The 57,608-nt window shown below is 43.2% G+C and overlaps 1 protein-coding gene across 1 annotated transcript; it reads left to right on the top strand.

Moving 5' to 3' along the window:
• The first annotated feature begins 4,247 nt into the window (after window positions 1-4,247).
• Window positions 4,248-18,537, top strand: TM4SF5 (transmembrane 4 L six family member 5). Its single transcript, XM_063446047.1, has 5 exons — window positions 4,248-4,485; window positions 14,410-14,490; window positions 14,609-14,760; window positions 15,221-15,407; window positions 17,712-18,537. Exons 1-5 carry the CDS (start codon window positions 4,315-4,317, stop codon window positions 17,721-17,723), a joined length of 603 nt encoding a protein of 200 aa, XP_063302117.1. The 5' UTR covers window positions 4,248-4,314; the 3' UTR covers window positions 17,724-18,537.
• Window positions 18,538-57,608: the final 39,071 nt, after the last annotated feature.

The raw sequence follows: 57,608 nt of genomic DNA, 5'->3' as shown, positions 1-57,608 counted from the left end.
TGCTTTTTATCAAGAAAAATATTTTATATAATGAAAGAATTAAATATATCTTTTTATTGGAAGTGAATTAATCTGTTTTTGTTTTCTTTCATTTTATTTCCTGCTCTTTTTACCTATTTCTCCCTAATGTTTATGGTAATGCATGCTGTTTTTATATGCTTTTAATACAATTTATATATGTTTTATGGGCTCCACCAATATGACACCAGAATATGTATGTGTTCTTATTTACATAAGGATTACGTTGTCATTAGGATATACCTTCACGCTAAGAACACTTGGGAGGTGTGCGTTATAATTGAAGCTGATCAAATGAACTTAACCCGATCATATGATCGGCAACAGCGGAAAGACAGCATGAATCAGGGATGCCAAGTTGACCGCTGACCTGGAAACAACATACCGAGAAGTGACGTATCAGGAAGTGATGTACCCGGAACACAACGACAAACACAGGGGGAACAAAAAAACTCACCTTTTTGAGGATTTAAAAAGCAGACATTGAGCCGAGAAGGTTATGAAGCACTTTAAATAAAGACTTTAAGTTGAAACGCGTTAGTGCAGTTGCGTATCGGAGATCTTTTAATTATATTGATATTAATTTTCATTTATTTTTAAATAAATCTTTCCCTGGCTGCTTTCTATTACCCTTATTTTGTTTTTATGGCAATCTAAGTGTTCAAAGATCCAGTATCCAGTGGAACATTCTACCACCTGATCTCAGCAATGTTTTATACCAAAAGGTGCTGATAGTCTGAGCCTACTATTGAGTGGCTCAGCAACATGTGTTTATTCATTTATTTGTTGTGTATATATATAGAGATTTCACTGTGGTCTGCAATTTATTGTCATTTTAAGTTGTATCAACCTTATGGTAATATTGCGTGTGTGTGGATTGTACATACATTAAGGTTTTTTTTACAGTGTGCTCTCACCTTTTATTCTATTATTATTATTATATTATTTCTAGAGCACCGTCAAATTCCGCAGCGCTTTACAATGGGTGGACAAACAGACATGTAGTTGTAACCAGACAAGTTGGACACACAGTAACAGAGGGGTTGAGGGCCCTGCTCAATGAGCTTACATGCTAGAGGGAGTGGGGTAAAATGACACAAAAGGTAAGGATAGTATTAGACTAGTGACAGTTGCAGAAGAGGAATCAGTTGGGAGCTATTAAGAGTTTAATTGATACGCTTTTATGGAGTAGTGGGTTTTTAATGATTTTTTGAAGGAGTGGAGACTGGGTGAGCATCTAACGGAGGAGGGAAGCGAGTTCCACAGGAACGGTGCAGCCCTCGAGAAGCAGATCGTAAGGGCCTAGATGGGACATACTTGTGTATAAGGGAGGATAGATAGGTGGGAGCAGCATTATGTAGACATTTGAAAGCAAGAACCAGAATTTTAAATTGAGCTCTATATTTTATAGGAAGCCAATGTAGGGACTGACAGAAGGGTGAGGCATGGGAGGTGCGGGCGGACAGGAAGATGAGCCTCGCCGCGGCATTCATTATGGACTGTGACGGCGCAAGTTGGGAGCATGTAAGACCACTGAAAAGCGGATTACAGTAGTCAAGGCGAGAAAGTACAGTGGAATGGACCAACACCTTAGTCGCATCTGGCGTTAAGTAGGGGCGGATGCGCGCAATGTTTTTGAGATGGAAATGACAGGATTTGGCGATAGAGTGAACATGAGGCTTGAAGGAGAGGTCGGAGTCAAAGAGAACACCTAGGCAGCGAGCCTGCGTGGTGGAGCTGATGGTAGCACCATTGACTTGGAGGGAGACAGACACAGGAGTAACAACACTTGAGGGAGGAAAGACCAGAATTTCAGTTTTGGTCAAGTTTAGTTTAAGGAAGTGGGCAGCCATCCAGTTAGAAGCAGCAGAGAGGCAGTCAGAGACACTAGTCAAGAGGGACGGGGAGAGATCAGGAGAGGACAGGTAGATTTGCATGTCATCTGCATAGAAATGATATTGGAAGCCAAAAGAAGCTAATGAGTTTACCAAGGGAGGCAGTATAGATGGAGAACAGTAGGGGACCAAGGACTGAACCTTGCGGGACACCAACAGAGAGGAGTTGGGGAGAAGAAGCAGTGCCAGAGAAATAAACACTGAAAGAGCGCTGGGAGAGGTAGGAGGAGCACCAGGAGAGAGCAATATCATGTAGACCGATATTGCTAAAGATGAGAAGAAGCTGTTGATGATCAACAGTGTCAAAACCGGCAGACAGGTCAAGGAGAATTAGGATAGAGTAGTGACCACGAGATTTTGCAGCGAGTAGATCATTGGATACTTTGGTCAGTGCCGTTTCCACAGAGTGCTTAGCGCAGAAACCAGACTGAAGCGGGTCTAGCAGAGAGTTTGATTCGAGGAAGTCTGTCAATCTCGCATACACAATTCTTTCAAGGATCTTGGATGCAAAAGGCAGTAGTGAGATAGGACGATAGTTGGATGGGGAGTTAGGGTCAAGATTGGGCTTCTTTAGAATTGGGGTTACAGTTGCATGTTTGAAGGGCGATGGAAATATACCAGAGGAGAGAGAGATTGAGAATTTTAGTGAGAGGTGGAGAAAGAGAAGAAGACAGAGTACGGATGAGATGCGAGGGAATTGGATCTAGGGAGCAGGTGGTGGGGTGGGAGGACTGGAGCAGAGCAGAAACCTCTTCCAATGTAGCGGGTGCGATTGAACATAGAACAGCAGAGGGAGTGAAGTTAGGGGAAGTATTGAAAGGGGGAGGAGAAAGATGAGAGGTCTTTTCTCTGATTGTAGAGATCTTGTCAGTGAAGTGAGTTGCAAAGTCTGAGGCAGTCAAGTTAGTAGGTGGAGGAGGTACAGCAGGGCAAAGAAGAGAGTTAAATGTGTGAAATAGTTGTTTGGGTTCGCGGGAGAGTGTGGTTTTGAGGGTATTGAAGTAATTAACTTTTGCAGAGGAAAGAGCCAAGCTGTATGAGCGCAGCATAAATTTATAGTGGAGAAAGTCAGATGCACAGTGAGACTTTCTCCAACAGCGTTCAGCAGTTCTAGAGCATTTTTGGAGGTATGGTGTGCCAGGTTTGTTGTTGGGGGGGGCCTGCGGCATTTAAATGTACAAGGTGCCATGATGTCTAGTTGAGAGGAGAGGGTGGAATTGTAGATGGAGGTTGCAGAACTAGGACAGGTGAGGTTTGAGATAGGTCAAAGGAGAGTTTGGAGATTAGTGGAGAAATGCTCTAGGTCAAGACATTGGAGGTTTCTGTGAGAGTGATGTTCTATAAACTCTTATACACTTTATTTTTTGTAATTGGGTGACCTACACAAGGTGATTGTAGCACCATACTTCATTTTGAACCGTTTTTATATTTATTGTTTTATAGCTGTACAAGTATCTTTGTGAGTCTGCTTACCTCTCTGTAAGAGTATCTGTGTGTCTTTGTATACAACTGTAAGTGTGTCTGTGTGAATTATTAGCACATAACATAAGTATTACATTTTAAGACCAGTTTATTATCCACACTCTTTGTGCCTACCTGTTTGTGGTACCCACCTGCGTTAATGCTTTAGTGTTTGTCACCATTTTTTTTTTTATATAGACATTTGTAAAAAAAAATGTTTTTTAAAAACTTAGGCAAATATAAGGTAAACGAAATACAAAACGAAAATATTGTACAAGTACCATCGATAAATATATACCTTTTCTTGGGGCCAGTGTCATAGCTCTAATCCCAGTATAATCTGTTGGGTTTGGCTGGAGATGCGTAAGATGACCGTGATAATAAAAGGCCCGGTGTGGGGGGCAGGGGTGAAATTGCCCCCCATGCCACTAAAATAGAGAGATTTGCGGGCTGTTGTCTCACAGCCCAATGCTAAATGTATTATGTAATTATATTCTTTTATTACAATTGTGTTCCAGTTCTTGCAGTAATAGTCTAAACTTTTCCCTACAAAATTAAGAAAGGGAGTTTGCCGGTTTGGTCTCAAGTCACATTATTTGCATTTGCCCCGGGCTGTGATAGAGTCTGCAGGTATCACCCATGCTTTGCTAGTTCGTTAATTCTCTTCTATTCACCTTGCTCACAAAACCAAGCATTCTGACATTTATTGCCCTGTTTGCATTAAGGATTCCATGCTCTACCTCCACCCCCCCCCCCTTTATTAATTTGGCCCTGTCACCAGCCTGTCACTAGGAGTCCCATGAACCTTGATCTTTCCTTATCATTAAATAAACACACCATCCTCAGAGCGTTGGCTGGATTCAGATACATAGGATTCGCATAGCAAGGAACTAACACCTAGACCTCTCCATCTGCAGGCACCTTACTGAATCACCCCAAAATGTGTACTGGGAAATGCTCACGTTTTGTGGGGCTCTCCTTGCTCCCCATGGCGTTTCTGTGCATCACCGCAAACCTTTTACTAATCTTTCCTGATGGTCAAACAAAATATACAGACCACATCACCATGCAAGTCTGGCTCATGGCTGGCATTGTTGGCGGGGGGCTATTTGTAAGTATTTTCTTCTACAGTTATAGTCAGTTTAAGGCCTAGACGGGCTTGTTTGAGTATTGGGATACCCATTACGTGGCTGGCCAGATGCATGTGTTTTTTTAATAATTTTTCTAAAATTTCGTACGACTGGGAGTTATAACCATTGCTCCTCTTCTTTCACAAGTTGGTTAACCTGGGGTATCAAAACCAGTCTTCAAAGTTTAGTTTCTAATTAGTATTTTGTATCACTGAGCAATGGGTGACACATCATTCCCGTGTGTGAGTGGAATTTCCGAGATTGGGATTGGCCACAACTGGTCTAGATACTTTTAGAATGACAGATAAATTATGTCAACAAGATATCTGGCTTATCTTGGCACAACTGCCAATCGTTTCTAAAAAAAAAAAAAAAAATGACCATTTGCCCATACAAATAAAATGATTATGCCATAATAAAAAATATCATACAAATTGATGATACAACTGCCAAAATTGGTCAACTTATCTGGGCAGGTATATAAACAACGGCACGATTTAAACAGCCAAACATAATCCATTCTGGCTTTATTTTGTTCTTGAAACACATGTAAAAAATATCAAAATCAAAAATGTATTTAAAAAAAACTAAAATGGGAGGCAATTGCTATTTTTCTTATACAGAAACAGAACTCCAGTTACAGGATGCAGGCGAATTGTCGTGCAGTACAAAGAATTTATAAGAATAAAATGTCCAAATCTTTAAATTCCTTGTATAGTGAGTAAACTCTGTGTCGTGATTTAAACGGAATTTATTTGTAATATATCGTTTTAATAAAATCTCCCTTTACAAACTGTACATGTGCAGAGACCGAGATCCGACTAATGGGACAGTGATTAATATTACACTAAATGCCTTCAATGGATTTATACATACATACAAGGATAGTCAATAAATTGGGAATGGTAGGGGGATTAACAATTTAAGGTCTGGCTAATTTCCCAGCTCTGCTAATTTGGACAAAAAGTTACAATTTTGGTCAATCCCTGATAATTCCCAGTTTAGTGAATAACTGTTGTTTTATAACCGGTAGTTTATTCATTGGTCGGTATAAATATTATTCAACTTGTACACTTAACCGGGAATTAAGGAAATTACAAAATTTAGGTCAGTATTGTGAGCTGGGAAAAATATCACAATTTTCGTCTAAAATGAACAATTTCTTTGTCAATTCTCCACAATTTCCGATTTAGTAAATAATGCCAAGTTTAATAAGAAGCTTTTATCAAATAATGGGATTTGCCTAAACCATGGACTTAACAGGATTGAAGGGGGTTACCATACTATACTATATTACCTCTAAGTACTATGGAAATACACAGCTCCGAGCAACTCAAATAGGCAAAGAGGGGGCATTTCAATTTTAGGGGTGTGAGGGGAGGGCGTGGCCAGGGGTTGGGCTGTTCTGAGAAATTTTTTGGTGACTTACTAATAATAATTTATACAACTAAAAATGTAATTTAGAACAATAACAATGTATCTTATTTACACAGACTGATTTCTATACACATTTATTGTAGTGTAAAGTCACATTACTGGGAGTATTATTGCTGTGGAGCTCTGTTATACACTCAGACACATTACTCGGAGTATTATTGCTGTGGAGCTCTGTTATACACTCAGGCACATTACTGGGAGTATTATTGCTGAGGACCTCTGTTATACACTCAGGCACATTACTGGGAGTATTATTGCTGTGGAGCTCTGTTATACACTCAGACACATTACTCGGAGTATTATTGCTGTGGAGCTCTGTTATACACTCAGGCACATTACTGGGAGTATTATTGCTGAGGACCTCTGTTATACACTCAGGCACATTACTGGGAGTAGTATTGCTGTGAAGCTCTGTTATACACTCAGACACATTACTGAGAGTATTATTGCCGTGGAGCTCTGTTATACACTCAGACACATTACTGGGAGTATTATTGCTGGGGAGCTCTGTTATACACTCAGACACATTACTGGAAGTATTATTGCTGTGAAGCTCTGTTATACACTCAGACACATTACTCGGAGTATTATTGCTATGGAGCTCTGTTATACACTCAGACACATTACTGGGAGTATTATTGCTGTGGAGCTCTGTTATACACGCAGGCACATTACTGGGAGTAGTATTGCTGTGAAGCTCTGTTATACACTCAGACACATTACTGAGAGTATTATTGCCGTGGAGCTCTGTTATACACTCAGACACATTACTGGGAGTATTATTGCTGTGGAGCTCTGTTATACACTCAGACACATTACTGGGAGTATTATTGCTGTGGAGCTCTGTTATACAGTGAGACACATTACTGGAAGTATTATTGCTGTGGAGCTCTGTTATACACTCAGACACATTACTGGGAGTATTATTGCTGTGGAGCTCTGTTATACATTCATACACATTACTGGGAGTATTATTGCTGTGAAGCTCTGTTATACACTCAGACACATTACTCGGAGTATTATTGCTATGGAGCTCTGTTATACACTCAGACACATTACTGGGAGTATTATTGCTGTGGAGCTCTGTTATACACTCAGGCATATTACTGGGAGTAGTATTGCTGTGAAGCTCTGTTATACACTCACACACATTACTGAGAGTATTATTGCCGTGGAACTCTGTTATACACTCAGACACATTACTGGGAGTATTATTGCTGTGGAGCTCTGTTATACACTCAGACACATTACTGGGAGTATTATTGCTGTGGAGCTCTGTTATACACTCAGACACATTACTGGGAGTATTATTGCTGTGGAGCTCTGTTATACACTTAGACACATTACTGGGAGTATTATTGCTGGTTGACTGTTATACACTCAGACACATTACTGAGAGTATTATTGCTGGGGAGCTCTGTTATACACTCAGACACATTACTGAGAGTATTATTGCTGGGGAGCTCTGTTATACACTCAGACACATTACTGGGAGTAGTATTGCTGTGGAGCCCTGTTATACACTCAGACACATTACTGGGAGTAGTATTGCTGTGAAGCTCTGTTAAACACTCAGACACATTACTGAGAGTATTATTGCTGGGGAGCCCTGTTATACGCTCAGACACATTGCTGGGAGTAGTATTGCCGTGGAACTCTGTTATACACTTAGACACACCAACAATATAGAGCTCCTAGAAAAGGGGGAAATTAGGAGAGAAAGAGGGACAGAGCGATTTGGGCTCAAAATAGGGACTGTTCTCCTAAAGAGGGGCGCTTGGGTGGAATGGAAGTGTGAAATTGAGATAGGGGTGCGTAGGTTAGTAGGGAAGCATGTCCGTGAGGCCTTACGTATGCATGCTCTTATGAATGCATGCACGGCAGACCACTCAATCAACTCACTCAGGGTTGCACAGAGAGCAGAGCGTGTGTAGTAATGCACTAACACAGAGTGTCCTGGTGAATTCCTATCCACAGATATATAGCAACAGGGAACAAGCTGGATTTGGGACTGTCCCTTCTAGGCCGGGACTGTTGAGGGGCATTTACTTATAACAAATTATCTAACTTAGCCTTATAGTGCTTCTCAGCCTTCCATTCCACTTAGCTTGATAAATTAAATGCCATTAAGTTGGGCAACTTAAATAAAGTAGTGGTCCAGGCACTTGAGGTGATAGCCAAGAAAACAGTTTTATTGGAGCAAAAACAGCAATGTTTCGACCTGACCGATCTTTGTCAAGGTCATGCGCATCACCTTGACTGACTGGACCACTACTTTATTTCATATATCTAACGTGGGGTTTGGCCGTCCTCGGATCCGGTGCACCTTGGCAGCCTGGTGAGTACGGTTTCCTTTATCTAACTGTTAGGTTGGGCAACATCCATAGAGTTCAGGATCAACTCTATAAAAGCTACGGTGGTTTATTCACTAATTGCCAAAATGTAACAATCCAGGTGATTCAGAGTCAGACAAGGTTATTTACTAAACGAAAAATTGTCAGGAATTCAAATTGAATTTCAAATTTAACTCCGAAAAATGCTGAATGGAAACACAGTTGACTTGGAGGAATTTACCAGTTTCGCAACTTTGTCCTTAAACTTGAAACCCACTTTGAATTCCTGCCAATTGCTACTTATCGGGCTATTTCCTAAAGTTAGAAGTCAAAGTAAATGTCACTTTGAAGGCCAGAGTCGCTGAATGGAAAGCATAGCTGGCACGTTAAATCCAGTTCAGCTATTTTCACCTCAAATTCTCACACACCTGAATAACTCTGTTAGTGAATAACAATGCGAGTTTGGAATTTTCAGTTACAATGGTTGAAAATACAGCTGACCTGAACAATATCGACAAGATTTGTGATTTTATCTGACTCAGGGGATCATTCAGACTTTGCTGAATAAAATGTTATTTAACATTTTCAGACTCAAGAGAGACACTGAGAGGAGTATTCACCAAAGTCTGAATTGTCAAGAATTGTCAACTGAAATTAATATTTTATTCCCAGAGCTACAAACTGGACTATATTCGCCACGTCAGCTTTGTTATCATTTGGAATTATTTGGTCTAAAATTTCGAATTCACTAAAATCCTAAACATTCACAATTTAGTGACTAATATAATATTATATTATTATTGCGGCCTTTGTGTCTGTCTGTGTATAAAGAGTAAATATATGGCTGAGTTCTGAAAGTATTACCATATAAGCTATTGCTCCATTTGAAGAAATTTGCTGCAGAATTGCTTCTCGAATGTGACTCCCAATGTACCTGAGCACAGCGCAGATAGTATCAGGTGGTAGGTAAATAGCTGTATGGTAACGTGATCCGAAAAACGTCCCGTTTTTGTGAATTTAATTACATGTCATTTAGATCAGTCGTTTGAGCCTTTTTTTTCTGCCAGGAATCAACTTATTATTATTATATATAGACTTATGTCACAAATAATGCTAATTTTATTATTATCACCTTAATGGGACGCTCCAAGCTTCATGGCTTAGTGTAGTGTTTACGGTGCTGGTTACATGTTTATGGACGCTTATCGTATTTTTTTTTTTGTCTAACGTTTTAGGGCAGTTTGAAATAATTATGCACATCAAGACCAACCCTTCTGGTGCAGCTAAGATAATGCAGAAGTTTTACCTACTCATTACATGTACAAATTCGCACAGACATGACTGACAGTGCTGATGGTGCCTTAGCCCAGCATCCTCAGTCAATCATTGCCATCCAAATTTGTACAGATATTGAGGAATTGAAATCAGGGCTGACTTTATCATTTTGTGACCTATGAGATTGCACAAGGAATACAATAGGAGGGGGTGCACCACATAGTTTGTGTGTTAGTGTGTGTGACAGTGCCCTGCTGTGTGTATGCAGTGCACCGGTATCTGTCAGTGCTACACGCCATGGAACTGGGAACTGAGCACTATGTGTTTCTATTAAATTTAAACAAAGATGTTCTATTTATCAAACCGCAAAAATATATTACCTGGATATGCCGGGCAATATTCTTAGTCTATATCTCTCGCTTTTTATCAGTGTCAGTGTGGCTATGTGATATTTTTTCAGCGCCTTTGACAGTGTTTGTGAGAGCGCATGACAGTGTTTGTGAGAGCGCATGACAGTGTCTGTGAGAGCGCATGACAGTGCCTTTAACTGTCCTAAGCTCACAAGACATGCTGCACTTAATCCTCTCATGGCCCCTTTGAGAGTGTTTCCAAGAGTTCCTGAATGTAAATGCTTGTAAGAGTGTCTGTTTGTATATTTGAGAATGTGTTTGTAAGAGTGTCTGTGTGTGTATTTGAGAACGTATGTGTTTGTAAGAGTGTCTGTGTGTGTATTTGAGAATTTATGTGTTTGTAAGAGTGTCTGTGTGTGTATTTGAGAATTTATGTGTTTGTAAGAGTGTCTGTGTGTGTATTTGAGAATGTATGTGTTTGTAAGAGTGTCTGTGTGTGTATTTGAGAATTTATGTGTTTGTAAGAGTGTCTGTGTGTGTATTTGAGAATGTATGTGTTTGTAAGAGTGTCTGTGTGTGTATTTGAGAATGTATGTGTTTGTAAGAGTGTCTGTGCGTGTATTTGAGAACGTATGTGTTTGTAAGAGTGTCTGTGTGTGTATTTGAGAATTTATGTGTTTGTAAGAGTGTCTGTGTGTGTATTTGAGAATTTATGTGTTTGTAAGAGTGTCTGTGTGTGTATTTGAGAATGTATGTGTTTGTAAGAGTGTCTGTGTGTGTATTTGAGAATGTATGTGTTTGTAAGAGTGTCTGTGCATGTATTTGAGTATTTATGTGTTTATAAGAGTGTCTGAGTGTATATTTGAGTGTTTTTGTGATTGTAAGAGTGTCTGTGACACTGTGCCCTTGCGCCTATAAAAGCATTTTGATTTTAAAATGACCTACAGTGGACGTAAGTTATACTGTTCGGTCTGTATTGTTCAAGCTGAGTTTTTTTTTTTTTTTTCTCTCACGAACTGTATCTCAGTTGGCTTCTGCGAAAGCCCAACAGTTAATGTATACTTGCTTTGTCTGTTGAGTAAAAATAAAGAATATAAAATATAAAAGAATATAAAAAAAAAATTACCTTCAGGGAAAATCACAATTTTCTAATGTATTCCAAACGCCATTTATGACTTAAAAATCTCACTCACAACATTCTGTGACACTCTTAGAATAAGTGCGTTTGTGAGAGTGTGGCTGTTACGGTGGAACATTTTTCATAATCTTGGCAACAGCAGAAGAGTCGAGCGTTGGAAAATAAAGACTACCTGCATGGGCTCCTGTACCATAACTACCATGACAATCTGTAACGGTTATGGATGTTAGAGTGTGCATTTACTTTAATATAAAGTATCTCCTTACCTGTCACTACCTGGAATAAGTCTAATCATCCTAAAAACAACAATACGAAAAGGGCACAATGCAAGACTAGTTATTTATTACCAACTTTAAATCAATTTGTCATTTAACATTTCTAAGGGTTCAGAGAATAATATTGATTTATTAATCCACATTAGATTACAGTTGTTAATTATTTCTCACGGAAGATGTTACAGTTTTGATAACCATGATTGTTCCTCGCTGCTAAGGCCTTCTTATACGCTGGATCCCAGTGGTGGATTCAGCATGGCTCGCGCTTACTTTAAAGAGACCAGACTAATTCTCGCTGTGCTCTGCCCACGTTCTGCCCGCTTCCTTCTTACACCCAACACACATTGGGTTAACCTTTCCCGTCCTCTTTATTTGCTGCTCGCAATATGCTTGACCTAAGTCGCACTGTAAGTACAGTATTCAGGTTTATCTTCTTAATAACCCTGTTCGTGACAAGTAAATCTCATTACATCATGACATACACACGGCAGCGTAACTACAGGCAGGCCACACCAAAGCCCTCACAGTGCAGGAGGCCCATTTGGTGGCCATTGTAGTGGCCAACTCGGGTGCCATAGCTGTTCACAGCACAACCGCCCCTACAATATCAGTAGCCTGGGAGGAAGTGAAAGCCTGTCACTACCTCCCACCTACAGAGGGAGCTGCAGAGGAGGCGGCACAGGAAGTGGGCAAGCAAGAAGATACCAAACTCCAAATACACACTCCCACCAGCCTCAGCCATGAGCAGGACCCCAGGCAAGCCACCCTCCTGCACACAAAAGATATGTTAGTGGGAGGGTGGCTAAAAACATAATAATTAGGACATTTATGTGCATTTGTCTGTGTTTTGTCAAGGTGTGTATATGTGTCAGTGTGTGTATCTGTGTGTCAGTGTGTGTATCTATAGCTATGTTTATATGTGTGTCATGGATTGTGTATCTGTGTCATTAAGGTGCGTGTATGTTTCATTTATGTGTATATGCATTTGTCTGTGTTTTGTCAAGGTGTGTATATGTGTCAGTATGTGTATCTGAGTGTATATATATAAAGGTAAGTGTGTGTATCTGTGTGTCAGTGTGTGTATGTATAGCTATGTTTATCTGTGTGTCATGGATTGTGTATCTGTGTCATTAGGGTGCGTGTATGTTTCATTGTGTGTATCTAGTTGTGTGTCTGTGTTTATATGTGTGTATCTGTGTGTATGTATATCTGTGTAAGTATGTATGTATGTTGAATTAAAAAGCTAATACTACATGCAAGCACGCCCCAGCAAGCAAACACAGCTAGACAAGTTCAATATTCAGTGTAAAGAGGGATTCTAAACAGATGGGGATCTGAGAGGCTGTGATTAGTTCAAGGCTTTATTTACACATAACAGTCTGTTAGGTGCACTGTGTAGGTTAGGTTACAGTTATACTGGGTGGGTTTATATTATTAAAGGGACACTCCAGACTCCCACACACGTTAGGTGCACTGTGTAGGTTAGTTTACAGTTAGTTATACTGGGTTGGTGGGTTTATATTATTAAAGGGACACTCCAGGCTCCCACACACGTTAGGTGCACTGTGTAGGTTAGGTTACAGTTAGTTATACTAGGTGGGTTTATATTATTAAAGGGACACTCCAGACTCCCACATATGTTATATGCTCTGTGTAGGTTAGGTTACAGTTAGTTATACTGGGTGGGTTTATATTATTAAAAGGACACTCCAGGCTCCCACAAACGTTAGGCGCACTGTGAAGGTTAGGTTACAGTTAGTTATACTGGGTGGGTTTATATTATTAAAGGGACACTCCAGGCTCCCACACACGTTAGGTGCACTGTGTAGGTTAGGTTACAGTTAGTTATACTGGGTGGGTTTATATTATTAAAGGGACACTCCAGGCTCACACACACTTTATGTGCACTGTGTAGGTTAGGTTACAGTTAGCTATTCTGGGTGGGTTTATATTATTAAAGGGACACTCCAGGCTCCCACACACGTTAGATGCACTGTGTAGGTTAGGTTACAGTTAGTTATACTGAGTGGGTTTATATTAATAAAGGGACACTCCAGACTCCCACATATGTTATATTCTCTGTGTAGGTTAGGTTACAGTTAGTTATACTGGGTGGGTTTATATTATTAAAAGGACACTCCAGGCTCCCACAAACGTTAGGCGCACTGTGAAGGTTAGGTTACAGTTAGTTATACTGGGTGGGTTTATATTATTAAAGGGACACTCCAGGCTCCCACACACGTTAGGTGCACTGTGTAGGTTAGGTTACAGTTAGTTATACTGGGTGGGTTTATATTATTAAAGGGACACTCCAGGCTCACACACACTTTATGTGCACTGTGTAGGTTAGGTTACAGTTAGCTATTCTGGGTGGGTTTATATTATTAAAGGGACACTCCAGGCTCCCACACACGTTAGATGCACTGTGTAGGTTAGGTTACAGTTAGTTATACTGGGTGGGTTTATATTATTAAAGGGACACTCCAGGCTCCCACACACGTTAGGTGCACTGTGTAGGTTAGGTTACCTTTAGTTATACTTTTATTTTATACTGGGTGGGTTTATATTATTAAAGGGACACTCTAGACTCCCACACAAGTTAGATGCACTGTGTAGGTTAGGTTAGTTATACTGGGTGGGTTTATATTAATAATATTCAGGGCACCTAACATGAGTGGGAGCCTGGAGTGTTCTGTGTAAGTAAAGCCTTGAACTATCCACAGACTCTCAGACCATCTGTCTTAAATCCCTCTTTACAGTGAATATCGAACCTGTCTAGCTGAGTCTGGAACGCTGCACTTGCAATGTCCTTTTCCAGAATAGATTATCATATGACGGTCTCAAGATAAGGATCTCTGCCTCATTCCTGAGAATCTCCTGTTACCTCTTGCTTGGGTGATCTCTGCAGGAAAATAGCAGCTAAGAACCTTTGAGCAATCCCTTTTATTACCTCCTGTCACTGATTCCTCCTGACATCGCAGCGATAACGTGGTCCTATTTGAAGTGACATGAACCTGCTATACTGCTTGCACACCTTATCTCACTAAGTATAAAACTAATCTGACCTGGTTATGTTCGGTTTCCCTGTTGCCTGCAGGTTCTGTGTCCAGCGTGTGCGGCTGTGCGTGCTGGTGGGAAAGGCTGCTGTGGAGAAGGATGCTGTGGGAACCGCTGTAGAGTAAGTTTAAACCCCATTCAAATATTACGCCTTATCCATTACAATTAACAGCAATTAAAGAACCAGAGATGTCATTACAGCCCATAAAGCTGATATCTCTGGCCTTATTCTATCACAGATGCTCCGCTCCATCTTCTCCTCGCTGTTTGGCGCCCTTGGAGGCTTCTACTGCATCGTAGTGTCTGGCACGGCGCTGAATGATGGACCCCTGTGCAACAACCAGGAAGCAGGACAGGTGGCAAAGTGGGGATACCATCTCAAAGGGTTAAAGTAAGGAACCGAATGCATTATTTACTTAACTGAGGCATGAGCAGTGTTTAGAAGATTCACAAGAGGGACAGACACAAAGTTCCTTCTGTCATCCTTCAACGTATCTCCCAACTAGGAGGTATGTTTGCAGGGCGGTGGTGCTGGGCGAGCCTACATGACAAGAGACATGTGTGACTTACAGTTGCTCTGGTTCTCCCCACTCAGGGCTGCCAATGTACTGAACTCTACTGAAGCTCTGTCACGTGTGCTCAGTGCCCACAATGTTTAACGAGGCGTTCTTGCTGCACTTTCTTTGGAGTTGGTGTCTGGTGTCTCCAGATCTGGGATAGTAAAGGGTTAGGAGCACAAAATGGTGTCTATCATGTCATGTTGGGAAACGGGGCGGGGGGGGGGGGGGGGGGTTGATTTATCGCATCCTGCTTTCCCATAATATACAATTTCTCTCTCCTGTCTCTGACAGCACAAGTTATCTTTCAAATCAGACATCTTGGAATGACTGCAAAGAACCCAAAAATATAGCCCTGTGGAACATCACCCTGTTCTCTATCCTTCTTGGTTTGGGGTGCTTGGAATTCCTCTTGTGTGCCATCCAAATCGTCAATGCCCTGTTTGGTGTGATCTGTGGCGATTGCAGGAAGAAAGGAAAGGTAAGTTGTATCAAATCACTAATTTAACTTCTATCGGCCTATCACTTACTTGTAACTTTATTTTCTTCAGGTTTTATATATTAATTTAGCTTTGCATGGCTTTCTCTCATTCCTGTTCAATCAGTTTGTAAGCTTCATCAGGAATCGTGAAGAATACATCAGACTATTGCAAATGTTCCATTCTGGATCAATAACTAAGTTGGGCGATTTTCCCAATGTGACCTTTTTTCTTTGCACATTTGCATTTTTCTGGCTAAATCTCCTTAATTCCACGTGAAATATCCCCTCCGTGTTATATATATTTAACACTCTGAGTGCACAATAAGCACCAAAACTTGATGAGAGAATATGAAGTGAATAACAGATTAGACTATTAATATCTATTTACTTTATGTTCATTTATACATTAGTGCAATCAATATTTTTGTATTTTGATGTCTATTTCTCTGAATTATTGTTTGAATGTAATAAATATGCATCAATATACTAATTATTGGCTTTTGTGTAACGGCAACAAATTCCACTTAACAGTGTTTTAAATGGGGAAATATAACAACATATTATACAAACTCAACAAATAAGTGCACAATATGGAGGACACAAATAGTGGCAATGCTCAAAACACCTTAAGTGGTATCCCCTAAACCACTTCTACAAAATACAAGCAATATACATACATAAGGCGGAGCTTCTAAAATAGGTTTTCTGTATAAATCTGTAAATATAAAAAATACAGAACAATAGTGCAATCTGATATGTAAACATAAGGAGTATCACTCACAAGTCGAGAGCCATAAATCTCATATGACTCAAATGGTAAATGCCTGACACTTATAGGATGTCCAATTCCTTCTTCTGGTTAACTTCCCTGGAGTTCACACTGCTTAACCCTCAGGATAGTTGGTATTTCCCAAGATCCATGGTCCCAGAGGTATATACACAGGATACCCAAGGTGGATTCTCAGAAATGGTGCTTTTTTTTTTAAATAATTGATTAAAATTCACAAAATAAAAACTGTACAAGCAAATAAAAGTACCAGATAGAGTGTCTCTGGATGACTTAGTAGTCCGGTATGTGTTCCAAAACACGTTTCACCCTTTCAAATTGTCTTCCTCAGTTGGCTGTATTCGATTCCTTTGTCCCTCTTCTCTTTAAATGTCCCGCTTGTCATTTTCTTCCGGTTTCCTGTTTCCAGTTAGCTGGAACGCAACGTGCATTCCAGTGTCTTACGTCATTGCGCTACTACTTCCGGTCCGTCTTTGCCTGATATTAAATATTATTATTAGTCAAAAAAACAACCTTAGCTTAATGATGCAGTTCTTGAGTATAGATCACTGCAAGTTTTACTGTCATTTAGGAGTTAAATCCCTTTTGCTTCTATTTATACAGCCCTAGTCACACCTCCACCGGCGGTGACTGACACAGCCTGCATTAAAAAAAAAAAAAGGGTTTAATTTTCAATCAGATGTAATTTACTTTAAAAAAAAATTTGATCTTCTGCTCTGTAAATTAAACTTTTTTTTATTACCAGAGCAGTAGTTCCGAAATGCTTAATTAAACAGAATTTGCAATGAGAGAAGTGTAAACATTAGAAATTATATGCAGGAAGGTGTGATTAGGGATGCATAAGTGAATTAACTCCTAAATGGCAGAGAATTGAGCAGTGAGATTGCAGGGGAATGATCTATACACCAAAACTACTTCATTATGCTAAAGTTTTTGTTGGTGACTATAGTGTCCCTTTAAGCGCATGTGGTATGATAATAAAGATTACAATTTAAAGGGACACTCCAGACTAAGCACTTTAGTTTGCTGAAAAGCTTTATAACTGAAGAGTGTGTCCTATGTTTTTTTTCATTTTGCAAGAAGTGCAGACTTCTATAGAAATTGCAACTTTTATAAACTAAGCTGGTTACATTCTTTTGTCTGGCCACATTGGCTGGCGGCTGGATGCAGAAGAAGCCATGTTGTGAAGGTAAGTATATTATTGACTATATCAGTAACTATGGAGACTGAATCCAATTATTAGAAAAATGTCAAAGTGTTACTTTAGACAGCGAGTCGTACTGAGCTGTACAATGACTAGTAATATGTAGGCCAAAAGTAGCAGAGTGGGATTATTTATCCAGTTAATATAATTCTACATCACTGTTAGTGTTTATCTACATTTTTTTCATTTGTCAAGTAATCGCAGCTCGCTGTTTAGTGAATAACCCTTCTGTAACAATAGACGATGATTGTTCTGTTTGGAATAGCCTTGGTTTCATAATGAGGTAACCTTTCTCTCTTTTCCCGCTTTACAGAATGAAGCTTAATTATCATAACACTCCTGCGACTAACAACTGTCTGATCCGCATATGACGTTCTCTGCACTGATACGGACTTTTGGAAAATGTGTCTTTTTATTTTATTATTCTTATTGTGATGTTGTTGTAAAGATAATACCTACTGTCATACTGCTGGAGAGTTTTCCAGGAATTACTTTCATGATCTACTGGTGAGATCTCCTGGAGCCACTGTTATAATACTCTAGAGAGATGTCCTGGAACCACTGTTATAATATTCTGGAGAGATGTTGTGGAACCACTGTCAAAATATTTTGGACAGATCTCCTAGAAACACTGTCATAGCATTCTGGAGAGATCTCCTGGAAGCATTATTATGATCTTCTGGAGAGGTCTCCTGGACCCAGTGTCTGGAGAGATCTCCTGGATCAACTGTCATGATCTTTAAGATATATCTACTGAACCCAGTGTCATGATCTCTTGGATAGATCTCCTGGTCCTACTGTCATGATCTCCTAAAACCTCTGTCATACTATTCTGGAGAGATCCCCTGAAACCATTATTAGCACTCCTTGTAGATATATACTGGTGCCCTACTATGGCGTTGCTGCCATTATTTAATGAGGAGACACTCAGCATCTTCCTACTACAGGAATCCTTGCTAGGGCAGAAGCAGACAACATTCAGCATTATAGCTTTAACAGCATTATGGGAGATGTAGTCCACAACATCTGGAGTGTCATAGGTTACCTATCCTTGCTATAGGCTATCAATTCCATCCTAGAGTAGAATAAATAAAAGATGTTTAAGGGGACAATGATGTCCTCACAAGGGCATCTGAGAGGCTTGGTGACATATAATATAGCTCCCAAACTTTCTCATGTACTGGAATCATTAATAGCAGGTCACTATGGCTACACACAAGGAATCCTTAGTATTTGGTGTCTCCAGCAGCCTCTCATGCTTGCATAGTCCTCACTTGTGGAAGGAGCCCCAGAGACTATATATATATTACCATATAGGCATATTACTATACATATACTAAAATTGATATCACAAGTCCAGACGTTTTAACCCCTTAAGGACACATGACATGTGTGACATGTCATGATTCCCTTTTATTCCAGAAGTTTGGTCCTTAAGGGGTTAAAAAAAAACATGTCTTATGTTAAAATGCAGGACGTATCTCAGAAGATGATTGCCCATTTAAATTGTCAGCCAATCCAGGTGGGAAAGTGATGTACGGGCTGTGTGACCCATTCATAACATTTAACAATGCAAGAAGGTCATACTGACCTGTATTAAATCTAATATCTGTCACACCCTGTGTTCTAACTAAATACTAAAATTAAAGATCGGAGTTTATTCCAACACTTTATTAGGGCCCAAACGCTTTTCATGGCAAAGCTGTTTTTATTAGTAGACTATTAATTTTCCGTAAAAAAAGCAAACATAAAAAAAACCATTATTTGTGCCACTTGTTTTTTTGCATTAGACAGAGACATCTGGGATACGTGAAATATAGCACTCCTTAATGTATTACTAAACACAATATTGTATCAAGCACAAACACGGCACATTATGTCTCTCTCTGTCTCTGCCAAGCCTTTCTGAACTACACATTCGGAATCTTGCAAACCTACTCTTCCTCGTCTGTATAACTCGAATCCTCAGACCCAACCAGAGAACTTCATATTGATGAACATCTCTCTAGGACTGTGTAATCTTAGACGTAACTTCCAGCTATTGTAAAACTACATCAAAGCATCTTGGGAGGTGTAGTTTTACACCAGGGACATTCATGTTGACCCTGCCCTATGCTGATATTCATTATGAAATCACACACATTTGTAATTATTTACGATTGTATTTTTTTATGCCATTAATAAATATTGATTATTTCTATGCACAGTAGAATACTTTGGACTTCTGTCCATATTATTGCTAGCAGTAAACTGATTTCATTAAAAGATCTGTAGTATTGTGTCTTTGTTATTTGAGTTGTGGCTTAGTTCTTTTGTATTTGATATATATAAGTGATGAAAGTGATAAATTAGGGATTATTCTAGCCCTAGTGACTGAATAATCTAAATTTTATTAACGACAGGAGGCGAATATTTGCTTTATCTTTCTTTACTGAAACCTCCCAGCAGCAAAGAAATAGTTAACAGTAGTATAAAAATTCAACCAATCAGAGTGTATATCAGTATTATATGGCATTATGGAGCTCCTCCCAATTCCTCTTTCTTGCTGTAGCCGACAGTATTGAGTATCAACCATGTAAACTGGAAACTGAAACTTGAAACTGGAACTGTGGACTAAGTCGTGTTTCTGATGCATTCAACCATGTAAACCTTGAATGGGTTGGTGAAACCATATGTTACAAGTAAGCGGAAGGATTCTTCACACTAAAGGAGGAAAAAGGAAAATCGTGAGAGTATAGGTTCTCATACTAGTTGATTGCAAATTTAGCACGTAACGTAGAGATTGACAGATAATTTCAATGCATTTCATGGAAATGTTGTGAAGTATATGAATTTAATGTTGGAGTGGTGAAATGTAAACCTGACGGTTGACAGATGATGAATGGATGTGTGTGAGACATCTAGAGTAGGAGGAGATAGTAACTTACCTCAGGGTGGGTCGAACTTGTGCTGGAGACAAGGGTGGGAAAATATTCGCCTCCTGTCGTTAATAAAATTTAGATTATTCAGTCACTAGGGCTATAATAATCCCTAATTTTATGGCAAGACAGGAGGCTTCATATTTGCTGTTTTAACGCTCTTGTATAATGGACAATGCGGCGTGTGGCCTAGGTTTGAAGTAGAATGTCCGAAAAGTGGATTCTCTGGACCAGTCTGCCGACGATAAGATGTCTGAGAGAGAGCTACCTGCATGAAAGGCTGAGGATGCGGCTGCTCCTCTGACTGAATGCGCCCCAAAGGAGGGGTAGATGTTAGCTTGGGTTAGTATCCATCTGATCCACCGTGCAATTGTGGGGTTGGATACTGGTTTATGTGGCTTGACATAGGACACTAGAAGGGGTCCTGTAGGGGGGCGTAGAGTGGTTGTGGCAGCTATATAGTGCTTTAAGCAGAGGGCCACACAGAGTGACTGTCTACTGGGAAAGTAGGGGTAGAATACAGAGGCAGAGTTGGTCTTAGTTCGCCTAGTAATGCGGAAGGTAACGCCTTCCGGCCAGAAAACTATAGCATGGAAGTCGAAAGCTCTATTATCGGAGACCCTAAGGAGGGATACTAAGCATAGGAGTAAGGCTAGTTTGGCAGAGAAAAGAAAAACGTTACCTGCGCTTTCTCCTTAATCCCTATGTATATTTAGACAAATGGAGGTCATTTAGTTGCTCCAATGGCCATTGGAGGAATGCCCGCCTGCCAACGTCAAGGCAGACCCCCCTAAGCGGGTCCTAACACTGACCCTTCAGCCTGCTTCCTTGAGCTTCTGGCAAAGATATCTCTAATGAGACAGAAAGGGGTATTTTTTATATACACCCCTATACTTATTAACCCTTAATAGGGAACACATGGGATGGATAGCAGCATTGCAACCAGGCTGTGTGATGCAAAGTAAATACAAATACAAATACAAAAAGAGAAGTCCTGCGCTTAAGCAGCAAGGACTACAACACACATCAGCCCCAATATATAGTAAAAACCAAAGAAAAGAAAAACATTACCTGCGTTTTCTCCTTAATCCCTATGTATATTTAGACAAATGGAGGTCATTTAGTTGCTCCAATGGCCATTGGAGGAATGCCCGCCTGCCAACGTCAAGGCAGACCCCCCTAAGCGGGTCCTAACACTGACCCTTCAGCCTGCTTCCTTGAGCTTCTGGCAAAGATATCTCTAATGAGACAGAAAGGGGTATTTTTATATACACCCCTATACTTATTAACCCTTAATAGGGAACACATGGGATGGATAGCAGCATAGCAACCAGGCTGTGTGATGCAAAGTAAATACAAATACAAATACAAAAAGAGAAGTCCTGCGCTTAAGCAGCAAGGACTACAACACACATCAGCCCCAATATATGGTAAAAAACAAAGAAAAGAAAAACGTTACCTGCGCTTTCTCCTTAATCCCTATGTATATTTAGACAAATGGAGGTCATTTAGTTGCTCCAATGGCCATAGTTTGGCAGAGAGTTGACGTAAGGTCAAGTTCTCATTAGAGGGCCAAGATTCTAAGAAGGAAAATACCTGTGCGACATCCCAGAAATTGGAGTATTTGGGGAGAGGGGGTCTGGCTAGCCTGATCCCACGTAATAGTCTACAGACTGAGGGGTGTTTTCCTATTGATGCGTTGTCAATAGGATTGTGAGCCGCGGATATGGCTGATCTAAAGACATTAATTGATCTATAGGACTTGCCTTGATCGAATAAGGTGGACAGGAAATTAAGGATAATCGTCAAAGGAGCTGAAAAGGGATCGGTGTCCCTTTCCAGACACCAGCCGGCCCATGCTCGCCATGCAGTGAGATAAGCTCGTCTAGTGCCTGGGGCCCAGGAGTCCCATAGGAGCGCCTGAGCTGTCTCCGAAAGTCCTGAGACATTCCAGGATCCCCTGAAACGGTCCAGGCTACAAGTTGGAGCCGTCCTTGGAGGGCGAGAGGGTGACAATGTCCCGCTGGGTTCGTGAGAATGTCGGGGGACCGGGGTAGTAGGATCGGACAATTCGCTGACATTTCTAACAGGGTTGGGAACCAAGTCTGGGCTCTCCATAACGGGGTGACAATGACTATTGTCACTACTAGGGCTTTGACCCGGTAAAGGGTGCGTTGGATCATGGAGAAAGGCGGGAACGCATAGGCTCCTGTCTCCGGCCAAGGGTGTAGAAAGGCATCGACTGCCCAGGATTGGGGATCTGGAAGCCAGCTGATAAAGGCGATTCAGTCATGATGCGAACAAGTCCAGAGTAAGAGGCCCGCGAAGACAGAGAATTTGATAGAACAAGCGGGGGTCCGGTTGCGAGTCGCTCACATCTCTCCAATGGCGAGAGAACCAATCTGCGACTAAGTTGTCCGTGCCTGGAAGGTATTCCGCCTTGATGGATAAATTCCGTTCTAGGCAGAACTGATAGAGATCCTTGGTAAGGTCTGATAGTAGTTTGGACCGGGAACCTCCTAGCCGATTCACATAACGCACTGCAGAGACGTTGTCCATGCGCAGTACTAGTGAACAATTGAAACAATCTTTTGCGAAACTGCGAATCGCAAAAGATCCTGCAATCAATTCTAGGCAATTGATGTGTAGGTCTCGTTCTGAGGGGGACCATAGACCCCTGGTAGACTTGTCGGAGCACGTGGTGCCCCATCCCAGGAGACTGGCATCGGATTCCAGAACGAAATCCGTTTGCGATCCGAAAATGGCTTTGCCATTCCAGGCTTCCATGTTGTGAAGCCACCAGTGGAGTTCTATGCGAACTTCGTCTGTCAGGGAAATGTACTGATCGTAGGAAGTGGAGCGGTGTAGATAGTGTGTTTTGAGCCGTTGCATGGCTCGGTAATGTAAGGGTCCCGGGTAAATGACCTGGATAGATGCGGACAAAAGGCCTATGGTATGGGCCAGATCGCGTAGGCGAATCTGGCGGGCTGACAGTAGTTTGAGAATCTCTTTCTTTATAGATTTTACCTTTGTGGAGGGGAGTTGTAGGATCGCTTGTACGGAGTCTATTAGGAATCCGAGGAATTGGACCTTTTGAGAAGGTTCGAGGGACGATTTTTGAAAATTGATCACAAACCCTAGGTTTTGGAGCAAGGCTGTTGTCATGTTCGTGTGTTTGTGCAAGAGGTGTGGATCCTGAGCCATTATCAGGATGTCGTCCAAATATATGATGGACCGAATCCCTTGAGATCGGAGTAGCGCCATTACTGGTTTCATCAGTTTGGTGAAACACCATGGTGCGGAGCAAAGGCCGAACGGGAGGCATGTAAATTGCCAGATTTCGTCCTGCCAGAGAAATTGGAGGAAGGCTCGGTGATTGCGAGCAATAGGGACTGTGAGGTATGCATCTTTGAGATCGAATCTGGAGAACCAATCTCCCACGCAAAGGAGGTCCCTGAGAAGATGGATGCCTTCCATCTTGAAGTGACGGTACCTGACGGATCGGTTCAGATCCTTCAAATTGATGATTGGGCGCAGGTCTCCAGTTTTTTTTGTGGACTAAAAATATGTTGCTGATAACTGTTTGAGGAAAGGGGGATTTCTCTATCGCCCCTTTTTGTAAGAGTTTGTGCAATTCTGTTTGCAGTGTCAGATTGTCTGATGTGGGCATCAGTAGAGGTGTAGGAGGTGTGTCCTGGAAGGGAGTGTTGAGAAAGTCTATAGTGAACCCTTGGACTGTGTGTAGGACCCATAGGTCTTGTGACAGTAACTCCCACTGTGGGAAAAAATGGGTTAGTCTGCCTGCAATAGGTGTGTTTAAAAAAGGAAGGTTGATTACTGTGAAGAAATGACTCTATTATCCGGTATTTCTGCATGTTTCTTGCTTTTTCTGTTTATTTTCAATCGGCAGATGGGACTGCCGAACAAAGACCACCCCTGGCTCACTTAACTTCAAAGCCGGCATCACTTTCACCCTCTTTGTACTGCCGAACGCCACGTGGCAGAGAAAACCGCGGCCATCTTTTTTTCGTCAAACAAAGGCAGCGGGACTTGGTCGTCGAGTGTCTGGAACTAAAATCGGACACTCGACTTCCCGAACACCGGTCTCAATCATTCGAACGCTGGAACTATAGATACCGATTAGCTAGAAGAGCGCTATTCGGTACAAATGTGCACACGAATGAGGGGAACAATCGCTGCTAGGAGCCAGGGGAATCCATTCGGTACTTTTATTCGTTTTCCCCCTTTTTCTAAAGTGACCGACAAAACCACACGAACCTCTGGAACTATTTTGGGCAGCCCACCCACGGTGAACCGGTCACAAAGGACTTCCATGGTTTTTGAGAACCCCTGAACCGATCTGGGTGAAATTTGGATATGTTGGTCACCCAGATCGGGGCTATCAGGGGACATAGGATACCCCATGTATAAAGGGGTGTTCCAGAAATTGGGGAAAACAGTGATTTTTCAGCCTGGAGATAATTAGGTTGTTACTGTATCAGACCTGATTATCTCCAGGACTAGGGGAGGGAACTATCTGTTTGTGTTGGGAGTGTTTTATATTTTTACTGTACAGGATTAGATAAATGTTACTCCTCCCTGTAGGATGTCCCCTTGCATGGGGACCTGCATAAAAAGCCATGTATGTGAATAAAGCTCAGTTCTACTTGTATCCTGATCCTGGACTCTGACTGTTATTTGGAATTCGTATGCTTTACCGAGGGAATTATCTTGTGAAGCTGTTTGTATTTCGTATGGATTTCGTTTCCTGTAACTACCGAAAGAGGTTTGGCTAGACTTGGTTTCCTTACAACTGGTGGCAATCGGAGGGATTCGAATCCCGAATGGACATTTCAAACCAAGCAAGGGAATGAATTGCTCAGCAGTACCAGCTACTTAAAAGAACCACACTAAAGGACTTACTGGAAGCTCGAGGCAGAGTGGCAAGTAACAAGACAAAAGCCACGTTAATTGCAGAATTAATACAGAGCGATAATACCAGTAATACAGAGATGGATCAAGAGGAAGAAACCATGATGCAAAAGGACATCCGATGGATGATCAGTCTATTGGGACCCAACCCAACTACAGAGGCGGCTCTGCAGGTCATGGCACAAGCCAGACAATCGCAAAAAGAGCGAGAGGACCGGGACAGACCGTCACAGGGAGATTTACTACACTCCCCGCTTTTAAATCTTTTAATGACAATGAGATGGAAATTGACATTTACTTACAAGACTTTGAACGTCAATGTGCACTGGAGGGATTAGACCCCACCAAATGGGCTGCAGTCATTAGCAGTAAATTGTCAGGTAGAGCAGCTGAGGCGCTGCGAGCAGTACCTGAGGGGGACATACATAATTATGAAAAGGTAAAAGACATTTTGTTAGCCAGATATGTTGTAACCCCGGAGGCATACCGGAAAAAGTTTAGAGGTCTGAGGAAGATGGGGAGAGATTCCCATACGGAATGGGCTTTTCGGCTACACAGGGCGGCCCGTAATTGGATGAAGGGCTGCCAAGCAACCACCCTGGAGGATGCGTTACAACTAATGTTATTGGAGCAATTTTTTAATCACACTGCAGAGGACATAAAAGACTGGGTTAAAGATAGAAAACCAAAAACTGTGGAGGAAGCCGCCAGGCTAGCGGACGAGTATCAGGATAACAGGAGGAAGGAGCAAGGGGCGAGCAGACCACCTTTTAAGCCTAATTACACGGCTCCAACAACCCCTACCCCTCCTAGACCCTCCATGAGTAACTCCTCACCGAACCCAGCAAGCACATCTCGACCCCTTGCAGTGTGCCATTATTGCAAGCAACCGGGACATTATAAGAATCAGTGCCCTCGCTTAAACCGGGGAAGCTGGGAAAGGCAACCCCCACAACAACCCAGGGCAGCTGCTCATTGTGTGCAACAAGAAAGCACAACCTATGTCCCTAACCAAGAAGAACAGTGGAGTGTGTTACACGAGGTCAACGCAGTACAAGCTGGGGGTGACAACCGGGACCACCACCGCCAATGGATTACCGTAGATGACGTGGGGGCCCGGGCGCTGAGAGACTCTGGGGCTACTTTGACTGTGGTGCAACCTCACACGATCAGGGCGCAAGCTCGCACCGGACGCACAGTCACTGTGAGGGTGGCTGGGGGCGCTATCCACAAACTGCCCACCGCTAATATCCTTGTCGATTGGGGTTCAGGGTCCAAACAGTTGGAGGTTGGGATTATGCAAGAACTACCAGCCGAGGTCTTGTTGGGGAATGATGTTGGATGCTTAACCTCTCAACTAGCCCGAGACACCCCTGCAGAGGCATACCCGGTTACCACCCGAGCTCAAGCCAGACTGGAAGCACCGCTGCACTCTGAGGAAAACCAGGTAGGAGTCGAAATACCCCCCTTACCTGATCCCCCTTTTCCTTTTTGGGATACCCCCCAGGGGTTTGAACAAGAGCAGCGTACCGACCCCACATTAGAGGGATATAGGAAGGCAGTGGCCATTACCCCAGGGAACAACCCGCACGAAAAGTTTGAATGGTATAAGGGATTCCTGTATAGAGTGACCGGGGGGGTGGGACAGGGGGCAACCCAGGTCATCAAAAGACAGTTAATTGTACCATGTAAATTCCGGGCTGAGTTGTTAAAACTCAGTCATGACATTCCCCTAGCAGGACATCTAGGGGTCAAAAAGACAAGGGACAGGTTAACCCAAACATTCTTCTGGCCTAGGGTCACCCAGGACCTCAAGTATTATTGCAGGACGTGCAACGTCTGTCAAAGGGTAGGGAAAAGGGGAGACCTTCGGAAGGCCAAACTCCACCCATTGCCCATTATAGAACAGCCCTTTCACCGAGTAGCGGTTGACTTAATAGGACCCCTCAGCCGACCCAGCCAGTCGGGCAAAAAGTTCATACTAACGGTATTCGACTACGCCACTAGATACCCGGAGGCAGTCGCCCTCACCAACATAGAGGCAGAGACCGTGGCAGAGGCCCTTGTTCAGATATTCACACGGGTAGGTTTCCCACAGGAGATCCTATCCGATCGGGGAACTCAGTTCACGGCAATCCTGACACAACAATTGTGGCAGAGCTGTGGAGTGAAACCCCTGTTCAGCGCCCCGTATCATCCCCAGACTAACGGGCTCTGTGAACGTTTCAATGGCACTCTAAAACAGATGCTAAAAACCTTTACAGAGTCCTACAAGAATTGGGAAAAATTCCTTCCCCACCTTCTGTTTGCCTACCGTGAGGTGCCCCAGGCCTCCACTGGGTTTTCCCCCTTCGAACTCCTGTTCGGTAGAAAAGTTCGGGGCCCACTGGAGCTCGTACGGGAACACTGGGAGGGCAATACAGATGAGGGGGGAGTCCCTATCGTCCAGTATGTTCTGGAGTTCCGGGACCGTCTGCGGGCTCTCACCGAATCTGTTCGGGAGAACCTGCAGACGGCCCAGGAGGACCAGAGGAAGTGGTACGATAGGGGAGCCCGAGATAGAGTACTGGACATAGGGCAGAAGGTATTAGCTTTGAGACCAGTTAAAAAGGATAAGCTGCAAGCCGCCGGGCAGGGAGCGTTTAAGGTAGTAGAACGGATTAGCGAGACTACCTACATCGTGAGCAAATGCTCAGATGAAAGGCTGACCAAAGCCTTCCATGTGAACATGCTTAAACCATATTTCGAGAGAACAGAGGATGTGGGCTCCGTGTGTGCCCCCGCCACGGAAGATAGTAAAGGACTACCCCTCCCTGATTTACTAGACACCGCCCCCTGTACTATTAACCAAGTAAGCTTGGGTCAAAATGTAAACCCCATAGAGAAGGGTGAGGCCACTCAACTGCTGCAGGGATACCGAGAGATGTTTTCAGCCACCCCAGGCTATACCTCCGCTGCGGTACACCGCGTGGAAACCCAGGGAGAGACGCTGCTACGGCAACAGCCATATCGGATCCCGGAGGCAGTGCGTGAGAGTATGCTCACCGAGTTAAGGGATATGTTACAGCTAGGGGTAATAGAACCCTCTCAAAGTCCTTGGGCCTCCCCGGTAGTACTAGTACTGAAGCGCGACGGCACCACGCGCTTCTGTGTAGACTATCGGAGGCTTAATGATCGTACAATAACCGACGCCTACCCCATGCCCAGAATAGATGAGCTCTTAGACCGTATGGCGGGGGGGAACTACTTGACTACCCTGGACCTGTGCAAAGGTTATTGGCAGATCCCCTTGGAGCCTGCGGCCATTCCCAAGTCGGCATTCGTCACCCCCTTTGGGCTATACCAATTCAAGGTTATGCCCTTTGGGATGAAGAATGCCCCGGCTACGTTTCAGAGGATGGCCGATAGGCTCCTGGAGGGGTTTCAGCACTTCACATGCGCGTATCTAGATGATATTGCCATCTACAGCCGCACATGGGGAGACCATCTGGGTCATGTGTCCCGGGTACTCAAACAAATCCACCTCGCAGGGCTCACTTTGAAACCCGACAAATGTCACGTAGGCATGGCCGAGGTACAGTATCTCGGCCACAGGGTGGGCTCCGGTAGACAATGTCCAGAGCCAGCTAAACTAGAGGCCATAGCTAACTGGCCCCAACCTCGTACCAAAACCCAGGTACTAGCCTTCTTAGGGACGGCCGGTTATTATAGAAAGTTTGTCCCAGAGTACAGCACCCTGGCCAAACCCCTCACCGACCTTACCAAAAAGGCCCTTCCCAAACAGGTCTCCTGGACCCCAGAGTGCACGGACGCTTTCCAGAAGCTTAAAGCGGCATTGAGTGAGGCTCCTGTGTTGGCAGCACCCGACCACATTAAACAATTTCTTGTACACACAGATGCCTCCATGTTTGGGCTGGGAGCCGTGCTAAGCCAAGTGGGAGCAGACGGCATGGAACACCCGGTGGCATACCTCAGCCGTAAACTTTTACCCCGAGAAGTCAGCTATGCCACCGTGGAAAAAGAATGCTTGGCTCTCGTGTGGGCACTCAAGAAGCTTCAGCCCTATTTGTACGGGCGGGCATTTACCCTCATGACTGACCACAACCCCCTGGTATGGCTTAACCGGGTAGCTGGTGACAATCCCAGGCTATTACGGTGGAGCCTAGCCCTCCAACCCTACAATTTTACCATGCAGTACCGGCCCGGCAAACAAAATGGTAATGCGGATGGCCTGTCACGACAGACCGAACTGGACTCCTAAAAAACTACTTTTCTCGGACATCCCCAAGCCAACCCGACAGGGTCTAGGCGGGTATGCCGACCTATGGACTTATAAGGGAGCCGTGTGAATAAATGACTCTATTATCCGGTATTTCTGCATGTTTCTTGCTTTTTCTGTTTATTTTCAATCGGCAGATGGGACTGCCGAACAAAGACCACCCCTGGCTCACTTAACTTCAAAGCCGGCATCACTTTCACCCTCTACATGTGCGGTCAGCGTTCGTACTGCCGAACGCCACGTGGCAGAGAAAACCGCGGCCATCTTTTTTCGTCAAACAAAGGCAGCGGGACTTGGTCGTCGAGTGTCTGGAACTAAAATCGGACACTCGACTTCCCGAACACCGGTCTCAATCATACGAACGCTGGAACTATAGATACCGATTAGCTAGAAGAGCGCTATTCGGTACAAATGTGCACACGAATGAGGGGAACAATCGCTGCTAGGAGCCAGGGGAATCCATTTGGTACTTTTATTCGTTTTTCCCCTTTTTCTAAAGTGACCGGCAAAACCACACAAACCTCTGGAACTATTTTGGGCAGCCCACCCACGGTGAACCGGTCACAAAGGACTTCCATGGTTTTTGCGAACCCCTGCACCGATCTGGGTGAAATTTGGATATGTTGGTCACCCAGATCGGGGCTATCAGGGGACATAGGATTTGTGGGTATACCCCATGTATAAAGGGGTGTTCCAGAAATTGGGGAAAACAGTGATTTTTCAGCCTGGAGATAATTAGGTTGTTACTGTATCAGACCTGATTATCTCCAGGACTAGGGGAGGGAACTATCTGTTTGTGTTGGGTGTGTTTTATATTTTTACTGTACAGGATTGGATAAATGTTACTCCTCCCTGTGGGATGTCCCCTTGCATGGGGACCTGCATAAAAAGCCATGTATGTGAATAAAGCTCAGTTCTACTTGTATCCTGATCCTGGACTCTGACTGTTATTTGGAATTCGTATGCTTTACCGAGGGAATTATCTTGTGAAGCTGTTTGTATTTCGTATGGATTTCGTTTCCTGTAACTACCGAAAGAGGTTTGGCTAGACTTGGTTTCCTTACAATTACCTTGAGCAGTTCGTCCGCGTAGGGAGGCAGAACCACGTCCCCGGATGGATCCTCTGTTATTGAATAACTGTGTGATATGGTCGGGGTTGTCCCGATTGCCAATAGTTCTCTGTTGGGCGAGGCCTGTAGCCTGTGAAGGCAGCTCTGCTGTTCGTTCGGCCTCTAAAACGTCCAGCTCTCCCAGAAAAACGGGTTGACTGGGAGCGAAAAACCCTGCGTAGGGATGATTGGGCCCTATTTAATGTGGTAAATACAGCCACATGTTTGGAGAGATCCTTCATAAATGTGTCTCCAAATAATAGTCCATTGGCCTCTGGTCCCAGTTCTCGGGAGCTCAGATCGACTAGTTTAGCATCTAGCTTGTATAGTGCTGCCCTGCACTTCTCAGTGGACATAGCCACATTTGCATTGCCCAGGAGGCATAAGGTTCTCTGGGCCCATTCTCTAACTGTATAGGGGTCGAATTCCCCACTGGTTAAGGCTTCGTCAGCCAGAATGAAGATTTGGACAATTGGGCCAGGTATGTCCAGAAGTTTATCTTGGGCTGTCTTGAGGCCCTGTTCAATTCCTTTACGGGGGTCCTTCCCAGTCTTAGTGAGGAAGGTTACAAGTAACGGGTCGAACTCTGGTGTGAGAGCTACTTTATTTGGGATGGTAGGTCGAGGGCACTCGGCTCTGAGTTTCGCCCTGATCTCTTTATCAAGTGGTTTGCGTAACCACATTTTACAGAAGTTAGCGATGTGGTCCGGTGGGGACCATTCGGCTGATCGTGGATGCCTGATGATTCTGGGATCAAAAAAGGGGGCGCCCGAAGCATCCAGAAGGATGTCTGAGTCGGTTCCTTTCTGCGTTGTTTTAGTGTCATTGTCTTTTGGAATAAGGAAGATCTCCTTGACAAATTCCGATGGGGTATCCCCTAGCGCATTCACCGAGGGGTCCTCATCGGAATAGCCAAGGTAATAGTCCTCAACTCTATCGCCCGCGTGGAATGCAGAGCCCTCTAGGGGGTCGGAGGTTACGTGGGCGGAGTGAGAGACAGACATTTTCAGGGATTTGGCAGGAGCCTTGCCCTTGCCAGCAGTCCTGCTATCCCCTTTCCAGGGGCGCTTGCGTGTGGTTTCTTGGTCTGAGGGCTGAGAGTCCTCGGAATCAGAAGGCAAGCGAGTGGTAGGGTTGACTTCGGCAGAAGTCCTATCTTGGAAGGCTGCTAACGCCTTGGGGATAGATTAGGCAATAGTAGAGACCAGCCAAGCTCTAAGTTCTTGTGAGATTGCTGGTTCGGTAGTGTCAGACATGGTTGTCTTGGGCAAATTTGACCAGTAGTCAAATGTTAGGGAATATCGGGTAAAATGGGGGTCACCCAACAGTTTTTAAGTAAAGAGATTGGGGATCACCCAAGCTATTAGCGTAATAACTGAGTAAGGGCGGCACAATAATAAATAGTGGGGTTACCACTAACATACACAAGTGGGTTGTACCACTGTAATAATAGGTGGATTTCACCACTAAGGTAATTAGACAGGTGGTTATGTCTTTAATATAAAGTGTTGTATCACTTTAAATACGGAGTGCTAAACGTGGGGGGTCACCCCTGAATGGCGGTGTTATGACACCTGAATGCTTGTCGAAGTGGGGGTCACCCACAAGAAAAAACTCAAATACAGAGTAAATTATAAGGTGGGGGTCACCCACAGAGGCCACTTTATTAATAATAATATTGCTGGTATCTTGTTAATTCGTAACCTGTAAGGATAAAATTAACCTACATGAAAAAATTGTAAAGGGTATTGGCACTTTAAAAGTGCTAGGAAAAAATAAATAAATAAATCTTGTACTTACCGAATCCGACGGTAGAGGGTGCAAGCGCGCCGCAGAGACGAGGAGACCGCGCAGAAGATGGCCGCCGATAACAGAAGGCGGGAAGGAGTGTGTCTGGTAAGTATACAGACGCGGGAAGGGGGGGAGCCGGGAAAAGGCGCGAAAAGGTTGTGCCGCGGACTCCTGGGAAATGGAGTCCGCGGCAGTAATTGAACGGAGTGAGAGAAACCAGCCGCGGCTTAAAACTGAGAAATACCGCGGCTGGGAGGCAAATAGACTAGATAATGATAGCTAGATAAATAAATAAATCGCGGTTTTAAAGAAAGCGCGATTTTAAAGATTAATGCTGGCTAAATAACAGTAGGAAAATAGATGGAAATAAACTGAGGACAAAAGTCCCTGCTGTATGTAAAAGACACCAAAGGACATATGTGAAATATAGAAATATACAAAGGATATATGTGAAATAAATAGACTATTTAATAAGGAAAAAATAAATCAAATAATATACAAGTTAACTCAAAAAGTGTTAAAGGCATAAAAATTTTATTAAGACACGGAGGCTCCTATTATGCTGCACTCTTTCTTTATTTCCCTCAGCAGCAAAGAAAAAACTTTATAAATATAACAGTAGTAACATTAACAGTCTTAGGTGTATTCTTCCTAGTAACCGGAACAGCCAATCAGGAACAGCCAATCAGGTTCCACTTCTCCAGCATAATAGGCTCTGTCAGCCAATCCTGTTCCTCTTTCTTTGCTGCTCCCTCAGTTAAGTATACCTGATCCCTCAGCTCCTTAACTGTGGGATTATTATATCATTATTATATATATTATTAATTATTATTATTATTACTACTATTAGTATTATACCGTTATTGTATTTTACTGTTATTTGAATTCATTTATTGATTTATTCTAATTTCGCTATATTTTCTTGCCTTTAATCCTCCCCGCGGTCCAGCCCGTTCCCAGAGCCTAATTTAACGAGCGGCTCGGGGACGCCAGCTGGAACCGCATTCGGCGCTTCGCGCCCTCCCTTCATTACTGGCGCCGTGAGCGGCCGCCATCCGCGGAGCTCACAGAGCTCAAATGCCGGTTCCCTGCTCGCGGCGCTGGAGTGTGTACACTTTGTAGTGGTCACACATTCGCCGCGAGCACAACTTACCGGCTAAATCCCCCTATTTTTTCCATTTCTGCCGCCCGCGGCGGCCATTTTCTTTGCCTTCCCGCGCTCACACACAGCTCCACCCCCAACGTCCGGACTTCGGAGTTGGGTTAAAGCTGTAGTGGCGGTCGGACGGCTCTTTGCTCCCTCCTTGCTATTTCCTACTTATTACCTGTGAATCTTCAAATTTGGTCAGACAATTACTGCTGTTAGTTTAAAGTTTATGTGAGTAATTCATTTTGTTCTTAAAGGTATATTGTTTTCCCTTGGGTTAATCAACCCATTTTAGTTTCAGCTCAAATATTATTAGTACTACCAGTGTCATACTAAGCATGCCTGGTGAGAAAGATTTACCCACCCCTTCTGGGTCCCTTGTCACCAAACCAGGGAGTGTTACATCACCCTCAGGGGTATCTGAAATTGGAGCGGCTAACCCCGCTGATTTTGCTCCCACTGCTGATATGCAGTCTCTGATTGACGACACTATGTCTCACGTTATGACTAAGGCCCTCACATCGGCCATGGGATTGATGTCTGAATCTTTCTCGCAGACTCTTACTCAGGCTCTGCTTGAGGCACAGAAATCGGCTCAGCCGACCGTTACCCAGGCCTTGCCAGTAGTGGTTCCTTCACAACATCACACTGGCCGTAAGGCCACTGCAAAAACCAAACACTCTTCAATCTCACAGATGGACAGCTACAAACCTGTCACAGATGGCGCGCCTAATATACCACCGCGCAAAAGAGCCACTAGCCGGGCAAAATCGGCTAGGTTATGGAAACGGGCAAAAGCCCAACTAGATTCTGAGTCAGATCTCAGTGAGATTGAAGAGGAAAACTGCATGGATACTGAGGATCTATCAGATCCCGAATCCGATGATATGGTCGAGGACCACGGCCTCAGAGAACATAATACGCCTCCATCTGAATCGTTTGACATGGAGCTTAAGGTCCCAGACGATGCAATCAAATTAGTTGACCCCTATGGGGAACCCCTGTTCGACCCAGATGACCTACGTCATCCAAGGTCAGCAGACTGGTCCCCTTCGGCCCATGTGGCCAAATACGTTGCATCAAGGACTCGCAAGCCTTTAAATAAGGCAACACGCAATAAGCTACGGGCAGAATGCCCACGCCCTACTGTCCCGGACGAGGCCTGCAGAACACCTGCAGTAGACCCAAAAATCGTCCAATTCCTGGGCAAGACTGGCTGGAAGCCTAATAAGGGCCTTGATTTCTCCCTGCGCAATTGCCAGGATAAATTACTGGATATATTGGGCCCAGCAACCAAAATTTTTGATATGGTCGAAAACGACCAAGACTTAGATCGTACCGCCATAAGTGGTTGGATTCAAAGAGTAATATGCCTGATCGGCAATGCCAACTGTGCGATAGCCACAGAGCGTCGCAAGGCGATCTTATTAAAGATAGAGCCAAAATTGGTAAATATGGCTATTACCGAGCCGGGCACCCAGGCCCGTGGTCTCCTGTTCGGAGACAATTTTGTCAAGGAGCTTGGCTCCTTTGTACATACTTTTACTGCCCTAGACAAGGCGCAATCAAACATGCGCAGAGTTTTCCACCCTAAGGTTTTTGGTGGGGCCGGAAGAGCCAGGAGCCGTCTGTCCGGCCGTGTTAACAGGGGTTCATTCCGACAGAACCGAGGCTCCTACTCTGGACAAACCTCCTTCACGGAGCACCGCAACACCCCGGCCTTCTTCCCACAACGTGGGCGGCCATGGGTTGCTCGTGGATCACGTGGCACCAGACCAAGCAGACGACCTTATGGTAAGTCATCTCCTACTTCCTTCTTCCCTAGGGGCAGTGGGGGGCAGACTCCGACATTTTTCCCATGTATGGTCACACATTTCTTCAGATGCCTGGGTATTGAACACAATAAGAGGGTATTCCTTAGAGTTCCTGTCACTCCCAGTACAAATCTCCCCGCCACGGGGAATGTTATTCTCCCAACAAGACGCCTCTCTTGTTTCCAAGGAGGTCTCAGAATTGGCACACAAACAAGCCATCTTAGAGATCCCTATGACTACCCCAGGCTATGTGAGCAACCTATTCTTAGTTGCCAAGAAAGGCGGCGGCGTCCGCCCAGTGATAAACTTGAAACAGCTCAACACTTTTATTGCCTACAACCATTTCAAAATGGAAGGCATACACTGCCTCCGAGATCTCCTCCAACCATCAGACTGGATGGTCAAGTTAGACCTACAGGATGCCTACCTCACTATACCAATCGCACGTCAACACCAAAACTTCCTCCAATTCATATGGCAAGGAAGAAAATGGAGATTCGCCTGCCTCCCATTCGGTCTATCCTCAGCCCCATGGTGTTTCACAAAGCTCCTGAAACCCGTGGTGGCTCTACTTCGAAGAGGGGTTCGTCTAATAATCTACTTAGACGACATCCTCATCATGGGTCAATCCAACCACATTATCAAGACCCATCTGACGTGGACTCAGAATCTCTTGCAGAACCTGGGTTTCCTTATCAATGGGAAAAAGTCCATCCTGACCCCTACACAACGAATAGAGTTCTTGGGACTCGTAGTGGACTCTACTCTACAGACACTACACTTGCCGACTGCGAAATTGGCCACCATAAAGAAGGAAATCAGACGCACTCTGAAGATTCCCCTGATCTCCCTAAAACAATTGGCGAGAGTGATTGGTCTCTTGGCGGCCTCCATCCAGGCCATCTTCCCGGGCCCTCTACACTATCGAGCGCTACAGCGCCTACAAGCCTCTCATCTGAGAGACGGGTCCTCATACGCGGACATGATCTCTCTGGACACAGAGGCAAAAACAGAACTCAGATGGTGGCTCTCCCATATGGAAGCATGGAATGGCCGGGCCATTTTCGGCACCACACCAGACATAGTAATAGAATCCGATGCGAGCTTGCACGGTTGGGGTGCGCGCTGTGGCAATATCTCTACAGGTGGCAGATGGTCCGAAATGGAATCTACGCTTCACATCAATTGCCTAGAACTCCTGGCCGGTTCTTTTGCAATCCGCAGTCTCTCAACGACTCAAGCCCGATGTGCCATCTTATTGAAAATGGACAACATATCGGCAGTCCGTTATATAAATCACTTGGGCGGGACGAAATCCAAGGTCCTGGCGAATCTGGCACGAGACTTTTGGCAGTTCTGCCTGGCACAGGGCATCTCGGTCACAGCGGAGTACATCCCGGGCCTCTGCAATACAACGGCGGATTGGTACTCAAGACACCTCAGGGATTCCAGCGATTGGCAATTGGATCCCAGGGTCTTTCAAGACATCCAATCCCTATGGGGCCCTCTGGACAAGGACTTGTTCGCCTCCCGTTTGAACAAACAACTCCCCAGATTTTTCAGTTGGAAACCAGACCCAGAAGCACTGGCAACAGATGCATTTACCCAAGACTGGTCCTACACAAGGAACTACGCGTTTCCTCCCTTTGCGTTGATCCCCCGATGCCTAATACACCTACGGCAACAGATGGGAACGACAGTGCTCGTGGCACCATTATGGCCGTCTCAACCATGGTTTCCTTCTCTGTTGGAAATGGCGGTAGACATACCCCGCACGCTCCCACACTTCAACTATCTTCTCCAAGACCCGGACGGGTCCCCTCACCCCTTGATTCAACAGGAATTACTGCATCTCACGGCCTGGCTGGTTTCCGGGAACCCTACTCAATCGAAGGGGTTTCGGAATCAACTCTCCAACTTCTCAAGAGCGCATGGGCACCCGGCACGAGACAAGCTTATAAATCTGCTTGGAGCAAATGGCACAATTGGAGCATGGAACGGAACCTGGATCCCATATCGGCTCCTCTGAATTCGATCCTGCAGTTCTTAACTGCATTATTCGAAAACGACAAAGCATACCGTACGGTGAACCTCTACAGATCGGCCATTTCGGCCGCACATCAAGGCATCAATGGCGCACCGATAGGACGCCACCCATTGGTATGCCGTCTCATACGCGGCATCAGATTTGCACGACCCCCGCTACCACGCTATTCAGTGCTATGGGACGTCTCCACTATCCTCCTTTTCCTCGAATCTTGGCCGGATAACGCATCACTATCGTTGAAACAACTGTCGGCAAAACTGGTCATGCTCCTATGCCTCATATCCTGCAAAAGGGTCTCAGATGTTAGAGCGTTAGACATCACCGCACGGTCCTACACGCCAGAAGGGGTCACTTTTGATATATCACGGAGAACAAAAAGCTCGACAAAGAGAGTGACATACCCAGCCTTTCCTGACAAGCCTCTCTTATGCCCGGTTAAATGCCTACAACTCTACGAAATGCGCACCATGACGTTGCGGGACCCAAATAAACATGAACTCTTCATCTCTTTCCAAAGACCACACCTACCGGTGTCTACCACAACCCTGGCCCGCTGGGTCAAATGGATCATGACTACGGCAGGAATTGACACCTCCATATTTTCTCCTCACTCCATAAGAGGAGCAATGGCTTCCAAGGCCTCTTCCATGGGTTGTCGCCTGGAAGACATTTTGAAAGCGGCCGACTGGTCCTCAGAAACCACCTTCCGTGATTTCTACTTCAAACCAATACAACACTTCGCAGGAACGGTAGTTTCTCAGCTTTAAACCAGCATAATAGGAGCCTCCGTGTCTTAATAAAATTCAAGGATTTTACTATTACCATGACGTAAAGTCATGATTTTATTAATGACACGGAGGCGAGTATTATCCCTCCCTCCCACCCGGCGACGGTGGAAAGGTAGACGGGAGTTGGGTAAGTTGACCTACGGTAAGTCATTTTAACAGACTATTAAATTACAGTTATACTTGCAACCAGATAAATCTTCACTATGATAGTCTTTGTCTATACGTTCACCAGTAGGTACAGATTAAATAATATCCCCTTGGACTAACATTGACCAAACACTAGCTCAAATACCTATGATTATGCATACACCCAGTTTGATGCTAAGGTATTACCATATTTCTCCTCTTTTACAGCGTAATCTAACCTACATCGAAAGAGAAAACTCCTTCCTGTACAGTTTCATGTTCGGTTGGACACTTTACTACTTCGGAACTGCAAATAAAGAGGAACAGGATTGGCTGACAGAGCCTATTATGCTGGAGAAGTGGAACCTGATTGGCTGTTCCTGATTGGCTGTTCCGGTTACTAGGAAGAATACACCTAAGACTGTTAATGTTACTACTGTTATATTTATAAAGTTTTTTCTTTGCTGCTGAGGGAAATAAAGAAAGAGTGCAGCATAATACTCGCCTCCGTGTCATTAATAAAATCATGACTTTACGTCATGGTAATAGTAAAATCCTTGAATTATAGCACGATAATTGGAATAGACTCACCTGGGAGGCAAGCAGCAAAGAAAGAGGGATTGGGAGGAGCTCCATAATGCCATATAATACTGATATACACTCTGATTGGTTGAATTTTTATACTACTGTTAACTATTTCTTTGCTGCTGGGAGGTTTCAGTAAAGAAAGATAAAGCAAATATGAAGCCTCCTGTCTTGCCATAAAATTAGTGAGTATTTAAATGGGTTAAGTGGAGTATCCATAGTAGCACTAAATTAATGGGAATGTAGGTTTAGAATTATTAAGCATTTGTACAAGGATTATTGAGGTCATTGTAACATTTTATTCCACATACACAGCGGAGGACAATGGGCAGTGGACACACTCTGGAGAATGGCCAATGGTAGATGCCTGGAGAAGGTGGGCAGTTATCTGATGTTTACACATAGATATATAAATAATGTAATACTGTATTCCACATACACCGCGGAGAACAATGGGCAGTGGACACACTCTGGAGAACGGCCAATGGTAGATGTCTGGAGAAGGTGGCCCGTGAACTGATGTTTACACATAGATATATAAATAGAATGAATTGTCCTTCATCATCTCAATGTCACCAGTTTTCTCCGATCAGTGGATTCACAATGTGGGCTCCTGTGTTTTTCGTGTTTATTCTTTTTTTGTCTGTCTGCAATATAAAGGGAAATCAACTAAAAAAGGATAACAAAGACAAAAACATACCAATCACTATCTCTGTACCTAATGGTGGAGGTGCTGGGATATGGGGTCCCCTAGAAGTTTGTCCAAAAAATACCAGTGCCAGGGGGCTCTCTGTAAAGGTATAGTATATAGATATTATTTTTAGCTTTTTTAATTTATAGCATTTTTAGAGGTCAGCATAGTAGGTATTAATTCCATGTTTTATTGAATTATACAAATTTTGTTACAATGTATTACACAATACTATACTGTTTGTTAGTTAGACTTATCTGAAAAGTATAGCTTTGGATGATAATACAGAGTTAGGAAGCCTGTTCTGGGACTTCTTAAAACAGACGTGTCTTATTAACTCAAATCAAAGCTGTTCCAAGTAAAGAAAAATAAATAATTATTCAACATTTTTAACACTTTTTATTTTATCCTCTAATCTAACATTAGAATATTCACCTGTATTCTTCTCTAAATGCAGGTAGAGAAAAATCAGTATCTATTAGATGATACGGCACTAAATGGCATCAGAATCTACTGCGAGAGGAAAGACAGCACTTCTGGTAATAACCCAAGACAATCAACAGATGGAAGGTTAGAGAAACTGGCTCATGGGGTGGATTTTCAGTTTCGAAAAGGCTTACTCTAGATTCCACGTGCCGCAACTTGCATGAAAATAGCATTAAGCGTCTTTGTTTTATTGGGGATAAATTTGAGGAAGGTGTCGTAGAAAATGTTTTTGTCAGAACTGCATGGTGCCAGAATGAGGGACCATCTTTTTGGTACAATTGTATGTACGCCTTGATTATTAGTACACATCAGAATGTTGCGTGTAGTTAAAACATCTTAATTTGGTATCATTACTGCCCTACCATCCATATCGCCAAAATTATTATTATTAAGGTTTTTGTTGTAATGACACTCAATTTAATATTTTAGGGATAGGGGTGATTTTAATGTTATATTTTCCTTAACCCTAATCTACCACACACAACACAGGTTTACCCTAAACTAACACCTGCTCCTTCTTTAATTCTGCATTTTTAAATGGAATGTATATCCTAGCTTCCTATGCTTAACTCTTGTCTCTTAAATATTTTCTCTTAACCCTAACTTTGAATTCTTAAATACAGGGAGTGCAGAATTATTAGGCAAGTTGTATTTTTGAGGATTAATTTTATTATTGAACAACAACCATGTTCTCAATGAACCCAAAAAAACTCATTAATATCAAAGCTGAATATTTTTGGAAGTAGTTTTTAGTTTGTTTTTAGTTTTAGCTATTTTAGGGGGATATCTGTGTGTGCAGGTGACTATTACTGTGCATAATTATTAGGCAACTTAACAAAAAACAAATATATACCCATTTCAATTATTTATTTTTACCAGTGAAACCAATATAACATCTCAACATTCACAAATATACATTTCTGACATTCAAAAACAAAACAAAAACAAATCAGTGACCAATATAGCCACCTTTCTTTGCAAGGACACTCAAAAGCCTGCCATCCATGGATTCTGTCAGTGTTTTGATCTGTTCACCATCAACATTGTGTGCAGAAGAAACCACAGCCTCCCAGACACTGTTCAGAGAGGTGTACTGTTTTCCCTCCTTGTAAATCTCACATTTGATGATGGACCACATGTTCTCAATGGGGTTCAGATCAGGTGAACAAGGAGGCCATGTCATTAGATTTTCTTCTTTTATACCCTTTCTTGCCAGCCACGCTGTGGAGTACTTGGACGCGTGTGATGGAGCATTGTCCTGCATGAAAATCATGTTTTTCTTGAAGGATGCAGACTTCTTCCTGTACCACTGCTTGAAGAAGGTGTCTTCCAGAAACTGGCAGTAGGACTGGGAGTTGAGCTTGACTCCATCCTCAACCCGAAAAGGCCCCACAAGCTCATCTTTGATGATACCAGCCCAAAACAGTACTCCACCTCCACCTTGCTGGCGTCTGAGTCGGACTGGAGCTCTCTGCCCTTTACCAATCCAGCCACGGGCCCATCCATCTGGCCCATCAAGACTCACTCTCATTTCATCAGTCCATAAAACCTTAGAAAAATCAGTCTTGAGATATTTCTTGGCCCAGTCTTCACGTTTCAGCTTGTTCAGTGGTGGTCGTCTTTCAGCCTTTCTTACCTTGGCCATGTCTCTGAGTATTGCACACCTTGTGCTTTTGGGCACTCCAGTGATGTTGCAGCTTTGAAATATGGCCAAACTGGTGGCAAGTGGCATCTTGGCAGCTGCACGCTTGACTTTTCTCAGTTCATGGGCAGTTATTTTGTCGCCTTGGTTTTTCCACACGCTTCTTGCGACCCTGTTGACTATTTTGAATGAAACGCTTGATTGTTCGATGATCACGCTTCAGAAGCTTTGCAATTTTAAGAGTGCTGCATCCCTCTGCAAGATATCTCACTATTTTTGACTTTTCTGAGCCTGTCAAGTCCTTCTTTTGACCCATTTTGTCAAAGGAAAGGAAGTTGCCTAATAATTATGCACACCTGATATAGGGTGTTGATGTCATTAGACCACACCCCTTCTCATTACAGAGATGCACATCACCTAATATGCTTAATTGGTAGTAGGCTTTCGAGCCTATACAGCTTGGAGTAAGACAACATGCATAAAGAGGATGATGTGGTCAAAATACTTATTTGCCTAATAATTCTGCACTCCCTGTAGATTATTACAAGCTTAGAATCGCAATTCACCGTTCTAAATTTTTTGATTTCTTCCTAATTCTAGCTTGACGGTACTCTGAAGAAAGCACACACTAACTGTAAATTTACATTTGGTGCTAAGAGAAGATACATTAAACATGGTGAAATGTTGATGAAGAACCGCACCATGTTAATGCACAATTAGTCTTGCTGCAATATATCTTTATAATTAGGTATTTTATAACTGTTTTAGTCATTCATTTCTCAGGTTACAGAGGCTAAGGAATAAGTACAATAAATTTGCTGCCCAACTCTAACCTGTTATTGTCTTCTACAGTTGGGGAGAATGGAAGCCCATCCGTTGGTGTCTACGGGGTTTCATAGTGGCATTTACTCTAAGAGTTGAAGAACGCAAAAATGTGGGTGATAACACAGCGGCGAACAACATCAATGTTATGTGTTCGAAAGGAGAGTATTTGGAAGGAGAAGGGCTGGGTTGGGGTTCTTATGGTGCATGGAGTAATCGTTGTGACAATGGAATCTGCGGGATACAAACCAAGGTTCAAGAAAAACAAGGTGCTTTACGCGATGACACAGCTCTGAATGACGTCCGCTTTTTATGTTGCTAACGTGAAAAGATTCAGTGCCATTCTTCCCAACAGGGTCTTTGATGGTTTTTGGGATATCTGATTTCTAAGGTAACTTGGCACATCCGCTGAAGATTGGGAAACGTGTTTAGTGGCAGCGGTAGGAAATGTAAATCTTCACACAAATCGCACCTTAAATCTACACAGTATCAAATCTGAGCTTCATCTGAAAAAAGGCAGGCTAAATTTAAAGGAACACAACGGAACTGACACACTGCTAGTCAGTGTAACTGGACTGTATAAATGTTTGCTTAGACCATAATTCTCTCCTATACACAATTTAACATTTCTAATAGTTATCCAATTTATCAATCTTGTAAAATTGACAAGCTCCAGTAATATCTAGCGTTAAAATCTTGCAGATACTTAGAAGGGCTGCATTAAATCAATTGTCTTATCGTGACATCTAACAGGTACTTTCGATGTGCATTCATTATATTGTTACATTTTGAATATGAATGTTGAAATTGAAAAGGTGGAATGTTTGTTCATTTTCTTTGAGGGCTGATCCAATCTAGATTCCATAAAGAAATAAAATAGGATTAATGACACTTTAAAAGCAGTTAATTGTAGTGGTGATGGTGCCAGGCCCAGTATACCAGAGACACCTAGCTTTAGATGATGGGAGTACCCCAGCTTTTGCAAACCACAGAAACATGATATGACACTAACTTGAGACAGCACCTGAAGACTTATTGTACCACAAGCATTGCAGTTATTTGTAGTGGTTATGGTGCATAGATTGGTTCGGAAGGAAGAATGACTCGATTGGGGGAGATTTAAAACTGATCTTGGTTGATAAGTAAAGGTGTCCATGTTATGTCAAACGAAAAAATAAATATTCTGACAAAGTTGGAGAAAAAAAAATATTAAAAGGAAACAAAATAATCATAGCTTTTCTACAAGCTAAAACGTCAAAGCTTTTAATAAAGATATTGATTAATACCAGTTTTAAGATCTTGTGTGTCTCGGAGCTTCAAGTGAACCACGTAGAAGAGATCCACAGAATCATATAACCACGTGGCATTAAATCAGTAACACCCTTTACTAACTGGAAGCCTTGCCATAGTATGGGATAACAGAAGTCCAAATGTTTATATTGTATACCTTACAGAAATGTCAGCTGAGTGATGTGCACTATGGCCACTCACACCGCATCTACAATTTTACTAAAATTGGAATGTGTTTTTTATTGGATAACGGGTTGGCAAGATGGGAGACATGGGAACGCAGTTGTAACGGATCACCTGGCACCCCGACTGGGTACCTCTGTTGACAGATGCTCCTAGTGCTTCCCGAGGGCTACAAGCACTCCACTTGACACCTTAAGCACTGCAGACCGCACCTCTCTTTCTTCAGAGAGCAAAGCAGGAACAAGCTATTAACAGTGCTTAGTGATTGTAGCCAGGGAATATGCAGAGCATAGCAATCCCCCAGTGAAGATGCAGCCTTTTCCCCCACACATGAGACAAGGCTCTATGTTGATGGTAAAACAGGAAATCAGCAGTCTAAAGGGTTTATTGGCACTTATATACAAGTTTTCTCACAAGGTTACCACCCACGTGGACCTTGTGGGATACAGGAAAAAAAGATGTAAAAGCCAATCAAAACATGACAGTACAGTCAGACACCCCCAGCCAAGGCACACAAACCCTCCCCTCTGCCTGTGATTTAATTACTGTACACAATGGGTTAACTTAAAGGATCACTATAGGGTCAGGAACACAAACATAAGGTACAAACACAAACATGTATTCCTGACCCTATAGTTTTAACACCACCATCTAGCCCCCCTGAGCCCCTCATGCCTCAATAAATATAGCAAAACCTACCTATATTCAAGCCTGAAGCTGTTGCTCTGAATGCTGACTCAGAATAGTAACCTGTCTGCTGACATTATCAGAAGTGATAGCCTGATCCAATCACAGTGCTTCCCCATAGGATTGGCTGAGACTGACAAAGAGGCAGATCAGGGGCAGAGCCAGCATGATTCAAACACAGCCCTGGACAATCAGTATCTCCTCATAGAGATGAATTGAATCAATGAATCTCTATGAGGAAAGTTCAGTGTCTGCATGCAGAGGGAGGAGATACTGAATCACAGGATGCTGTGCACAGTGCTGCCCTGTGCTCTGCTGAAAGGGCCGTCTTTAAGGAGGGGCAAACGGGGCAGCTGCCCTGGGCCCAGTTACTCATGGGGGGCCCAAAGCAGCTGCCCCGTGGGCCCCGCCGCCTGCAATAATTATTATTTTTTTTTAAAGATTTCCCTACCTAATGGGCCCGCGGTGCTAGTATTGCGGCTGCACCGGGGCCCGCACACTAAGGGGGCCCACCGGGTGGCCCATACCCTTAGGGCCACCCAGTAAGCATGTTCCAGCAGGGGTCCGGTCGGCGCTGTGGCCCTTTAACAGCGCGACCGGGCCCTTGCTTAACGGCTGCATGGGAGGAAGTGACGGCCACAAATCACTTCCTCCCACCTCAAAGATATCGGGCCGCGCGGGAGGCTGCTGAGCCCGCATCCAGTGAGGAGGGGGAGCAAGGAGAGCCAGACCCCCAACTCTCAACTACCCCAGCCAGCACACTGGACCCCAGGGAAGGAAGCCTCTTTCAAAGGTAGGAAACTGAAGAGTGTCTGTCTGTCTGTGTGTGTGTGTGTCAGTATGTATATGTGTGTGTCAGTATGTTTGTCTGTGTGTCAGTATGTCTGTCTGTGTGTCAGTATGTATGTGTGTGTGTCAGTATGTCTGTCTGTGTGTCAGTATGTGTGTGTGTCAGTATGTTTGTCTGTGTGTCAGTATGTATGTGTGTGTGTCAGTATGTTTGTCTGTGTGTCAGTATGTCTGTCTGTGTGTCAGTATGTATGTGTGTGTCAGTATGTCTGTCTGTGTGTCAGTATGTATGTATGTCTGTGTGTGTGTCAGTATGCGTGTGTGTCAGTATGCCTGTCTGTGTGTGTCAGTATGTCTGTGTGTGTGTGTGTCTCAGTATGTCTCTGTGTGTGTGTGTCAGTATGTCTGTGTGTATCAGTCTGTATGTCTGTGTGTGTGTCAGTATGTCTGTCTGTGTGTCAGTATGTCTGTCTGTGTGTCAGTATGTATGTCTGTGTGTCAGTTTGTATGTCTGTGTGTGTGTCAGTATGTATGTCTTTGTGTGTGTCAGTATGTCTGTGTGTGTGTCAGTATGTATGTATGTTTGTGTGTGTGTCAGTATGTATGTGTCAGTCAGTATATGTATGTGTGTCAGTTTGTATGTCTCTGTGTGTGTCAGTATGTATGTCTGTGTGTATGTCAGTATGTCTGTGTGTGTCTGTATGTATGTCGGTGTGCCAATCAGTATGTCTGTCAGTATGTCTGTGTATGTGTCAGTATGTATGTCTGTCACAGTGTCAGTATGTCTGTCACAGTGTCTGTGTGTGTGTGTCAGTGTGTATCTGTATGTTGTCAGTATGTATGTATCTGTGTGTGTGCCAGTGTGTATAACTGTGCATGTATCTGTATGTAGCCAATGTGTGTATCTGCATGTGTGTCAGTGTTTGTATCTGCATTTGTCAGGTTATGTATCTGTGTGTCTGTATGTTGTCATTGTGTGTGTCTGTGTATCTGTATGTTGTCAGTGTATCTGCGTGTACGCATCTGTGTGTCTGCATGTGTGCCAGGTTGTGTGTCTGTATGTGTGTGTGTCAGTGTGTGTAATGTGTCTGTATAGCTGCATCTGTATGATTGTGTATATCTGTGTATCTGCAAGTGTTTCTGTGTGTGTATGTGTATCACAGTGTGTGTGTGTGTTTGTGACAGTGCATGTGTATTTGTGCATACATCTCAGCATTCAACACTACACGCAAATACACACCTCTTTTTTTAAACAACAAAATTATATATAAACACACCAGTGTATTCATAAACCAATACTACACATAAATGCATACTTGCATTTAAATGCCATCTCCACATACAAACACACCCCTACATTCACACAAACATACGCCATACAAAAACATGCTTACACTCAAACACACAAATACTACTCAGTGCTAAATACAACCCTGCATGTATGGGAAAATGGTAGCGCCCCAGCTGTCAAAGCATTGTTGGAGTTGCAGGACAGATGGGGATCTACCTTTTGCCCCCTCTTGCCCAAAATAATCCATGCACCAGAGCCCTCTCTAATTTACGTCCGCCTCTGCGTTGGGGTGGGGGGGGGGGGAGGGAGGGGGCATGATTGCATGCCAGGGATGGGACAACAGGGTTCAGGGGGCCCAAGCAAATGTTTGCCCAGGGTCCAATCCATATTAAAGACGGCCCTGGATGGAGGCATGTTATGCCTCCATCAACTCTGAAGTTCCTCTAGTTCACTCTGAGTGACTGCAACTAGAGGTGTCCCCAGCTTTCAATGTAAATACTGTATTTTCTCAGAAAATACAGTGTTTACATGAGAAAGGCTGCAGGGAGCTATAGTTCTCACCTGAACAACCTCATTAAGCTGAAATTGTTCAGGTGACTATAGTGTCCCTTTAATTATCACAGGCAGGAAAATATACAGTTTTACACAATATTAATAACTTCCAAACTATACATGCAATTCACATAAAACATACATATTCTGATCAAAATTGGTCCAGTCGTTCAAAAGTTAGATGGAAGTCCTATTTGACTGACCGCAAGAATGGCTTTCCTGCCCAAAAGAGTTCCATAGATTTGGGCTGTGCGGTCGGTCAATTTCACACAGAAAAATGACTAAGTCCCATTCGAATGCACGAACGGGCGCCGTTCCTGCAAATAGCCCATTATAACGTGGCATTCGAATTGTCGAACGCACTTCGATTTCCGTCGAAGTGGAGAAGTGGAGAAGAAGGTAAGATTCAGCGGTGTTCGTGCCGTCGTGTAGCCGATTTCAGTTCCATGAGTTCGACGGCAAAACACAGCTGACCATGTTCTAACAAAGATGGTCGCCGCCAGGTGTTCGACTGTATGAACGGCGGCCACCCAGCGGTCGGCAATTAACCTGCGGTTAACCACTAGCAGGGAGGTAAATTGGTGGCACACTTCCACTTGTGTGTGGTCCACCTGTTCGTTAATTTGTTCTGTAAGCCCCATTAACCGAACCATATAGGAAATAGACACGAATAACGTATTTTCACAGTCTGGGGACACAGTTTTAAAGGGGCATTGTTCCCAAAAGTCTCAATATGCCCAAATAATAGTTTTAAAGGGCCATACACCCCAGGGCCATAATCCTGAGGCAAAAGGCGAGCAAACAGGCCCCTCCAGAACCCAGTGGCGAGGTTATTTTCGCCTCAGCAATATTGATAAAAAAATTTGTTCTGCGCGGATCCTTTCTATGTGCAGAGAATTGTTAAATGTATAAAAATTAAAATGAGTCTTCAGCCGCTAATGTTTTTCCAATGTAAATACAGTCATGGAAAAAATGAGGTAACCGAGAAGTCTGCTTGTGACTGTAGGTACAGTAGGTACTGCCCTTTGGAGTTTGCTGTTTACTGTGCACAATAATTTTTTTTAAAGCTGACTATTTGAGTGAAAGCAAGAAACTGATGGAGAAGGACTAGAAGTATAGCACCGGATGGCACTGATAAGCTGAGAGTGTTGGGGGTAGGAGCACGCATTATAATCAGAAACTTATTGAAACTTGAATATGCCAAGAAATTAGCTCGTCAGAAATGCTGTATAGCGTATATACTCGAGTATAAGCCGACCCGAATATAAGCCGAGGCCCCTAATTTTACCCCAAAAAACTGGGAAAACGTATTGACTCGAGTATAAGAGTAGGGTGGGAAATGCAGCAGCTACTGGTAAATCTCTAAATAAAATTAGATCCAAAAAAATTATATTAATTGAATATTTATTTACAGTGTGTGTATATAATGAATGCAGTGTGTGTGTATGAATGCAGTGTGTGTGTATGAATGCAGTGTGTGTGTATGAATGCAGTGTGTGTGTATGAGTGCAGTGTGTGTATGAATGCAGTGTGTGTGTATGAATGCAGTGTGTGTATGAGTGCAGTGTGTGTGTATGAGTGCAGTGCGTGTGTGTGAGTGCAGTGTGTGTGTGTGTGAGTGCAGTGTGTGTATGAATGCTGTGTGTGTGTATGAATGCAGTGTGTGTGTATGAGTGCAGTGTGTGTATGAGTGCAGCGTGTGTATGAGTACAGTGTGTGTATGAATGCAGTGTGTGTGTATGAGTGCAGTGTGTGTGTGTATGAATGCAGTGTGTGTGTATGAATGCAGTGTGTGTGTGAGTGCAGTGTGTGTGTGTATGAATGCTGTGTGTGTGTATGAATGCAGTGTGTGTGTATGAGTGCAGTGTGTGTATGAGTGCAGTGTGTATGAATGCAGTGTGTGTGTATGAGTGCAGTGTGTGTGTATGAGTGTAGTGTGTGTGTGTATGAATGCAGTGTGTGTGTGTGTATGAGTGCAGTGTGTGTGTGTGTTGCAGAGCCTTGGTGGGGGGTGGGCAATTTTATTATTATTTTTTTTTTTATTATTTTAATAATTGTTTTTATTATTATTTTTTATTATATTTAATTATTATTTTTTATTTTATTTTATTATTATTTGAAGAAATTTTGTCCCCCCTCCCTGCTTGATACATGGCAGGGAGGGGGGCTCTCACTCCCTGGTGGTCCAGTGGATGGGCACTGTGTAGGAGGGGGGCTGTCAGGAAGCACTTACCTCTCCTGCAGCTCCTGTCAGCTCCCTCCTCCTCCGCGCCGGTCCGTGCAGCTCCCCTGTCAGCTCACAGTGTAAGTCTCGCGGCCGCACTATGACCCCGCGGCTCTCGCGAGACTTACACTGGGAGCTGACAGAGGTGCTGAACGGACCGGCGCGGAGGAGAAGGGAGCTGACAGGAGCTGCAGGAGAGGTAAGTAAATGCTCTGCAGCCCCCACAGCCCCCAGTCTGTATTATGGCAATGTAAATTGCCATAATACAGACAATTGACTCGACTATAAGCCGAGTTGGGGGTTTTCAGCACAAAAAATGTGCTGAAAAACTCGGCTTATCCTCGAGTATATACGGTAAATATACATTATCTGTTCATATAATTCATGAAAGCATGCATTTATAACAGCTTCGAAATATATTTATTTATTTATAAAATATTTTACCAGGAAAGATACATTGAGATTTCTCTCGTGTTCAAGTATGTCCTGGGTCCACAAAACATTGCATTGATACAATAAAATACAAAAACAATATTAATACACAATATATACAAAATGTAACATAAAACAGGTAGGAAATATATAATCAACCATGACATGTGCATTCTGTTTTCAGGTATGTAGAGAGGGATCTCTTAAAGGACTTTAGGCTTAGGGAAGATTTGAAAGTGTGCGGGAGGTCGTTCCATAATTGCGGTGCTCTGTAGGAGAAGGAGGATCGGGCTGCTTTCTTTTTGTATTGAGGTAGACTAAGTAAAGTGTTGGTACTGGATCGGAGGTTATAGGAAGTGGGAACAGCCGGGAAAAGCATTGCGTTCAGGTAGGGTGGGAGTTTCCCAGAAAAGCTCTTAAACACAAGGCTGGAAAGATGGAGGGTGCGTCTGGATTCCAGCAACAGCCAGTTTAGTTCTTTTAGCATGTCACAATGGTGGGTCATGTAATTACATTAAAGCACAAATCGGAAGAACGAGTTATACAATGTGTTGAGTTTATTAATGTGGGATTGCGGTGCAGGTGCAAATACTACATCCCCATAATCAATGAGTGATCAGCATTTGCTGTACGATCTTTTCCATTACTGTAGGGCTTAGGCAGGATTTGTTTCAGTACAGGGCACCTAGTTTTGGATAACGTTTAGATGCAAGTTTTACTATGTGGAGGCCAAGAGATAGATTGGGGTCTAATATCATACCCAAGTATTTGAAAGTGTGGACTGCGGTCAGTGTGCTATTTGGTTTTGTTTTGATGGATACGTGGGAATTGTGTAGTTTAGGTACTGTTCCAAAAATCATTGTGACAGTTTTGTCAGTGTTTAGGAAGAGTTTGTTTTTTGCGATCCACTTTTCTACCTCTGTAAACTGGTCTTGGAACACAGCCTCAAGCTGCGGTAGAAAAACTTTTTTAGAAGAACAACTGTAATGTCAACTGGGAGCAGTGTGGCCCCGTGGCTTGGAACATTTTATGCCACCCACTCAACCTAGTATTGACTACTGATTGCCACGTGCTATCCACCACCTTGTTCACTACAATTTGTTTTTGTTGTGATTGGCCAAAGATCTAATACAGGCATAGGCAACCTTCGGCACTCCAGATATTTTGGACTACACCTCCCATGATGCTTTTCCAGCATTATGGAAGTAAGAGCATTATGGGGGATGTAGTCCACAACATCTAGAGTGCCAAAGGTTGCCTATCCCTGATCTAATATCTCGATCTAAAAACCAGGGAAAAAAGGCACTGCGTGCAGGACGTGCACAAAGGATCCTACTTTGCCTACTGAAAAATCTGAGCACATAGATCAAGTTGATACACCAAAAATTGAGCCACATTCTCACAGCCGAGATTCTCTGTCCTAAATATTTGCCGATATGGGTTGTAAAGCCAATTAGTCACCCTGACTACCACACACATATTTGCAGATTTGAAGGAATGATCTCACTCTCCACGTTCTCCATTCTCATATGTATCTAATTTATGTTATAAGGAGACAATACGCACAGAGAGTTATTCACCAAAGTCTAAATGTCCCAGTCTGACTTATCAAATTTAGGCCTCAAATTAATATTTTTGCATATGTTTTACAAATGATTTAATATTTTTTGGATAAACTTTTAAAATATTTTAGATTTGTATATTTTTTTGACATATTGATACATGTTTTTAAATGTGATATATGTTTTGAGATTTTAATGTTTGGGGAAAAAAATCATTTAAAACGTTTATAAAAATATATATATATAAAATCATTTAAAGAGTTTATCCAAAAATTTTAAGCCAGAGATGTGCCCAATAATGGCTTTTCATCTGAAATTGCTTATAGTACATTTGAGAATTGCAAATGGTTTTGGAATTTTTTTCATTTTATCCAAAATTTGCTATCAGTACTGCATTTAAATTGTTGTGAAAAACCCCAGTGCAATGATAACGTTGAATTTACACTTCTGTATAATGGCTGTCAGTTTCATCCCACCTAGGTGACATTGCTGGACTGAGAATGCTGTGAGTGGGTTAGCTATACTGGTTAGTTGTTATTTGCATTCTCTTTATGTGTCAGTAGATGGCAGTATTCACACTGACCACTCAAACTGGCCACTTCATCTCCATGTAATGGTCTGGTGCAGTCATTGAATCCTATTTTTCAGAAAGTGCACTTTTTACATTGCAGGGTTAACTCCACCTCTAGTGGCTTTGATACAGCTATTAGAGGAGTTTCCGCGGCTCTGACTGAGTAAAACTCACTATAGTATGGATTCAGTGCTTTCCTATGGGGACGCAGGGACCTGAAAACAGGTAGGGACACTATAGCGTTGGGAATGTAGATTTGTATTCCTGTAGCGTTCCTTTAATTGAAAACTCAAAGCGTGACCTCTAGTTATATCAGCTACATTGTCACAGTAGCGGAGTTTCAGGACTCCGACCGAGTACCTCCGCCAAGTCTGCATCATCGTAGCTATCAGGGACCCTGGAGCACTTCAGACCCAGTCACTGCGGCTTGGCTGGGATCACTGAGGGCCCTTTTCACCCTGGACCAAACACCAGACGACACTTGGTGAAGGTTAAAACAGAAACTATCTTTACTAGACATAGCACACATATTTTAAGCCCCCAACAGCCTCATTTTTATACAATAGGGTGCATAGAGTACTATAGTACAAAGAAGGGTGGGGTCAGACAATAGCAAGGGCTGAGGGGAGATTGAGGAGGGACAAAGCAGCTATCTGATTGATTGATTGCTTCTGTGGACTGGTGTCTTTTATATAGGTAGTGCTCCTAATCTCAGCTCGTTACCTGTGTAAGAGACACCTGGGAGCCAGTAATCTTGCTGATTGATAAGGTATCAAATACTTATTTACCCTTATTTCACTCATTGACATGCAAATCAATCTTTTTTGACATGCGTTTTTTTGTTATTCTGTCTCTCACTGTTAAAATACACCTACCATTAAAATTATAGACTGATCATTTCTTTGTCGGGGGGAGGGAAAGTGGGGGGGGGGGGGGGAAAGGGAGAAACATTCAAAATCAGCAGGGGATCAAATACTTTTCCCCCTCCCTGTAGAACCCATTTCAGCACCACAGCCTCTACAGTGTATTGTATTATTATACATTACAGTATCTTTACAGCCCACTGTTTTATTACAGATTATTTTATGAATGCAGTTTATTGTATCATTATTGCATTATTAGAGCTCATTGTATTATTACAGCTATTTGTATAATATTAACTTATTTTATTAAAAGGAAAAAAACGTACACTCTTAGAATTCAAATTGAGCACCACTATTCTGAATAAATTTTGAGGAAAAAAAGAGTTGAACGCAGAGCCTGAATGTATATTGCCCAGTGCCCCATGCAGGAAGACATATTGGAACCACCCCATACAGTCCTGGGCTCTGTATCTGTGAGTGTTGTGTGTGGTAGCTGAGTGTTCTGTGTGTGTGTGTGTGTGTGTGTAAGACTGATTGTTGTGCTTGTGTCAGATTGCGTGTAGTGGCTCGTGTTTTGTGTGCTGAAGGCTAAGTCTGAAAGGCTAAGACTGAATTTTGTGGGTAAAAGAGTATGAGTGATTTGTATGTGTATAGGGGAGTATGAGTGTGGATGAGTGTTGTGTGTGTAATGTCTGAGTGTGTATATGTGTGTGTGTGTGTTTGTTTCCCTTCTACATTCCTTTCCCTCATGCTCCAGAGTCGGATGATCAAGATCCTTGGTGGTCTGGTGGGGGAGCATTGTAGTCTACATTTTAAGAGCTATCTTGCAGTTCTGGAGCTCAGTCAATGACTCAAAGTGCTGGCTGAGGTCCTCTGATTCATCAAGAGGGAGCTCATAAACTGGTCTGCACCCAGTAGCCTGCTCCCAGTATGCTCCCAGGCCTGCTCCCAGTATGAAATGAGGGTCACAGGGCTGACTAGGGAGATTATTCAGAGATTTGTTTTGGGGTGGAGGTATTATTTGAAATTCCTTGGCAATTCTTAACATTTAACAGAATAAGTTAATGTATGGTTACAAATACTTGTCTGTTAGTCAACCCATTTTACAGCACTACGGAACTTGTTGGTGCTTTATAAATAATAATAATAATAACTCAACAAACATCAGCTACAACTCAAGATTCACGAGTTGTTTGATTCCCAGCAAAGTCAACTTTCTTCTATCATTTCAAATTTGATAAAATTAGTTCTATAAAATTCAGCAATGGTAATAGCTAGACCCCAGGACATGGCTGAAACTAGCAACAAGCTAAGTTCATTTATTATAATTAATAATAATTATATAATAGATTATATAATCTCCCAAACATAATCTCCATCTCACCATTACTTAATTCGAGGTACGATGAAGGTTAAAAGATCGCTCTGACCCAATGTCATTTTACCAGATGATAAGAGTGTTCAACAAGCTGGACACTCCATGTACTGGTCGGCTAATAATTAACCATCATATGGTATCATGTAACTTATTAATAATCATTGAAACACACTATAAATATCACAATCTGGTGGATGCACTGGGTTTAGATCACCTTGTCCGTTCCTCTATGCGAGTAAGACATCGATAAGAATACGATGGTCCTCACTCTTCTGTCTTTCATCCTTGTCCTTGCTGGACAGACAGCGGGAACAATTATCGAAGTTCCGAATGGAGGTCAGTGGGGTACATGGGGTACACTGGATAAATGTGCTCCTGGGACCGTGGCAAAAGGTTTCACCCTGAAGGTAAGATCTGCTTTCAGCTCATAGGATGATTGAAGGAAAAAAAAGGGTAACTTGGAAGTAAATCATCATTAACATGGTTGTAGATAGAGGAAGTGTGACAGTATTTTAAAAAAGTCCCAAAGCAACAGGAAGAACATGCAATTTAGGCTTCAACATGTTTTTGAATAAGCTTTTCAAAATAGTTAATGCTTTGATATTGATATATTTCTAAAATGGTAACATTAAGTTAAAGGGACACTATGGTCACCAAGACCACTTCAGCTCAATAAAGGGGTCTGGGTGCCAGGTCCCCCAAGTTTTAACCCTGCAGCTGAAAACATAGCAGTTTCAGAGAAACTGCTATGTTTCACTGAGGTTTAATCCAGCCTCTAGTGGCTGTCTCCCCAGCTGTCACTAGAGGCGCTTCAGCGATTCTCAGTGTGAAAATCACAGTGAGAAGATGCTGGAAGTCCATAGGAAAGCATTGAGTAATGCTTTCCTATGGGGTGTTTGAACGCGTGCACGCATGCGCATTCGGAGCTGACGTCGGCAGAAGGAGGAGAGGTCACCAGCGCCGAGGGAGCCCGTTGCTGGAGAAAGGTAAGTGGTAAGAGGTTTTAACAAGTTTGTTTTCCTGGCACTATAGTGCTCCATTAAGTTTTTCCAAAAATATAAAATGATTTGAGAAGCTTACTCAAAAATATTTATTAGAGGCCTTAATCTTCTGTTTTCTACTGAGAATAAAACATGCAAGCATCAGGCACTTGGTTATGCTGAAGTTTAATGAAGAGTTTAATGGAGAGCAACATTCTGAAACAGAAGTTTATAAACCCCTTTCCCTTATGCTGTGTACAATTGTAACATATTCATCCTCATCTCATGGTATCTGCAGTAATTGCCTTCCTGACAAATGCGGAAGTGCCGTTCAGTGGCCATGCATCAATATGTCTGACTCCTGCAGCATGTTGGTAGACGCCGGCTGCTGCGGATCCACACCAATCCGCACCCCACGTCCGCCCATGGTAGTGACGACGTCGGCGTGCGTCCGTGCGTGCGAGTAGGGCATTCTATTTTATAGAGCCTGTCTAATGCTAAATGAGTAGGGCAATCATTTGACAAACCCCCCAAAAAGATTTGTTGGCCCATTCAGCCCCTAAGGTGGTCAGCCGCCTATGAGTGAAGGCGGGCGGCCAGCCGGCTCATAAAGAGCATGGGCATGTGGTCGGTCGACTGGCCGCCCAGCTAAATGGAGAGCATTTGTGGTCAGCCTGTTGGCCAGCCAGCTGATGGAGAGCGTGGGCGTGTGGTCAGTCATCCTGCTTAGGGAGAGTGTGCTGTGTGCGCACGTGCGGGATGCTCCTAGAAGATTGACACAGACTGGCAGGCGGGTGAGGGAGCTGTAACCTCCCTCCTTGCTCTGCTCCCTCGTGCACTCTTCAGTGATGCTGGGAGCCGGAATATGATGTCATTCAGGCCCCGGCATCACTAAACAGCACTCTATGGAGCAGAGCAGGGAGAGCTGAACCACTCCAGCTCCAGGTAGGGACGCTGGGTGGTCACCTTAATGTGTGTTATTGCAGTGACAGAGAATGCGAGTGTGTGTGTCAGTAAGTTTGTGTTTGTGTGATACGAAAGTCATGGGGTACCTTGATCAGTGAGACAGGTGCTGGTAAGGCAATTACTATATTAGTCACCTGGTCCCTGTGAAAAACACTCATGTTTTTAAGACACGTGCTTACCAACCATTTATCTTTTACTAAGATAGCATGTACTAACGCATTACTGTCGGTTTTTGACATAGTTACTTGACATGTTTCAGAGCCATGTTTAAGGTACTCGATCCCACACAGAGCATTGGTAGAATCGTACACAAAAGGTTTTCCATCACATTGGAAATTATTGTCTTTGAATTTTTCACAGTCATTCAAAATGGGTATTGAATACCAATCTGGGGTTTGGACTTTTACGTGGATATTTTCCTTCCATGTACCGACGTTGTAAATTGTTTTCATTTGAAAAATATTTTTGGGAGTTACATATGGTATAGCCAATAAAAAGCAAATCTCCATACGTTCTGGGTCAATTAAGAGAGGTATTGCGCTCCCCATTTCAAAGGCCAGATTTAATTGCATAGGCTCAATTGTTTCTCCATCCACATTGGCAAGCATCGCATGAACAATATCCTTGGAATACAGAGGTATGCATCCCCCTGCCAATTCGATCATGCCAGTTTGCACTTCGTCAAGAAAAGCAAGTGTGTGGAACAATATTGGGTCATGCAGAAAGAGAAGTTCACGCTTAAATAAGTCATGACTTTGGTGCAACTCAGTGGATTTGGCAATTAACTCTGAATGCAAATTTGTTGTAACAACTGTGTTTTCCACAATAGTTAACACGTCTTGGAGAAGTGTTCTTTGCTGTTTTATCACCTGATGAATATCGTTAATGTGTTGCTTTAGCGCATAGATTTCCATATCCAGCTTTTGGACAGTAATAGAGTTGGCTGCAGATATTCCAGTTGCGACAACTGCACCGACAGTGGCACAAACTAATGCAACAATTATAGCGGTGAGGAACCTTTTGGGTCGGTTGCTCATCGAAATAGAACTGGATACAAATGGTTTCCGGGCTTGCTCCAAGATGTTTCGCACACGGTCCTGTGCTCTTTGGAGGTGCATCTGGTACCAAGTCTGTAACTCAGGAAGCTGCATCGATGAAATGTTGTACACCTTCTCGATGGAAATCTTGGGGTCCAAGCTGATGAACACACATCGGGTAAGGATCCTCTTCTCTGTCAAGATGAACCCTGGTGTCTCTTGAATCAG

The sequence above is a fragment of the Pelobates fuscus genome, chromosome 3 (genome assembly GCF_036172605.1).
Source record: "Pelobates fuscus isolate aPelFus1 chromosome 3, aPelFus1.pri, whole genome shotgun sequence".
Taxonomy (NCBI): Eukaryota; Metazoa; Chordata; class Amphibia; order Anura; family Pelobatidae; genus Pelobates; species Pelobates fuscus.
This window is presented reverse-complemented; position numbering and strand designations above follow the sequence as displayed.

Excerpts from the sequence above, each read along its gene's own strand:
- TM4SF5 (XM_063446047.1), top strand. The coding sequence starts at position 4,315 with ATGTGTACTGGGAAATGCTCACGTTTTGTGGGGCTCTCCTTGCTCCCC. Across the intron at positions 4,486-14,409 it reads TTGTTGGCGGGGGGCTATTT|GTTCTGTGTCCAGCGTGTGC; the intron begins GTAAGTATTTTC and ends TGTTGCCTGCAG. Across the intron at positions 14,491-14,608 it reads GCTGTGGGAACCGCTGTAGA|ATGCTCCGCTCCATCTTCTC; the intron begins GTAAGTTTAAAC and ends ATTCTATCACAG.